Source organism: Drosophila ficusphila, unplaced genomic scaffold, assembly GCF_018152265.1.
Source record: "Drosophila ficusphila isolate 14025-0441.05 unplaced genomic scaffold, ASM1815226v1 contig_668, whole genome shotgun sequence".
NCBI lineage: Eukaryota > Metazoa > Arthropoda > Insecta > Diptera > Drosophilidae > Drosophila > Drosophila ficusphila.
Genome location: NW_025064601.1, coordinates 391,508 through 455,665, shown reverse-complemented (window position 1 = coordinate 455,665; position 64,158 = coordinate 391,508). Strand labels below are relative to the sequence as shown.

At 36.4% G+C, this 64,158-nt stretch overlaps 2 protein-coding genes and 3 long non-coding RNA genes across 10 annotated transcripts; 3 read left to right on the top strand and 2 right to left on the bottom strand.

Moving 5' to 3' along the window:
• Positions 1-13,195: 13,195 nt before the first annotated feature.
• On the bottom strand, positions 13,196-13,590 carry LOC108101956. The gene is made up of 2 exons (XR_001772132.2): positions 13,484-13,590; positions 13,196-13,427 (listed from the first exon to the last, which is right to left on the bottom strand). It is a non-coding gene; the product is annotated as an uncharacterized LOC108101956 (long non-coding RNA).
• Positions 13,591-19,073: 5,483 nt separating this feature from the next.
• On the top strand, positions 19,074-40,108 carry LOC108101953. Of its 2 annotated transcripts, XM_043208791.1 has the most exons (6): positions 19,075-19,146; positions 19,370-19,673; positions 37,566-37,695; positions 37,763-38,103; positions 39,163-39,328; positions 39,389-40,108. In XM_043208791.1, the coding sequence occupies exons 2-6, from the start codon at positions 19,548-19,550 to the stop codon at positions 39,496-39,498; spliced, it is 873 nt and encodes a 290-aa protein (XP_043064726.1). In that variant the 5' UTR covers positions 19,075-19,146; positions 19,370-19,547; the 3' UTR covers positions 39,499-40,108. The 2 variants fall into 2 exon arrangements, with proteins under 2 accessions (XP_043064727.1, XP_043064726.1); XM_043208792.1 differs by lacking the exons at positions 39,163-39,328; positions 39,389-40,108 and adding an exon at positions 39,118-39,156 and having other exon boundaries at positions 19,074-19,673.
• Positions 33,880-36,464, bottom strand: LOC122320631. Its single transcript, XR_006245742.1, has 2 exons — positions 35,648-36,464; positions 33,880-35,166 (listed from the first exon to the last, which is right to left on the bottom strand). It is a non-coding gene; the product is annotated as an uncharacterized LOC122320631 (long non-coding RNA).
• A 7,521-nt stretch (positions 40,109-47,629) lies between the features above and the next one.
• On the top strand, positions 47,630-48,656 carry LOC108101954 (transcription initiation factor TFIID subunit 9). The gene is made up of 2 exons (XM_017206540.2): positions 47,630-47,870; positions 47,930-48,656. The coding sequence occupies exons 1-2, from the start codon at positions 47,720-47,722 to the stop codon at positions 48,604-48,606; spliced, it is 828 nt and encodes a 275-aa protein (XP_017062029.1). The 5' UTR covers positions 47,630-47,719; the 3' UTR covers positions 48,607-48,656.
• A 6,017-nt stretch (positions 48,657-54,673) lies between these two features.
• LOC108086335 lies at positions 54,674-59,542 on the top strand. Of its 5 annotated transcripts, XR_006245748.1 has the most exons (9): positions 54,674-54,765; positions 54,832-55,029; positions 55,229-55,467; positions 55,669-55,829; positions 55,891-55,948; positions 56,004-56,210; positions 56,289-56,400; positions 57,833-58,127; positions 59,143-59,542. It is a non-coding gene; the product is annotated as an uncharacterized LOC108086335 (long non-coding RNA). The 5 variants fall into 5 exon arrangements; XR_006245750.1 differs by lacking the exon at positions 56,289-56,400; XR_006245746.1 differs by having other exon boundaries at positions 56,004-56,400.
• The last annotated feature ends 4,616 nt before the right edge of the window (positions 59,543-64,158 follow it).

Here is a 64,158-nt window from a genome sequence, read left to right as displayed (position 1 = left end):
TCGATCTGATCAAAAACAACGGCGTCAGAATTTTTTATTTCATTCTCTCGTATGGGAGCTATTCGATATAGTTGGCCGATCCGGCCCGTTCCGACTTATATACTGCGTGCAATAACTACACACCTTTTGAGGACTAGTTTGCGTAGAAACAGACAGGAGGACAGACGGACACACGGACAGACGTATTCGGATTCTGCTCGTGATGCCGATCAAGAATATACATATATACTTTATGGGGTCTGAGGTGTTTCCTTCACTGCGTTGCAAACTTCTGACTGAAATTATAATACCCTTTTGCTCTGCAAGGGTATAAAAACAGCTCCCCAATTCAACAAAAAAGAATAATAGCCCAATATAACCAAATACTTAAGAGCCATATTCCCCATTCTTACAAACTCAGTCTTACAATACCAGTTTTAAAACCCAATAAAACAAAATCAGACATCACCTCCTACAGACCCATTTCATTAAATTCCTGTGTAGGCAAAATTTTAGATAAAATAATATCCTAAATTATAATTATCTATTACACACGAACCAAATCGGATTTAATCAAGATAGGAAGCTAGCTTCCACAAGCCGAAGCTTATATACCCTTACAGTCATTAAATATGTCAAACAAAATACATAAAGGCTAAACAACATGGAAGCTATGAAGATTTTTCTATTAATTTTCCATATTGTTCATATGAGAGCCATATGATATAGTTGTCCGATTTTGATGAAATTTAATTTGTAACTCAAGACTCATTGGAAAACTCTATAGTCCAAAAATTATGATTGTCTGATGAAAAACAACGAGGTTATAATTTTATTTCCGTTATTTCTATATAGATTTTTTAATCTTTCCTATGGCAGCTATAAGATATAGTGGTCCGATTTCTATGAAACTTTTTTTTTCATTTTAAGGGTTGTTAAAAAACTTGATATGCTCGTGGGATAAAAAACAACGATGTTATCAATTTATTTCCATTAATTCTATATATATTTTTCGATCTCTCCTATGGCAGCTATATGATAGAGTTATCCGATTTTCATAAAATTTAATCCCAAATTCAAGAGTAGTTAGAAAACGCCATCTTGAAGAAATCAAGTCGATCTGGTCAAAAACAACGGCGTAATAATTTTTTTTTTTCGTTCTCTCGTATGGGAGCTATTCGATATCGTCGCCGGATCCAGCACGTTCCGATTTACATATATGCTGCGTGCAACAACTATACAACAAAACTGAGAGACTAGTTTGCGTAGAAACGGGCAGGGGGACAGACGTACAGTCGTATTTTGATTCTGATCGTGATGCTGATCAAAAAAATATATACCTACTTTATGGGGTCTTAAGTGCCTCCTTCACTGCGTTGCAATCTTCTGACTGAAATTATTATACTCTTACTCTAATATTATTATAATTATGTACTTATTACCAGGGCTAACAGAGTTATGTTCTTAAAAACGTAAAAATATGTATGGATTTATGGACGAAAAAATAGAGAAATATGGACGAAATATGGACGAAAAAGTTGACAAATATGGAAAAAAGTGGATAAATATAGACGAAAAAAGGGATAAATATAGGTATAAAAATGGATAAACGTAGACGATTATATCGATCATATTAACTTTTTATGACAATGAACAATTAGAAATCGCTACAAACAAAAGTGCGCCGTTTGTCTCAAAGATCATTGCAGAACAATATGACATGTTGTGTCAGATTAGTAAAAACAAAACTACGGCGTTTGTCACTCAATATGTGTTTATAATAAAAATTTATAATATAATCATATTATGATGAAAATGAACGCTCAATTGTTACATTCGATGATACATATTTTGATTGATTAACGACGCAACGATGTTTTGTTTTTTTTTGTTTAAGGCAAACGACAGAAATTTCATAATATTTGAGTCAAACATATCTTTCTATAGGTTTTCAGACACTTAAATGCTCAAAATATGGATTTATTCAAGTGATTGTGTAAAATATGGATTTATAGGAAAAAAGGCGAAAATATGGAAATAAATATTTTTTCATTTAAAAACATAACTCTGTTAGCCCTGCTTATTACATATAACGCCATATCCACCGAAATTGGCCCCATGTAAGTTTTTCTTGTTCCCAAAACTAAAGCGGCCTATGAAGGAACGGAGATTTGCAACGGTTAATGAGATGAGGAGTACATCGCCAAACATCGAAAATCTATCTAATGATGTAGGGGAGGGTGGTCCCATACCGACCGGTCGTACCATACCGACCCCCCCATGTTTCTCAGAGATGGCGATGCTAGCCGAATTGTCGGTAACTTCAGTGAAAAGCTGTTATAACACAGACATTTTGGAGATAGATAGCCACTTTGACTTATTTTGTTTCACTGCAATTTTTCCGTTTGTTTTGTTTCAACGCCTGTGACATTTATTTTTGAGCTTTACTGAACTTGAGCTTAATTTTTTTTTCTCCGCATAAAAATCGGAGAGTAAATTTTTCTGATCGTTGATAGTCCTAGCTTTCACTCACATAATTAGAATTACATCGCTCTTTGCGTCTTTAGTTAATGCCGAGCAGTTAATCAGAAAAGGTCGTGGTGGTCCGAAACCGACCGCTAGGTGATGGTCCGAAACCGACCCCCATTTATTGGCAGCTTAATATGTCATAGCGTATTTTTGAGGGAAAATATGAAAAAGTAAACAAGATTCAATAAAGAAAAGTAACAGTAACAGCAAAAAGATCAGAAGAAAGCGAAGAGACAGTCATCAACGAGCGGCTTTCGAAAAACAACGCGAAAACTTACTATGAGAAAGAGGACAACTCAGACTTCATCAATTGTCTACATTGCCCTTTATTTCATACATTAATTTTTATTTTCTGGAAAGAACCTTCAATATATTTCTTAATAAACTTCAAAATCATTAAATTCTATTTTATGTTATTAAATTTTTCTGTTAAGAAATAGGGGGTCGGTTTCGGACCACTACTTTTGAGTACGACCAAAAAGTAGAGTTTTATATTTGCCTGAATATCTAACGCTTCAAAGCACCTACGCACTTACTAATCATTTAGATGTATAGTAAACTGATCCCTCTACATAGTAAATTTTTGAACTGAACTGAAAAATTGATTTTTCTCACCTTTATCGCTTTTGCCTTTTAGGGGGTCGGTATGGGACCACCCTCCCCTACATATGTATGTACATATAGCCTTTACGCCTCTCACAACCGAACAAAAAATTCCATTCGCATGAAATTTTGTATATGTAGATGCTCATGAAGAGTGTACCAACACAACAAAAGAAAAAAGATCAGTAATCAAAAATTCGTTGTCCACAAATTTTAAAAAGTTACCTTACTTCTTAAACTTTTTTTTATACCCTTGTCGATATTTGGAAATTCGATGAGATATTTTTTTCATGCTCTTTATCGAAAATAAATCGACACGTATTTTTTTATATGGCTCAGAAAATTTTTTTGACAAAGTTATGATTTTTTGAATTTTTGATGAACTGCCCTTTTTTTGATGACAGTCGCGTTTTCCAGCCCCAATAACTCGATAACCGTACGTCGCAGAAAAAAAATGTATAGGAAGTAAATATTTCATCCTTCCTTCTTCTTTGCAAAACTTTCGTGAAATAATTTTTTTAAACAATTTTTCACCACAAAAAGTTCAAATGTTTACATCAAATTAATTTTTCTCCAATTTGGACAATTTTGATTTTTTTTTTTTATCACAATAATTCCTTCAAATTCTTCTGATGAACATACTAAAATTTCAGAATGGTATCAAAATTAGTTTTGAGGCGGTCGAGCCCTTCACAGTCATCAAGGGTTGGCCACATTCCTCACTAATTGTGGCAACAAAAATTGAAGAAAATGAGTGTTTACGGGTACAAGATGGTACACAAAAGCTTATGAAAATGAGAGAAATCGAAACGATGGAAAAACGTTAGAGAAACGTACGTCTACAATGTGGTTAATGGAAAACGCCTATAAAGAGAAGGGTTTATCCGGCAACAAATTGACAAACTTGAAGAAATGCCGTAAGGGCAACTTATGGAGCAGAGTCAGCTGGACCGAGCTCAGTTAGCAGCAGCAGTTACGTGGCAGTACAAAAAATAAAAAATAAACCTCCCATACAAGAGAATGAAATAAAAAATTCTCACTCCGTTGTTTTTAATCATATCGACTGATTTCTTCAAGATGGCGTTTTCGAACTGTTATTGAATTTCGGATTAAATTTCATCAAAATCGGATAACTCTATCATATAGCTGCCATAGGAGAGATCGAAAAATATATATAGAATTAATGGAAATAAATTGATAACATCTTTGTTTTTGAAGTGAAAACTTCTTTAGCGGCGCTGAGCAGGGTAAAAACATACAAACTCCAGTGGTGTCATTTTTTTCTGAGCAAAAAAAGCTGGATCAACGAAAAAAAAAAGCTAAAAAAAACGGAATACCAGAGAAAAAAAGTTAAGAAAAAAGCTGATTTTTATAAAGCAATGTGCTGTATGTTTTTCATTAATAAATATAATATAATATACATGAAAGTACGAAAACTAGGAATCAAAGTACGTTTAAGATTTCGTCAATATCATCGGCACCATCGGTTGGATAAAAACTCTGCTGAGCAACAAATTTGCAAAGCGCTGCCTCCTGCTCAGTGTTGGCGTTTTAGCAAAATGTATTTTATTTTTTTTGCACAAATCCCTCCATAGCAATGCTGTACTTTTTTGTAGCAGCATGTGCACGTAAGTCGCTAAATTTTGCAGTTATGCAAGGATGTAGGATCCTTCCTAATCCACTCTTTAAACTACGTGCTCTGTAGCCAGACATCTCTGACTTTTTGCTTGTAGGCTTACTTTGGCATCGTCAATAACTTTCAGCGCACGAGAATTTCACAATTTTAGTAATGGAAGACGCTTCAATTTAGGTGCGATCTTTTGATGGAACTTACTCGATACAAGTAAATATCCATTTTTTTTTCGATAGAAATACATTTTTAAAATTTAAGCCGTTAAATTCAATTTAAACATCTCTAAAATTTGAGTAAAAGTAAACTAAAAAAAAAAGCTGCTTAAATTTGCTTAAAAAGCCAGAATTCCCGCTGCCCGCTGTTTTCATATTTTTCCCGCAATCGCACTTCAAAAAAATCCAAATCTGACGGGAAAAAAGCGGAAATGACACCGCTGACAAACTCGCGTCAGGGTCCCGTTATGCTGATCGAAAAAGCGTAAGATCGAGGGAAAGGGAGAGGAACTAGTATCTCCCACTCTTTCTACCGTGCCTGAGTCATGGTACAATTATACAAGGTAGTCTCGTCGGCTGCAAAATCGCTCGGGTTTTTTCCCCCTAATGTTCAGTGCGCTCGGGATTTCGAAGTGAGAGGTTGTCCGCAGACGATTTTTTCTCAAAACGTTAACCCTTGTGTGCTTGTAAAAAATACTTGTTGCAATTATTGCAGCAAGCACATACAAGGCGTAACATGTAATATTGCAGAAAAATATTTTGAAATGTGAACAATATGGGAGCGAGTCCTGAAGGGCAGCTTTGGGTAAAAACCAAAAATTTCGGAAAAATGAATACTCATGGTCATATCACAGTCCTTTTTAAACCCCGTGCACAGCATAAGGGTAAAACGACATCATCTTCTTCTGTTTCTTTCGCACTTACGGGAAAACACCCTCTCACTCGCACTCATTGTAGTGCCCAATAGGGGGAAAAAAAAGCCGACGAAACTACCATTTACTTACACTTAAATAGATAGGTTCGAATCAAAACTGTTTTTCTTACTTCAGTTATCATAAACCAATTGTATGAGTTGTAAAAATTTGCGATGATGATTCTGATAATAACGATGGTGTAAAAGTCGTCGAAATTATGGATGGAAGTTGATTTTTCTGAGAGATAAAATTTAATGTAATATATAAATAACGATATAATATTATAAATAACAACATATAAATTGCCATATTTGTGTACGATAGCGCAATAAATAAACATTGTATTCTATCTCTCTCATAAATGATAGTACTTTTATACTTATAAATCAACACAACGTTAATATTGAAGTTTTCACTTCTGCCGGCACTCCCGGAGTGCTACCGGTGTTTTTTTTATCCCACGAGCATGATTTTTTGAATATAAAGTTTTTTAGCAACTCTTATATTGAGAAAAAAGTTTCATAAAAATCGGACCACTATATCTTATAGCTGCCATAGGAAGATCAAAAAAATCTATATAGAAATAACGGAAATAAAATTATTACTTCGTTGTTTTTCATCAGACAAGTATGATTTTTGGAATATAGCGTTTTCTTACTACTCTTGAATTACAAATTAAATTTGATCAAAATCGGACAACTTTATCATATAGCTCCCATATGATCTATAGTCGAAAATATGGAAAATGAATATAAAATTCGTCATAGCTTCGATGTGGTTTAGCCTTAATGCATTCTGTTCTGCAGGGGTATATAAGCTTCGGCTTGCCGAAGCTATCTTCCTTTCTTGTTTTAAAAATAACCTCGTTAGAGTGCAATGAAGCATTGATGTGAAACAGCATGCAATGACTGTAAAGAGTAGCTAATGGCTTCAAAAAGCCGTGAAACAGGAGCGCAAATATTTTTCTTTAATTAATATTCTGGCCTAAGAAGTACATATGTATGTATACGAATTCCAATGCTGAGCTGCAGAAAATGTTTTGATAATATATTTTTCAGTATTACTGGGTCGGTATATAACAGAAACAGGCGAAATTCGGTGGCTATTCCACAAATTCATTCGCTGCAGTTGCAATAAATACAAAAACTAGCCAAATAACATCAATAATAGCTATGTACAGTCGAGTCCCGATAATTCGAAATGGCAAGGGGATCACTTTTTTTACGAATTAGACGGGAATTCGATTTATCGAGATTTCTATTTAACGGGGCTCAAAAATGAAAGAGTCGTATAAACGGGGTTTTTACATTTCACATCATGTTAACATATGTATTTGTACGTTTTTCAAATAAAAGGAAAATTAAACAATAACATAAAATTATAACAGCGAGAGAAACACAAAATTCATAATGCATAGCGACATAGGCGGCATAGCTGTCTGCAAAATCTAACGGTGCTTTAACTACAAAAAATTTCGCATCGCATTACGATTTAAAAGAGGTTACGAAACAAAATTACGATTTATAAGAGGTTCAATATTCTTTGCGTTGCGCCAAAACGAATTAACGAGGGGATATGGAATTTTTACGAATTAACGAGTTTTTTTCAAGGGGACGGAATTTTTTACGAATTATTGCGATTTTCGATTTAGCGGGGTACGAATTACACTGTGCGACAAAATTTAACAAAATCTTTGTTTAAGTTACTTTTTTGATTGTTTTCGGTTAAGGTGCATAAATTAAGCACAAAAATATTTATGCCACATTTTAGTGATACGATTTCTTTTTTCATGGTCAATTTTATGAAATTATTATTATGAAAATAATTAACACCAAATATTATTTTTTTTTTTACTTCCAATAAACTATTATTTTTTTTAAAAGTGAATTTTTTTCCTGATTTTTTTTGGCTTTTTCAGAGGTATCCTCGTGTAACAAGCTCCATACGTAGTCGCCCAGAGTATAGAGCTGGGAGAAAAAAAATTTAAAGCATTGTTATAAAAGCCTAACGGTATATTTGCTTAATACATTTTAATTAATAGATATTGAACTTGCATGAACGCTTATATCGGTGAAAAAATATTTTCCCAATATGTGATTATGTGAAATATGCAAAAACGCGCGTTTTTGGGACATTTGAGTGTGCGTAAAAGCTGATTGGCTATTGATATTAACAAACCCACAAACTTATATTCTTATTTTGATTAGTAGAAGTGAAAAATAAGAAAAAATCAACTTAAACATTTTTTTGTCGCACAGTGTTATCGGGATTCGGCTGTACTTATATCAATCGGATGGGATCAGCACGGTTAACATGCTTGGTTGGTTCAGTTCCCGAACCTAATTGCCAGTGGCGGATTTAGAATTTCAATCTGGGCGGTTTGAAAAAAAAATTTTTCAGTGTAAATCTAGTCTGTGGAATCTCGGAAATTGACTTTATATCAGTTCATGTATATTCTTAATTATTGTAAAATTATTCAATTATTATTATTCGAATAGTTTCAACTCAAAAGCATAGAGTGTCGGTCTTCCTATATCTTTCTGCACAGCAGCACCCCTTTCTTTTTGGCATATGATTAATTTCTTTTCGCATTCCGTTGACATTCCACGGCGTCGCATTCGCGATGTCACTTTTCTGTTTTTAGTTTTATTTGTCCGTTTCCAGTTTACAGTTATGCGAGGTGATAAACAGCATTATGCGTTATGCCTGCCACCTGGAATTTAACTCACGTTTTAGCACAAATTATTACAAATTTGACAGCCGCGACGAAAGTGAGAGCGGTGGTGAAAATTCCGCAGAATGCGACTTCCGCCTGATGCACACAGAATGGTTAATTTATGCGAATATTGATAAGGCAGCCCTGCCATTTGCGTCGTCTTTCTGAGTCAGAAATGTCAGAAATTCTGACATTTTAATAACTCGTGCATTGTGGACGAGCACAGCACCGAAAGAGTCACAATGCCTAGTGAAGCGTATTCGCAGCAGTGAAAGTAAAGTCCAACGTCAACAGTCACCAGGTATCATTGAATAGGTACCAACAGCAATTGTAAACAGTATTACTTAAAATCTGTTAGGCCAACGTTATGAAATTATGCGAACTTATGTACTTCTTTAACCAGTTCCCAGGTAACGCATTAACGTTGAACTTAGAAAGAATATGTATATTCTTGATCAGCAACATGATCTGAGTAGATCTAGACATGTACGTTTGTCTGTTTGGTGACAAGAGTCATAAGTAATTAAAAAAATCGATATTCCAAAACAATATTCTTATCAAATTCACCATTAATTTTAGATAGTTTTGCAATTTTTATAAAATATTATTCTTGATCGTCGTTAAAAACTTTATTTTTGTCCTACAACCCCTGAAATTGGCATTTTCGTGCCTGTATTCCGTGCGGTAAATCGCTGATTTCAGCTGTTTTGCTGTTTGCACTCAAAATGCCAAATTTTACGGGTTTACGGACAAAAAGCACCGTATGTATCACTTGCGGTAAATACGAGACGACACTCGTGAACGAGTGTAATCTCGTTCTTACCGCACTAGATACATAAGGTACTTTGAATCTTGGTATAATAAGTACAAGGTAGTCTCGTCGGCTTTTTTTCCCCCTATTGGTCACTACAATGAGTGCGAGTGAGAGGGTGTTTTCCCGTAAGTGCGAAAGAAACAGAAGAAGATGATGTCGTAAAACCCTTATGCTGTGCACGGGGTTTAAAAAGGACTGTTATATGACAATGAGTATTAATTGTTCCGTAATTTTTGGTTTTTACCCAAATGGCAGCTTTGCCCTTCAGGACTCGCTCCCATATTCTTCACATTTCAAAATATTTTTCTGCAATATTACATGTTACGCCTTGTATGTGCTTGCTGCAATAATTGCAACAAGTATTTTTCATAAGCACACAAGGGTTAACGTTTTGAGAAAAAATTGTCCGAGGACAACCTCTCACTTCGAAATCCTGAGCGCACTGAACCATAGGGGTAAAAATCCCGAACGATTTTGCAGCCGACGAGACTACCTTGTATAATTCTACCATGCTTTGAATGTCACTTAATTGTTGACAGCTGCTTTGCTTGCACGTGTTTTGGATCGTCTTCGATTTTTACCTATTCAAAAAAATGGATCAAAGAACCTGTGTGAAAAACGAAATTTAGTGCGTGGATGCATTCCGAATGTTGACTGTGACATACGGAGAAGCTACCTTGGACCGAAGCAACGTTTATCGGTGGTACAAAATGTTCTCAGAAGGCCGAGAAGATGTGAACGACGAAGAGCGTGCCGGACGCCCGAGCACTTCAAGTTCGGTCGAATGTGAAAGTTTTGCTGACAGTTTTCTTCGATTGCAGGGGCGTGGTGCATCATGAGTTCTTGCCACAGGGAAGAACGGTCAATAAGGATATTACCTGTAAGTTATGCGCAATTTGCGCGAAGCAATCCGCCAGAAACGCCCGGGTTTGTGGAAGAACAAAAATTGGCTTTTGCACCACGATAACGCCCCTGCTCACACATCGTTGCTTGTGCGCGACTTTTTGGCCAAAAACAACACACTAATGATGCCGCAGCCACCGTATTCCCCAAATCTGGCCCCCCGTGACTTTTTCTTGTTTCCTAAACTGAAGAGGCCCATGAAAGGACGACGATACGCTACGCTTGACGAGATAAAGACGGCATCGAAGGAGGAGCTGAACAGGATAAAAAAATGATTTTTTGAAGTGCTTCGAAGATTGGAAAAACCGTTGGCACAAGTGCATAATATCTCATGGGGATTACTTTGAAGGGGACAAAATAAATAAACCATTTTTGAAAAAAACACAAAATTCGCGATACTTTTTGAACACACCTCGTATATATTCTTTATCAGAATCACGATCAGAATCGAAATACGTCTGTCCGTCTGTCCTCCTGTCTGTTTCTACGCTAACCAGTCTCTCAGTTTTAAAACTATCTTGCCAAAAGTGTATAGTTATTGCACGCAGCATATTAGTCGGAACGTGCTGGATCCGGCGACGATATCGGATAGCTCCCATATTAGAGATGAAAAAAAAATTACCACGCCGTTGTTTTTGATCATATCGCCTTGATTTCTTCCAGATGGCGTTTTTCGACTACTATCGAATTTCGATTGTTAATAATGTAAGGTGCCCGAAATAAGTATAATATGTAGGACACCTAATTTTTAAGTTTAACAAAATAATGCTTGATTATTTTTCAAAAAAACAAATTGCAATAATTCTTTATTAAATATGTAACGCCTTTCAAGTTATAGAAATAAAATTAAACTTCACAAAATATTATAGAAAATAAATCAAACAAGAAAGGAAGCTAGCTTCGGCAAGCCGAAGCTTATATACCCTTGCAGTCATAAAATATGTCGAACAAAATACATAAATGCTAAACAACTTCGAAGCTAAGACGATTTTTCTATTCATTTTCCGTATTTTCGACTATTGATCTTATGGGATCTATATGATATAGTTTTCCGATTTTGATCAAATTCAATTCTCAATTCAAGAGTCGTTAGAAAACTTTATATTCCAAAAATCATGCTTATCTGATAAAAAACAACGATATTATAATTTTATTTCCGTTATTTCTATATAGATTTTTCAATCTTTCCTATGGCAGTTATAATATATAGTTGTCTGATTTTTATGAAACTTTTTTCTCAATGTAAGAGTTGTTAAAAAAATTGATATTTAAAAAATGATGCTCGTGGGATAAAAAACAACGATGTTATCAATTTATTTCCATTAATTCTATATATATTTTTCGATCTCTCCTATGGCAGCTATATGATAGAGTTATCCGATTTTGATCAAATGTAATCCGAAATTCAATAACAGTTTGAGAACGCTATCTTGAAGAAATCAAGTCGATCTGATCAAAAACAACAAAGTGAGAATTTTTTATTTCATTCTCTTGTATTGGAGCTATCCGATATAGTCGGCCGATCCGGCCCGTTCCGACTTATATACTGCGTGCAACAACTACTCAACTTTTGGGAAAGTTTCAGCAAAATAGCTTTAAAACTGAGAGACTAGTTTGCGCGGAAACGGACAGATGGACAGACGGACAGACGTACAGACGTTTTCCGATTCTGCTCGTGATGCTGATCAAGAATATATATACTTTATGGGGTCTGAGGTGGCTCCTTCACTGCGTTGCAAACTTCTGACTGAAATTATAATACCCTTTTGCTCTGCAAGGGTATAAAAACTTTCAAACGAAATAAGTAAGTAGGACAAAGTTAAAATAGCAAGCTTAACAGTAATTTTAGGATAATTTTAGTAGGAAAAAGTATATACATATTTTAAATAGTGCATCCTTTGTTGTCTAATACCTTAATAATTCGTCCAGGCATTGAATTAATTAAGTTTTACAGTATTTCTATGTCGATTTTCTCCCATTCATGTTTGATAGTTTCTTTTAATTCTTTAAGACTACTGAATTGTTTCCCATTAGCATAAATCTTTTGGGATAATATGCCCCAAAGGTTTTCAATTGGATTTAAGTCCGGGCTGCGAGCTGGCCATTCCAAAATGGGGATTTGCGATGATGAAAAGAAGCTCTTTGTATGCTTTGCACAGTGGATAGGTGCATTATCCTGTTTAAAAGTCAATTTTTCACCAAAACAATTCTCTCCAAATTGGACTAGAACTTCGTCTAAGAGTTCTACATATGTTTGTGCATTCATTTTATGAGATATAAAGCACATAGGAGACTTTCCATTACATCCAAAGGCAGCCCATACCATGAGAGACCCACCGTGAATGTTCCTGGAGACGCACAGTGGGCCAAATGCCTCTGCTAGCGGAATTTTAATAATAACTGGGGTAAATGAATTGATATTTTATTGAAAATTTTAACTTAATATTCTTAATGTATTCTTGACATATTCTGAAAATATTAATGTGTTACCCCAAGTAAATCTCATACAATTCATATAAAAAATATAGTGAATTTCGTAACTTTATAGTCTTTCAAAAAATAAATTTTTAAACATTTTAAATTCAATAAACAATTATATGAAAATAATAAAAAAAATTTTTAAAAATTATAAAAAAATTTTTTCTGCCACACTTTCGCTAAGCCACAAGGCAAAAAGACGTCTGAAGGGACTGACATTCCACCTATAAAGTGTAATAGACTTCAGAATTGGCCGTAGTTGGCTCTCATTTTGGACATTTTGACACCACAAGGACTTACACTTCTCACAAATACTAACATTAGCATGAATATGATTGAATCACATTAGTTACAGATCAACGAAGACAGTAAAGCGTTTAAAAATCATTACTTCAAAAGCATGTTAATAACTATATATTTTTAGGTTGCACATACATAGATAAATCACGAACACATTATTTACATTTAGTAAAGGTATGTACTATTTTAACGAAAACAATGGTTACTTCAATTAAAAATCGTCAATACGTATATTTTTCAAATTTTGATCACAACACCCATTTGAAAGCTTTTAACAAGCTTTTGTGAGCTTCATAGAGTGTTAGCATTGAAATAAAAAAAAATTTAACCATATATTGAACAATTTTTTTGGACTTTTATTCCGCCAAATGTCTCATTGGGCCCACTGTGAGACGCCCAGAACGAGGTTTTCTACCATGATTTTCTGGGTCCTTTAAAAGGTTTTCCACCGTCCGCTTACTCCTCTGACATTCTTTAGCAATTTTGCGTATTGGCATCCCCATTTCTCGGAGTGCCAATATTCTTGCTTGCTCTAAATCGCTCAAATGAATACAAGTTGACATATCTGAACAACAAATGTTAATTAGAACCTCATAAAAAATATTTTTTGACGAAACTCACTAAATTTAATTATTTGTAACTGTTAGCAATCACTGCAATTGAAATAATTTAATTCGATGTCATCAGCTTTACTAAAACGAACACAAAATGTCCCACTTATGTACATACTTACATATTTCGTTCGCAAAGTTCACCAGATAAAAATAGACCTGACGGGATAATCGTACGGTACTTTTTTATGTTCTCTTTGCTTATGTCTCACAAATCGTTCAATCAACAATTAGTGGAATTTGTGGACAAAAAAGTCATTAACATGAATGTCCTACTTCAGTGGCGTAGATAGCTTTTTGATATGGGGGGGGGGGTATGACTCAGAATATGTGTTTCTTTTTCAATTTTGAGAGTTTTACCATTAATTGCCGTATTGGACATTGAGGCAAAATAAATATTGGCGCTTCAAAAATGTTATGCTTACATTAAAACACATGCCTCGAAAAAATTCGATTTTATCATCATATAATTCTCAGACCCAAGGGGGGGGATTGATCCCCCTGATCCCCCTCCCTATCTACGCCACTGTCCTACTTATGTACTTATTTCGTACACCTTATATATATAATATATAGATTTCTCGATCTTTCCTTTGGCAGCTATATGATATAGTTGTCCGATTGTTATGAAAATTTGTTCTCGGTTCAAGGTATTCCAGATAGTGTTTTTTAACTACTATAAAATTTCGAATTAAATTTCTTAAAAATTTCGAATAAAATTAAATAGGACAGATCGAAAGATGTACAGTATAATCCTGTTATAACGACTCCGCTTATAGTGCCCGTCCGGGTTTTGCGACGTTAACTAGATGGCTTAGTTGGTCCCCATACAAACTAATATATGTAAAAGGGCCTCCGCTTAGTAAGTTTTGTTTGCCGCTGTTAGCGACAAACCGCTCATACCGACGAAATGTTTCACAATTCAACCGGATATTGCGACGTGCCGAAAAAATAGACCGACAAAATGCCAACAAATTTATTTATTTAACAGAGATCGGCACGACACGAAGGTTCTTACACTCTCACAGTTTTAATTAGTTAGTTAGTTTTAGTTTTAAAATAAACAAAAAACAAGAAAGGAAGCTAGCTTCGGCAAGCCGAAGCCGGCATACCCTTGCTAATCAAATATGTACTGACTTCAAGCTGTTGTAAAATCCTTAAAAAATGAATTAATCTCTTTAATTTTTGCTTTCCAGTAATCTTTATTAATATCTACTAAAAATAAAAGGAACTTATATTTAAATAAGAAGTTGCTTATATTTATATATTTTTTTATTAAAAAAAATAATTAAAAAATTATCCGAAAATTATTCGTGAAAGAATCAAATTTGCCGCTCTTTTTTATATTTATCAAAACAAAAAAGTGTTTCGCTTTGCTAATTTAATTAGCAGTAGGTACACCCTGAATAAAATAGGACGTTTCGACTATTCTTTCGGCTTTGAATTTACCAAATTTAATTTATCCGTAAATTATTCGTAAGAAAATGTTATGATTTTTTTTTCTTTGAAATAAATAATTTTTTATTTATGTTTTCGAATAAACACTATTTAAGAAAAACAAGAAATCAGCATTGAGATTTTTGTTATATGTACATATGTATATTGAAAACTTGAAGGTTTTATTTTTAAATGTGTCGATCGACCGCTCATCAGTATAAGACTCGTCTGTCACAGATTCTTGCAAGGATTTATTAAAATTTCTTTAAGTTGACTCTTTTCCAGTCAAAATGTATTTCTGGTCAAACATATTGTTTACTACATATGTATGTAAGAGTATATCGTAGGCGGCTGAATTTAGTTTTGGAGTTCATTGCAAAGTTTTAGCCAAACTCCGTTAGTCTCCGGCATAATTGTTCCTTCCGTAAATATGTTGGTTTTGTATTTTACGACGGTGTCTATCAGTAAATCCTTTGGAACTGCAGATGGTCTGCCAGCCATATTTTCTTTATTATCAAAAAATATATTAAAGCTGCACTGAGTCAAAGAAAAACGCGGTTTCTTCGAATAAAAAAAAATAGCGTTGCCACAATGATCAACTAGTTCAAATCGTCACCGAAACGTGGCAACGTGGCGATAAAGTCGCCCAATCCGTCCCGTTCCGCCTTATATACAATAACTACTTTTGCGAAAGTGTCAGCAAGATAGCTTTAAAACTGAGAGACTAGTTAACATAGAAACGGAAAGACGAACAAACGTACAAACGTATTTCGATTCGGATCGTGATGCTGATCAAAAATACATATATACTTTACGGGGTCTGAGGTGTCTCCTTCACTGCGTTGCAAACATTTGACTGAAACTATAATAGGGTATAAAATTCGAAAACGTTGAATTTCAAATGTCAACAAAGGCAATTTGCCATTCGCAGGTATTTGTTCAAATTCAAACAGCCGATAGTGCTGCCACACTACTCACACTCCAAATTTTAACCTTAAAATTTTTTTTAAAACATAGCTATTCCTTGGATTTTTCAGAAATACTTATATATTAACTGAAAATACAAATTATTTTATTTAACTTAAGAAAATTTTGTATAACTTCTCAAGAGTTTCTATTTATTTCCCCGCTATTGTGACGATTTTGCTGCAGTCGAGAGCGCGCCCAAAAATGCAATAAAGAAAAACCCACACCATAAACAGAAACCCAAAATAGACAAGGCATTAAAGCCGATGAAAATAAAAAAACAAGTAGATACAGCAAGATGCCAATGCCGCACACACACATACTTACCCGTGCACACCACAACGACTGTCTTGTTGTGCCTCTGTTTGCGTTGGCTGTTACCTGTGCAGTTACTGCCTCTTTGGGTCAATTGTACACTTCGAGAAATTGTCCATCGGCTGCGCCGATCCCAAACCTTTATTAAACTGATCTAATTAGGTGAACTAAATGTTGAATATTGGATCATAAATATGTTGTACCAAGGAACACTCAAAACCACTTATGCTTAACCAGGCCTGAAAGCGAACTGTTTAATAGGTGTGATGATTACAGTTGAAATGTGATCGCCCGCCAACTATAACATGCAGATAGAATAAAAAAACATCTATCTTGACGTTGCCGGGCGTCCCTTCAACTAAACCTTTAGTGTAAAGTTTCTTTGTGAAGGCTGATCCCAGTATTGACAGAGTTAGGATCTAGCGCGGGATGACTGCGTTGCGGTGAAGATATGAAATCACTCAGCTCAGCTGGGTTGCCTCCCCCTTTCAATACAGCACACCGTCTATGCCTCGGTGGCTCGCGTCATACCTTCCTGCCCACTGAAATTGCGAACCACCGCGAACACCACACACAGGCTACTGCTTGTTGAACAGCATACGAAGGGGTATTCGCATTTCAGCCTAAATTTGGATTTTTGGTTTAAAAATAAACTGCTACGACTTGCAGTTTAGACTTCGTTTCTAATCTTTTACTCAGACAATATTTGGGCCAAAATCTTTTAATATTACAACTATATTACAACTAAATAGAAATATTTTTTGGGGTTTACATATACATAAAATGTATACAGTTCTATGCAATAAATTAAGAAAATTACCACATAAAACATGTAGGTTAGGTTGTCGTATTTATAATAATAAATATATATATACCAGACTGGTATATAAAATCGGTTAAGGCAGGTTCTCACCTTGTAGGGCCGAAAAATTAACATTTTTAAAAAAAATTGTTTTGAGAAAACGGTTAAAGATAAAAATCTGAAATTTGTAACTTTATTTGAAAACATATTTATTTTGCGAAAAAAATTTCAAAATTGAAAAATCAAAAAAGGGGCGGGAGGGGGCGTTGCTCAGTTGCGGCATTTCGGCAAAATGATGTCCCGCTTACGGAAGTGATTCAGCCAAAACGGGTAATCGGCAACACAAAAACCGAAAAGATTCTTAAAGTGTACTGTATTGTGGATAACATGAACTATGATCAGAAAAAAAAAATGAAAATTGCAAAAGTTATTAGCTTTTAAAAAAAAATTTCGATTTTCGCGCTTTTTTCGCGCTAATTATTTTCTCAATTAAACAGTTTTCAATATTTTTGGATAATCCTAGTTCATTCGTTAAAGGAAACAATTAGGAACATTAAAAAAAAATTATGGCGATTGGTTAACCCCAACGCCTTCAATTACTTCCGTAAGGTCCGAAAACGTGGTTCCGAGATAAACGCGCTTAAAGTTTTGGCCTCCAATGGCCGGTGCTCGACATGTGCTCCGTGTAAGGGCCTGTAACTTTTGTAATATTTCAAATTTGGATCTGAAATTTTTTGAGAACATTTTCGGAACATATATCTATACGATAAGCTAAGAAAAAAAAAATCAATTTTTTTTTTGCCACAAGGTGAGAACCTGCCTTAAGTAGTTTAGGAGTCCATCGCGGACAAACATCGTGATAGGAGATTTATATATAATAAGATATATATATATATATAAGATATATAAGATATATATATATATATATATATATTATAAGTATGTATACATATGTAAATATGAGTCAGCAGTCTGCAACGCAGTAAGGGAGACACATCAGACCCCAAAAAGTATACATACATATGTACAGTAGAATCCTGTTATAACGACTCCGCTTATAGTGTCCGTCCGGGTATTGCGACGAAAACTCGATGGCTTGATTGGTCCCCAGACAGACTTATACACTTAAATCCTTCTGCTTAGTGCGTCTTCCGGGTATAACGACGAAAAATCGTCGGTCCCTTGAAAGTCGCTATAAGCGGATTCTACTGTATATACATATACATATATTCTTGATTCCAATAGTTGTGTAGTTACTGCAAGTAAAATATATGTCGTGACAGCCTGGATTGAACAAGTACATTATAAAGCTCTCATAGGAGGAATACAAAAAATAAAGGTATTTCATTAAAACTGGAACACTACATATATCGAAAAGCAGTCATATGATATAAAGTCGTTGTTTTTATAACACAAGCATCATTTTTGGAATTGGGATGAAAATTTTATAAAATTCATCGTAAATAAATCTGATTTTACGAATATAGAGTTCTTTAAAAATCTTTTGAATTGCGAATTTATTTGTTTTTTAATCGGAGGGGGTTATCATATATCTGTTATAAAAACAACCGGAGCAATTATAGAAAATTAATGAAGAAAACCTTCATAAATTCAATGATGTCAACAAATTCGTTAATAGATAATGTTTATTAAAAAGAAACTTGTATAAAGATTGGGTTAATATCATAAAGTTTCTATAGAAAAAGAAGTTTAATGGAAAATTCGACATAACCTGATAGGTTTGTGCAGAACAGTACAATATTGCTACGCTTTTGCCAGCAAGTCAAACCTTACTTTCAAGAAATCGGTGTCTTATTTAAATGTTTCTTTAATATTCTTCTCTTCTTCTTTTACATGTATCCAGCAGGTAGAAGAGACACCTCATTTTTCTCTTCTTCTTTTACAGGTATCCAGCTACAAGAAGAGGCACTGTATCCTGCCTCCTTCTCCTTCGTCGTTTCCTCTCATTTGGTTGCATGCAAAGAGCTCGAACGAACGCCGACTGCGACGCCAACTGTGACTTGATACCTGGGCCTGGTTTGGTATGGGTAAAACCAAGGTTTTACCTGAACTCGGGCTCAGCCTGCTGCGACTTTCAGTCGGCCAGCGAACGTGGTTGCGATCACAACGTCTCAGTTCTTGGTTCTCCGTTTGTAAGTGCTCAGTTTTCAAGTCTCCAGCTAGTGCTCAGTTCTCAGTTCTCAAACCAAATTCTTTGCGGGGCGCATGTATGTGTGTCATGTGCGTGCGTGCTGAAGCCGTATCGGTGTGTTAGTGCTGGCCCGCTGCTAAAATTGATCTTTTTTTCCAAACGTTGCTTTTTTTTACTGTGCCTTCCAAACTGGTTCCTGCGCTGTTTACTGTGTATTTGTGCAGCAGCAGTAGCACTCAAAGAGGAGCTGAAGAAGGATCCAGCTGCGAAAAAAGAAAAGGAAGTCGGAGATAATCACAGATCGGAGAAAAGTATTTGTTTTTCTGGGATTTTCGGTGGATAAATCTCGAGTTTAACCAAATCAGAGACGATTTCGAAACAGATCCGGAACGTTACGCCACGATGCCCTGCTCGGCCGTAACCTTATCTATAGCGACGATCTGCGCGATCATCGCCACCGCCTTGCTTGCGATAGCCTTTTCCACGGATAACTGGCTGCACTACGATGTCTGGCGCAACCAAATACAGGTAAGTCTCCAGTCCCTGTTTTTGCAACCAAATCTCCCCGGCCAAAAACCGAATTAAACCAATGCCCAACCACTTAAAATACATATACATACATACATAAATACACAATTAGCCAGAGCCACTGAAATGTAGTTGTGTCATTGACGAAGACTCTTCCGCTAAAGACGGAGCTTTAACTTCGTCTACAAACACCGCATATTATTTCGAAATATATATGCATGTATGTATGTACATACATACATGCATATGTGGTACAAGTAGATTCCTAAGGCGATAAGGCGACAGAGAGATTTCTGAGTGGGTTTAAAGTCAACTTTTTGTACAAATCTAAAAATACATATTTATTTCAAAACATTTAACTTGAATAGGCATATTATTTTTTTTATTTTAAAACTAATTTGTATTTTTTACCCCAAGATTTTATAATGATTTTGTAATAATATCTATAATTTCTTCAGATCGATTTTTGATGCTGATGGTTAAATAAATAATATAACTTAGATGCATTTGTGCACTACAAAGAGGTGATTTTGGCCCACTGTGCTTACGAAAAGAAAAAGGTGGAAAGAGAGGATGAAGGGAAGAGGGAGCAGCACAAAGTAGTAGTAGCAGTGGTAACAGTAACATTCGCTCTTTTTGTGCTTGGCGAAAAGAGAATAAGGGCAAGGCGGAGAAAAAGAAAGGTCGAAAGCAAACACACCAACAACATTGAGAGAGAAGATTGTGAAGTGGGGGTCTGGAAAAGACGGGGTGGAGGGCGGGCAACGGCCGTTAACTTCAAAACTTTCTACGCGAGCGCTTAGCCAAGTCAAACTCGATGAATGAAAAGCGAAAAGAAGAGCCCAGGCTGATGAAGCTCGAGAGTGGGTTGGACGAGAAAAGAGAAGCAGGAAGTGAGGAGTAGGGGCCACTATACCAACAAAAACACCAACACTTTTTAAAATGTACTATTGCAAATACAGTCAAACTTCTTAAAAAAATTGTTATTTGTTTATCGCATGAATACAATTTAAAACCATTTTATGTATAAAAGAAGAGGGTTCGCTTAAGTCAAGTGAATAGACTAATATGTCCCATTATCCCATTACTCCACATAAGTAAATATTTTTAATAAGTGACAACTTTTTGAAAATCTTTTCGTCCACTTAAAAAGCAGAGCTAAAACGCCCCCAAGGCTTTTGGGCGTAATAGTAGCAAATTAAAACAAGAAAGGAAGCTAGCTTTGGCAAGACGAAGCTTATATGCCCTTGCAGTCATCCAATATGTCGAAATACATAAAGGCTAAACAACATCGAAGCTATGAGGATTTTTCTATTAATTTTCCATATTTTCGACTATTGTTCATATGACAGCTATATGATTTAGTCCTCCCATTTTGATGAAATTTAATTTAAAACTCAAGAATCATTAGAAGACTCTATGTTCCAAAAATCATGATTGTGTGATGAAAAACAACAATGTTATCATTTTATTTCTTTTATTTCAATATAGATTTTTCGATCTTTCCTATGATATAGTACCCAGATTTTGATGAAATTTTTTCTCGATTCAAGGGTGTTTAAAAAACTTGATGTTCTAAAAATCATGCTCATGCTTGTTTCCATTATTTATACATATGTATATATATTTTTTGGCCTTTCCTATGCCAGCTATATGATAGAGCTACCCGATTTTGATACAATTTCATCCGAAATTCAATAGTAGTTAGAAAACGTCATCTGGAATATCAACATCATGACCAAAAACAACGGCGTGAGAATTTTTGGCCGATCCGGCCCGTTCCAATAACTACAGAACTTTTGGGAAAGTTTCAGAAAGATAAATTTAAAACAGAGAAACTAGTTCGCGTACAGGAGGACAGACGGACAAACGGACAGACGTGATCGTGATGCTGATTAAGAATATATATATGTTCTTTATGGGGTCTGAGGTGTCTCCTTAACTGCGTTGCAAACTTCTGACTGAAATTATAAAACCCTTTGCTCTGCAAGGCTATAAAAACGTCATTCGGTATGTATTTGTTTCCTAAATCCAAATCATTAATTCAAAATGCTGTACCAAACAAATTCTGTGCCATCCTGACTCTGGCCGCCTCAAAATGTTGCGGCTTGTGGACGTAATAGAGTGAGCAGCACAAAAATGTAATAAACTTGAGCTGCTTACTAACATAATACCTTGAATCTGTATTTTTACTCCCAGTACTCTGACTCTTATACGGTGAGACGGACATAAATCGACTCGACTGTCGATTCTGACCAAGAATGAATGTGTACATACATATGTATATACTTTGTCGGGTCGCAAGTGCTCTCTTCAACCTATTACATACTTTTCATCAAATACAGTTACTCTACGATTAACAAACTCGCTCCCAAAACAAGCGGAATAAGAAGGTTTATGTAAGTTAGTACGGTCTCTTATTTAAATTTAATTGCAAATTCATAGCGGTTTTTACATACACACGTGTATGTAGTGAATTAAAAAAATTTTCCAATATGTTTGTCTGAATGACGTGCCACTGTATGAACCTTACTGCTAAGTGCATGTGTATCTGGGAAAAAACAGTATATGTTTGAGAAAAAAAGGTATGAAAAGGCATTGTAGAATAAATATTCTACTTCTTCTGAAGTAAATAATACCGTTTCATTGTTAGCGTGAGTGCGCATACCATTCCAATCAAAACAAGTCAACCAAAAAACAAAAACAAAAATCAGCCAATGAAGAAGAAGAAACCGAGTGAAAATATTTGCACGTTTTTGACTTTGTGGCTTGGACGAAGTTGTCACCTCATCCAAAAGTTTCAATGTCAATTCAGAGAACGATAATTCCGGTGAGATTTTTTAAAAATCGTCCTACAACCATGTCTGAAGCGAAATTTTTTGGAGTACTGAAGCCATTATACAACAGGTAAATTTAGATGTGGTTACTGTGTATATATACATATACATACATATTATATATACCGTCAAGAGAAATAGTTATGTATATTTATAGAGTATTAAAATGTGATAACTTGTTTTCTTTATTCAAAGAAACTTTTTTCATACGATATAAAACAATAGCTTAATAACTACGTTATGTTAAAAAAATTATTGTCGAGAGGCGGTCAGACGTTTTTGTTTAAAGTCTTGTGCAATCGTTTGTTATACCATTGCATATGGTATTGTAATTTCAGTCAAATCAATCGATTTAGACATGTTCATCTGTCTGTTTTTATGTTAACCAGTCTTTCAGTATTAAAGCTTTTTTCCTTAAATAAAATTACAAAATTTCATCATACATATATGTATGCATTTTTGGCAGATTGTGCTTTCTTACGACTCTTGAACGCAAATTAAATTTCACTTAAAATGGGACGACTTTAAAATTGGCGGTGAGACAATAAATTTATTTGGTGGCAAAAGGGGACAAATTTAAAGACTTATTGTTTTGACTCATTTGTTTTGCTAAATAGCTTGCATTATATTAAACATGAAATTATGAATACTTTATCAACAACAATCTCTTTGTTTATAAGTACCCGTTCATTTCAAAATATTTTTTAATATTTGGCTTTGTTCTTCTATACCTATATAAACAAATCTTTATAAATGTTAAGACTCTATTATATTTATGTCTGAAAAGGCAAAAAATGTAACTATGTATAGGTACAGTTTTCTATATCTATTTCACTGAAGTATACAGCCCTTGGCTTAAGATAATGGTACTTTAACACTAATATCTTTATCTTCCACTGACTTTCCCCACCAATCTGGCCGCTTCTTCAACTTCAGTATTCTACAAAGTACTGAAACTATCTAGCACTTTAAGGCATTTCGCTTTTCGATTTGTCTTGGGCCAAACCATTTGGCGTTGGCTTTTGTGGTTTTGATTGTATCCACACCTAAATCGTCGTAACCCTCGCAGATCGCCTCCAAACTGGTTTTCGAGTTGAGTTTTCACTCATTTCACGTTTTGGAGACAACAACGACGACTGGGATTACTCAAAATTGGTATGCGGCTAGTTGGCCGTTTTGCTTTGCCAGTTCGGTTTTTTGTGCTTGCTCGCAGTTGTTGTTTTTTTTCTCTTACAGTATATTGGCTGGTGGAATAGGATAGGGTATATGGGGAAATGGGAACGGGAGGACGATGAGGCATTGTTTTGGGTTAATATAATAATAAAAATATAATAATATTAATAAATTTAGCCATTAAATTATGATATATAATCTTTAATAAAATTAAGAAGATTTTAATTTATGGCTGCTGGCTCCCATATAAGGCTTGGCTCTGTTCTTGCCTTTAAAATGAAATAATAATTGTTATTCCAATATATACATTTATTGCCATTTATTCCAAATTTTTAAACGCTTGACTTTTCATTTTATTATCAATGTGTGCATTTTATAGCAAATATTATATGTATGTATATAAATTCAGTTAAAAGTTTGCAACGCAGTGAAGGTAACACCTTCGGCTTCTTAAAGATTTTTTATTATTCATCAGCGTGAGTCGATCTTGACATGTACATATGTACGTCTTCCCTTCTGTCTGTTTCTATGAAAACTAGTCTCTTATTTTTAAGCTAACATACATATCTTGCTAAAACTTTACCAAAAGTGTTATAGCTATTGCAAGTATATACGGTTTGGATCGGGCGACTTCATCATATTGCATCCACAGGAAAAATCGTAAAAATAATATAAAACAAATTATTACTTTGTTGTCTCTCATTTTACGAGCATGGTTTTTGTTTATTGTGTTTTTCTTAGCGAATCTTAAATTACAATTTGAATTTCATGAAATCAAAGCACTATATCATGTAGCTGCCATGGGAAAAATAAAAAATTTGTAATATAATATTGAATAACATAATTTCATTTACACATTTTGTCATATTGAGTTGTCCAACGACTCTTGAAATGCGATGAGTTGTAAAATATTGTTAAGATCGATAAGCTGCCATAGGAAGAATCGAACAAATTAAAGGAAATTAATAGTAAAATTAAATTCGAAGTTCCTCTTTGCATCAGGATTTCTTACCATACGGTCGTACGGTTAAAAACAGTCTTGTCTGTTAGGTTTTCTCTGTTTGCGAGAGGCAATACAAAGTAAACGTTCAGAATTGTGGAAAGTAATTCAAGAGATTTTTTGGCCAAAAACGACACCACAATCATGAAAGGACGGAGATTTGTAACGATTGATGAGATATATCGCTAAAAGAGCTCAAGGCAATAGTGTTTATGAAAAATTTTTTGAGGATTGGAAAACCCAGACGCATAAGTGTATAAAGGGGCAACATAAATATTGATAGAAAAATAAATTTAAGAGAAAATCTTAAAAATACAAAGTCATCTTTTTTTGAACACACCTGGTATGCATCTTAAACATTTATTTTAATCGCTTGTGTCTTCAATTTAACTTCGCACCCGTTTCACTATGAGCCATGCGATGCTGACGTTGACGCAAAACTAGAAATACTAAAAAAGAAATAAATCAAGAAAGGAAGCTAACTTCGGCGAGCCGGCGTATATATGTACATATGTATGTATACCCTTGAAGTCATCACAAATGTCGAGTAAAATGCATAATGGCTATATGACATCGAAGTTTAATTCAAAATTCAATAAAAATCGATAAAAAAAAAAACTCACCATCTGGAAGAAACCAGGTCGATATGATCAAAAACAACAGCGTGATAATTTTTTTTTCGATCTCTCTTATGGGATCTATCCGATATATTTGCCCGATCCGGCCCATCCCGACCAAATGAAAAGCTTTTGCTGCTTGTTTTTTAGGCTCTTTGTAGTTGGCCGTTTTCCCTGCCATTTGGATGCCATGAATGAATTTCGTGCTGGGTTTTTACGCTTAGTAAGCGCTGCAAGAGAGAAAGACGAAACACATGTTAGTTCGCGATGTGAAAATAATTGTTTTTAGCTGGGATGCGCATTCGCCTCGTGCGACAGACGATATTTTCTCCAAATTTTGTCGCTGGGTTTTACCTGAAGAGGACCTCACTTTTTTCTTGATATTTTTTGTTGTCACGACTGGGTGTTAAATTTTATATTTTTTGCTGACATCATTTGCGATTCCAAATTGATTAATCATATATATATAATTTCAGTCATACTGCTTAAATGGTCATTTAGTCAATTGCCCTAAGGGCCAGGTTGATTTGAAATTTTTGTTTTTGGCCTGCCGAAAATTTTAAGACGTAAGGAAGATTTTCGTAATCTGCGCTATGATTTTTCTAATAAAATAAAAAAGATACAAATTAAAGGAATGAGTGTTAATAAAAATGAAATCAAAATCATTTCTAATTGCTCGCTTTAAGTCAATAAGAAAACCACAACATACCTAAAAATACATACATATGTACATAAAAAACAAGTCAGGAGCTTGCTGCGGTGGACCGAAGCATATACATATGTATGTACATATATACATATTCTATTAAGGCACGTTCTTACCTTGTAGGGCGGAAAAATGGCACTTTTTAAAAAAAATTGTTTTGAGAAAACGGTTAAAGATAAAAAGCTGAAATTTTCAACTTTATTAGAAAACATCAAAATTGAAAAATCAAAAAAGGGGCGGGAGGGGGCGTTGCTCAGTTGCGGCATTTCGGCAAAATGATGTCCCGCTTACGGAAGTGATTCAGCCAAAACGGGTAATCGGAAACACAAAATCCAAAAAGATTCTTAAAGTGTACTGTACTGTGCATAAAATGAACTAGGATGAGAAAAAAAAATGAAAATTGCAAAAGTTATTAACTTTTGAAAAAAAATTTCGATTTTCGAGCTTTTTTTCTCACTAATTATTTTCTCAATTAAACAGTTATTCATTAGTTAAAGGAAACAATTAGGAACATTTAAAAAAAATTTGATGACGATTGGTCCGAAAACGTGGTTCCGAGATAAAGGCGTTTAAAGTTTTGGCTTCAAATGGTCGGTGCTCGACATGTGCTCCATGTAAAGGCCTGGAACTCTTTTAATTTTTCAAATTTTGATCTGAAATTTGTTGAGCACATTCTTAAAACATATATCTACACGAAAAGGCAAAAAAAAAATCGATTTTTTTTGGTTTTAAAGGCCAAAAAAAGAGACATGCTTGATTTTTTTGAGGCGAAATGAGTAAGTTTATTTTTTAGAGCTTAATTACATTTTAATTACATTCAACTTTTGAAGAGTATTAGAAAAAAAAATTATTAAAAAATATTTAGAAATAGGGTAAGATGGGGTAAAACCGCCGGTGGGTAAATTTTTAAATTTTTAAATTTAAAAAAAAAACGAATTCATTTTTTTATTAATGCATTTTTTTGTTGTGCAATTATAAAAGTGATTAATGTCTGAAATCTAAAAGCGCCAGATCGAAACTAAATTGTTCCGCTGATATGGTAGCTCTGAACATATGTCAGAATGACTTAAATTACCAAATAAGTTAAGTAAGTTAAAAAAAAATAATAAATAAAAATTTGGCTCTTTTTTATTCAAATTGGCTCATTTTTTATCTTTTTTTGGCTCATTAAAAATTTTTGAAGTGGCAACCTTGGGTAAAACCGCCATTTGGATTTCAAATTCCAATGAAGCGCCGAAACGATTAACCGTTGATAATGTAGATTCTGATTGATAATGCGCGGTTTTTGCAGTCGGTCGGAATACTGCAGCTTTGTCGTGACAATTTCTATTGAGCCATTTTTGTTTCACTAGACGGCAGCAAAAAATTTTTGTTATCAACATTACTCAATCAAGTGTAAATGAACGGCTTGAAAAAAAAGAGGTACATAAGTGTTCGCTTATAGTACGAACCTTGATACTGATGTACATATATCAAGTTAGCCAATATTTCCAAAATTGTACAAACTAAGTAACCTCGACAAAAAATTGGCGCGTGGGGTAAAAACCCCGCGAAAAGGTATTGCTCAGAAGTTTTTAATTTTTTAAACTCTATAATATTTTACTTTTCTATAATATTGAAGCGGACACTTTGGAAATTCACTAGGCACTTAATAATTGTGAAATTGACTGTTGAAATTGTTAAATAAAAAGTTTTTGCAACATTTCAATGGATATAGTTTTTAATTAAAAAACTTCTAAATCCACATGTTGGAAGTTTTGAAATTGAAGATTTTCTTCTATTAGGTATCAATATCTAAGATTTCAATATTTTATGTTAATAATCTACTTGTTATTGACATTATTTGGGTACTTTACTACACTGAAACCAGAATGGCGTTTTTACCCCACTAGGTGGGGTAAAACCGCCGTTTTAAACTTTTCTTCTGAACGATCACAATTGTTTTAAAATAAAAGCTACATAAAAACTTTCTAAATGAATTATGTAGCCAAGGGATTAAACTTTCAGAAATATGGGTTGGTTCATTGATCATTTTATAAATGATAGCTTGACATCATCAAATATACATTTTTGGCGGTTTTACCCCATCTTACCCTAAGCCTGTGGCGGTTATTCTTCCGAAGCGCCCAAAGAAAAACTTGTTTTGCGGTGAACATCATAGAACGCCCTATCATCTTAAAAATAAAATGTGATATGCGTTGTAAAGATTATGAATTTCCCGAGGTAAACAGGAAGAGTTTTTTTCAAATTTATTTGTTGTCTATTTTTGGGAGCACTTGAAAGTGAAAAGTGCGATTTTAGCTTAAAAATTGCTGTTAATTTATTTTTTAAAAATATAAAAAAATGAAAATTATAAAAAACTTTCCCCGATTACCTGCGTTTTTATGTTAAGAATTTGTGCTAAGAATTTGAAAAGGATCGGTTCAGTAGATTTTGAGTTCTGATGTTCATCGACTTTCAAAATAACGTCAAAGGGTATTATAATTTCAGTTAGAAGTTTGCAACGCAGTGAAGAGACACCTCAGACCCCAAAAATTATACATACATATATATTCTGAATCAGCATCACGATCTGAATCGAAATACGTCTGTCCTCCTGTCTGCTTCTATGTAAACTAGTAAACTAATATTTAGTCGAAAATATGGAACTTCTATGTACTTTCTTCGACAAATTTGATGACTGCAAGGGTATATAAGCTTCGGCTTGCCGAAGCTAGATTCCCTTGTTTTCATTTGCCACGCCCAACAGCCTCTAGGGCTAGTCCTCTTCTTTTGTTTTAAACGTCAATATCTTGAAACCAAAGGAGCTTAAATATTTGGATGAAAGATACAGATTGTAGTTATGAATGCACAGAAAAAAAGTTCTAAGAATAAGGGCACTACTATTTTAACTTTTTTGGGATTCTGGTAATAAATACGCAGCGAATGGCGTTGGGGAATGGTGTGTTTTAGCTCTGCTGCCTTTAAAGACGTCGAGATTCAAAAGTTATCACGCCTATAGGCATTGCTTATCTCAGCAACAGGTATTTGATAGTCGAGGCACTCGACCAACGGTTTCTCTTTTATTTTTCTATTTTTATCCGATTGTTCCCATGAAAGCTTTATTATATAATCGAATTTGAAGAAATTTAATTCGTATTCAAGAGTCGTTAAAAAACTCAGCTATACAATATACGTCTAATATATATTCCAAAAGGCTATATGATCGTCGTTCGATCCGGGTCGTTCCGAATTCTAAACTTCTTGTAAAAATCTTTTGCTAAAATTTCAGAGATAGACATGAATGCGTAGGAGCAGACAGACTTTTAGCTCGATACACTTGACCCAGCGATACTCCAACTTCTTTAACCCGTCTGAAAAATACGTTTTTTCGAGGTCTGCAAAATAGGCCTCTGTGGCGGCGACGACCTCCTCAATCGACGCAAAGTTCTCTCCAGCGAGTGACTTGTTCAAGTTTGAAAACAAAAAGAAGTCACACGGGGCCAAATCTGGAGAATATGGTGGATGGGGTAGCAGTTCCTAGCCAAACTCGACCAATTTTGCCGTGGCGAGGGCGGAAGTGTGAGCCGGTGGGTTGACCTGATGTAAAACCTTTTTTTTCTTCGCCAAATGTAGTCGTATATTATGCAATTCGGCGGTGATAGTACCGCGCTGCTGCCGTTTTGCCCTTCTCCAGGTAGTCGATGTAGATCACACCTTGAAAATACCAAAAAACGGTGGCCATCACCTTTCCGGCCGATGGGACAGTCTTCGCCTTCTTCGGAGCAGGTTCGGCGGGTGAAGTCCACTGTTTCGACTGTTTCTTGGAGTCTGGACCAGTGGGTCCATGCTTCGTTGACGATCACGAAACGATGCAGAAACTCCTTCGGATTGCGCTTAAACAGCGTCAAACACTGCTCTGAAGTGGTCTCACGGTTGCGTTTGTTGTCCGGAGTGAGCAAACGCGCCACCCACTGCAAGGCTATTAAAACTCATTGCTCAACACAGATTTTAAATTGGTATTTTACTGAAAGTATCGAATAACCAGGCCCAGGTAATTAAAAATTAAGATTATACGAAAATTAATTAATTTCTTTCGCAATTATGTATGCTCTTAGAGGTTTCTGGATTTGAGATTCGAGACCGACTGAGCGTGCGATTTATAAAAACGCTTTTGATTCCCACCAAAAGGGATAAATAAATAAAGTGCCAAAAAAACAACCCCAGCAAACAAATTTTTAAACGAAACCCGTTTGTGTTTTTCATATGCTGCTTCACTTAAAAACAAATTATTTAAGGGGTTATATACCTTTTTCAGAATCAAAAAATCGAAAAAAATGTTATAATTTTTTTTTGATGTACATACTTTCAACAATTTTTCTGCAAAATTTTTTAGAGATCGGAGCACTAGAACCTAAGATACAGCCGTTCATAGCGCACGGTGTACATGACTTCCTAATGTCCACCTAAAACTTTAAACGCGATTATCTCGGAATCGCATTTTTGAGAAAAGGTCATTGCGGTGAGCACGATATCTCGGTAACCACTACATCGATCGATTTGAAATTTTAGGGGATTGTTTGTAGATACAATAGCTAGTTCGTGAACGAAGGAATTTTATTTTCGACAAATTTTTCTATTTTTTTGGGGCGAAAAACTAAATTATTAGACCTCGAAAAATCGGAAAATTTTTTTGAAAAAAATAATCACTGTAACTGTAAAAAATTTTTTTTCGTTAAATCCTTCGTTCACGAACTAGGTAACACTATATTCTAACGTAGTTTTTTTTCTTTTTTTTTAAGTCGAGCCGTTTCCTTGTTTTCATGCTCACCGTGAGCCACTACTGAAAAAAGGACTTCTGCGGCAAGAACTGTAACTTCCAAAATTATGAAAATTTTCACTCGAAATTTTATACGAATTTACTTAAGGACACGTACGTAGATAAAATTTGTATTGTATTTCAATAAAACAATGGTAACATGCTAAAAAAAAATAAATAAAAACCCTGTATTTCTCTGGAGAAAAAGGTATATAACCCCTTAATTTCAATCAGTTTAAGGTTTCCGCGCAAATGGTATTATAATTTCAGTCAGAAGTTTGCAACGCAGTGAAGGAGACACCTCAGACCCCATAAAGTGTATATATTCTTGATCAGCATCACGATCTGAATCGAAATCCGTCTGTCCGTCGGTCCGTCTGTCCGTCTGAAGAAATTTAATTTGAAACTCAAGACTCATTAGAAAACTTTATATTCCAAAAATCATGATTGTCTGATGAAAAACAATGAGGTAATCATTTTATTTCCGTTATTTCTATATTGATTTTTTGATCTTTCCTATGGCAGCTATATGATATAGTACTCTGATTTTTATAAAATTTTTTTCTCGATTTAAGAGTATTTAAAAAACTTGATGTTCCAAAAATTATGCTCGTGGGATTAAAAACAACGACGTTATAATTGTTTTCCATTATTTATATATATATATTGATCTCTCCCATGGGAGCTATATGATAGAGTTATCCGATTTCGATAAAATTTAAACCGAAATTCAATAGCAGTAAGAAAACGCCATCTGGAAAAAATCAAGTTGATCTGATCAAAAACAACGTATTGGAGCTATCCGATATAGTCGGTCGATCCGGCTTATTCCGACTTATATACTGCGTGCAATAACTACACAACTTTTGGGAAAGTTTCAGCAAAATAGCTTTAAAACTGAGAGACTAGTTTACATAGAAACAGACAGACGGACCGACGGACAGACGGATTTCGATTCAGATCGTGATGCTGATCAAGAATATATATACTTTATAGGGTCTGAGGTGCCTCCTTTACTGCGTTGCAAGCTTCTGACTGCAATTATAATACCCTGTGCTCTGCAAGGGTATAAAAACACCCGGGCATGAAAATAGCATCGTTTCCTAGTCCTTGGCCTAAAAACGCAAGTTTTGTAGTTTGGTGGTGAAGGTACTTGAAACAGCTGTTGGCATCTTGCTGTCGAGAACCAATCCTCTGGGTCTCTAAACGCTTATCTGTTTTATCCGAATGTCATGTGTACATGACGCCCGATTGGCTAATCACCGACATCTGTAGTCGGGAATGGAGGGGCACTGAGGGGAAGCCCTCTAGGAAAGCTCAATAAGAGGGTCAGCTCTGCACCGGGGCCCCAAACCAGTTTTGCATGTGCTCCGTCCCCGGTGTAATAAAAATATTTGTGCTTTGGCAACTGTCCAAGTGAGCACGGGAAACTGAGGAAACCGGCCAAACCACCTAGTGTTTTCTGTTGTCAAGTGTCTCCGATCGATTGGAATTTCTTCGTATAGAGAACTCGAGCCGTTGGGTCAGAAATGATTTAATCAAGTCTTGAACGAAATGTTGCACTTTAAATCTCACGAACACTACGAACATATTAAAGGTATGCATACATGGGTTTAAAATATTAAAAGTTTATATACCCTTGCAGTAATCAAATATGTCGAACCAATTACATAGAGGCTAACAACATCGAAGCTATGAAAAACAACGATTTTATCATTTTTTTCGGTTAATTTCCGTTAATTCTATACAATTTTTTCGATCTGTCCTATGGTGTCAATATGATATAGTTTTCCTGTTTTTATGTATTTTTTTTCTCGATTTAAGGGTATTTAAAAAACTTGATGTTCTAAAAATCATAGTCGTGGGATATAGCTACCATAGGAAAGATCGAAAAATTTTAATAGACTTAACGGAAATAAAATGATAACATCGTTGTTTTTCATCAGACAATCATGATTTGTTAAATATATAGTTTTCTAACGACTCTTGAATAACGAATTGAATTTCATCAAAGTCGGATGACTATATCATATAGCTGTCGTATAAACAATAGTCGAAAATATGAAAAATTAATAGCAACAAGAAAAGAAGCTAGCTTCGGCAAGCCGAAGCTTAAATACCCTTGCAGTCGAAGAAAATACATAGAGGCTAACAGCATCGAAGCTATAACGTTTTTTCTATTAATTTTTCATATTTTCGGCTATTGTTTATATGTTTCAGCAAGATAGTTTTAAAACTGAGAGACTAGTTTACATAGAAACGGAAAGACGAACAGACATACAAAAGTATCTCGATTCTCATCGTGATAATGATGAAGAATATACATATATTATATACTTTATGGGCTCTGAGGTGTTTTCTTCACTGCGTTGCAGTAATAATACCCTTTGCTCTGCAAGGGTATAAAAATCGACATAGCTTCGATGTTGTTTAGCCTTTAGGTATTTTTTTCGACATACACGGTGCGTCCATTAAGTTTCGAGACATGAACCATATCTCAGCAAATAGTAGCGCCAGCTAGGTGTTCGAAGATGCATTTTAAAGCTTAAACCTTTTTCTATTGACGTGTCAAACTTCATTACATTTGCTTGACAAATAACAAGGATATGACAGCTTTTCCTAAACAGTTTTTGATCTGATGTTGAAATTCCAACATGGAACAAAGAGCAAAGATCATTGCAGAGAAGTCGTTGCAGCCGCCAGAAATGATCCAAACTTTCTGAAATCAATTGTTACTGGCGACGAAACATGGTGCTTTCAGTATGATCCAGAAACTAAGCGCCAAAGTTCGGAATGGAAGTCGAAAAACTCACCACAAGCCAAAAAAAGCGAAAATCTCCTTCAAAAATCAAAACAATGCTTATCACTTTCTTCGATAGTAAAGGCATTATCCACAAAGAGTTCATTCCAACTGGTCAAACGGTCACTGGCACGTATTATCTTGAAGCAGTGGTTCCCAAACTCTTTTCTTTCATAGACCACTTTCAAAATTTTGCTAGATCTGGCGGACCCCTATGCCTAAATTCAAAATCAATTCTCACAAATTATAATTAAACAAACATCAAAACGAAGATGTAGGTATTTCATTGTGTTGTAGGTATATATTCAAATATTGAAATTATTACAATATTAATTATTATTGTTATAATAGTCGTAACGTAATAAAAATTAAACACTTATAACGTAATGTAACTTCTACAATGGTAACTACGAAAAATGTATAATTTTAATGAGATGGATGTACATACTTGATGTTTTGTTAGCGAATTATCAATATCTGGCTTGAGTTTTGTAAGTAATAACCGCAAATCTCCCCGTTTTGTGATATTCAAGTATATGATAAGTTTGTAACGGCACTAAAACTTTTTTTTTAACGAGGGAAACGCTATAAGAAGCTTTTTCGCTATTGTCCACAGTCTTAGTTAGGTATTTCTGCCTGCAGCCAAAATTTTTGATACCCTTTTTTAAATGTTACTTTCAGCTCCTCATTAGTGCTAAGCTCGAGTAGCTCCTGTTGTAATATCACATTCTCCACTTCTGTTTCACAGTTGTACTGAATATGGAATATTATTATACATGTTTTTACAAGTAGCAGTCGCTGAGCTTCTTAAAACATTATCTGCCGATATTGATAGAAGAAGTCAAGCCAACATTTTAGTTCTTCACTATCGAGACTGAGTTAAATTTCATGCACCCCCGTACACAAAGTGTAGACCCCCATTTTTTGTCACGCCGAACGTAGACCCCCGTCGAGTTACCCGTGAACCCCCAGTGGTCCACCTGGACCACTTTGGGAATCAATGTCTTGAAGTTTTAAAGCATTTGATGGCCAGAATCCGTCGTACTCGACCCGAATATCGCGATCCAGAGAAATGGTGTCTGTTGCACGACAATGCGCCGAGTCACAAATCAATCATTGTTCGTCAGTTTTTGGCCCGAAATCAAGTCTGTGTGTTGGACCACCCACCGTATTCACCTGATTTGGCGCCTTGGGACTTCTCCTTGTTTCCAAAGTTGAAGTTGAAGTTGAAAGGATGCTTTTTTGAAGATGTTGAGACCATTAAAACGGCTTCGACATGAGCATTGGAGGCTATTCCACAAAATGAGCTGAAGCACGCATTTGAATCACTATTGAATCGCTGTAAGAAGTGTATTAAAGCGAAGGGAGAATACTTCAAATAATAAATTTGAAAAACTTGAAATATCTTGTTTATTTTGCGATTTATGGAATCAGTCTCGAAACTTAATGGACGCACCGTGTATTTGCCAAAGCTAGCTTCCTTTTATGTTTTGTTTTCACTTGTGATGATCCTGCTAGGAGTTATGCTGACAATGCCGGTGCCCCTATTTTCCACGGTCTCGCTGGAAAATACGTAACGCAGTCAGACCATTTAATTTTTGTTATTAAATTTGAAGTAATCTTAGGTTGAAATATAGGTTTAACAACAACAAAAATATAACAGAAAATGTAATTTTTTATATTTAAAGCCATAGTATTTGTAGGTCATTAAAAGATTTCTCGCTTAAATTATTATCAATAATTCACAAGTTTAACTAAAGTTGATCATTGGTGTGGTTTTTAAATGTTAAAATGATCATACATATTAATCAGATAATTTTTTTTTTTCATAGTGGCAAAGTACGCGTTAATGTCTCCACATGGGGCAATCTCCTTAGCTAAAAATTGCAATTTGTTGGCAGCAGAAAAACTCTCCTTTACCTGAAGGATTTAAAATATTTAGGTGATTGTCATTTGCAGTTTACTTTCCGACCTTTTCGTTACAAAGTTTTGATCAATATACCATACGTAGTCCCACAACCTGTATAGTACTGTATAGTATACCGTATTAATCCAGCTAACCAACCGAAAATTCGACTCGCTCTCGTTTTCCACCTCCGCCGGAGAGCTGGTACACACGACTGGTTACCGATTTCTTTACGTTTCTCGGCAGTATACCTCAGATTTTCGTTCACAGCCGAATGCATTTCTAATCCAGCTCAACAGCCCCGTCCCGATTGAATGCTGTACAAGTGGGGGCCCTGAATTGCCCAAGACTTTCATAAGAAAGTTACAAAATTAATCCGGAGAAGAAACTCTAAAAAAAGGGGTCTCAGAAGTTTCTTCGTTTTTTTTTGGGCCGAGCCAAGCGAAAAAATTTCTCAAGAGCGGATTAGTGGGGAGGGTTAGTAAAAATAAGAATATAAATGGTTCAAGGTGTCCTAATCTTAGTCTCCAGACGGGAGTTGCGCAAGCGAAAATCAATTTTCTAGTCATCCGTCAATTTTCATAAGCCGATCGGATGTTAAAGGTATCTACATATATACGAGTATATGTATATAAATATATAATACATGTTGGATGTGGAGAAAAACTTGTTTGGTCTGTGTGCGATTTCCCTCGTCACCGGGGACGGTGGAAAATTGCGCGTAAGCCGAAATCGTGGGACCTCGTGATATAACTCGGAGTATTTAAATTTCACTCGGGTTTTACCTATTTTAGTTGTGGAAGGCAGAAATTGAAATAAAATATAGCACGAGGTGGGGTTCTTTAATGTTCGAGTCAGAGCTTAAGACTCAAAGTGCAATCGGTGGAACTAGATAAACGATAAAAGCAGACTGCTAAGTAGAGGTTAAAAAAAAGGTGACTTAAGGTAATTTAGGGTAAGAGGTGACAGATGATAAATTGAGTAATTCTTCTGCTTAATTTTAATAATGTTTATTATAATAGGTTTTAAACCCTTAAAAAATGTATATATATATATATGTATATGCACACTTAGCAAACCCAAAAAGCAAACGATCAAAGAACTGGAAACTTTTTCAGATGTGTGACGGACGATGAACCCCCGTAGCCCCACCATTTTTTTTCATTGTTACTCAAATACCGGACATACCGTAAAGTAAAACATGTTTTTCGGCTTGCATTCCCCTGCGGAATTTCTTTTTTACTAATGAAAATACATGTTGTATGTGGAGAAAAACTTGTCTGGTCTGTGTGCGATTTCCCTCGCCACTTGGGAAGGTAGAAAATTGCGCGTTAGCCGAAATTGTAGAATGACTGACAATGTGCCCAGACGTGGGGAGCGTGATATCACTTGAAGTTTTTACATTTATGTATATTATGTATCAATATAATTTGTTCAAAGGCAGAACAAATTAATAATTAAAAATAGCACGAGGTGGAGTTATACAATGTTTGAGTTAGAGACTCAAAGTGTGTTGGTGCAACCAAATAAACGGCAAGTGCGACTTATAGTAATATATGATGAAGAGGGAAGATCACAAATCTCCAGCAAAATGCATAAGGGCATTAATTTTTAATATTTTCACCGATTTGTTGCTATGACAACCATGTGATGTAGTCGTTCAATTTTCATTAAAATTCAATACGAAATTCAAGAGTCGTTAGAAAACATGCAACCATGATTTTTGTAATATCAAATTTATTAATCACTTTTGTAGGAATCGAAATAACTTAAAAAACAAAATTAATTAATTTTAATTGTACTATATATAAGATTCAGCTAACCGAAACTAGCTTCTTTTATTGTTTTTGAACCATAATGAACCATAATTACTTAAAATTACGAATTTAAAAAAAAATGGGTTTTCATTTTAAGCATTTCTATATGTTTACGCATTTTTGCTGAATTCAGTTTGCAATACATCATTTTGTCAGCAAATTAGCTACAAAATAATTAATATAATACTACTGTAATTTGTATACAGCTAATAATTATTATATCTCTATGAAATTTCAGTCCTTCGCAAGCAAACATTCGGATGCAGAGTCGCTGTTGCACAACATGAATGTAAAGTACTACTACTACACGAGGACTCGTGGTTTGTTCAGGGTCTGCTATCCGAAGGAACGCCCGCCGGTTTCAGCGGGTGAGTGAACACTTTGCTGTTCCGCAAGATATATGAGATGTCTAATCCCTGATCCCCAACCCCGTAGTGCCCACTTATCTGTCGCCTATTGAGACGCACTGCTCGAACATCGACTACTTCCCGCAGGCGGAAGACGAGAAGATCGCCAACGAGGACGCCACCTCAAGACTTCACTTGGCCCGCTCCTGCATTGCCCTGTTCATCATCAGCTTCGTGACTATTTTCTGCTCCTTCTGGACCGGCCTCTCCGGCTGCTGGAAGCGGTCCTCGGGCGCCATTACGGCCACCTCGATCCTGCTGCTAGTCACCTGCCTCCTGGCTGCCGGCGCCATGGGACTCTGGCACACAGTCGAGTTTTTTGAAAAGGAGAAAGTCGTCGGCGAGGACTATTTTCAGCAGTGGAACACGGTAAATGGTCCTTACACATATCCCAAAGAATCCAAAGCTTTCCATTTAAACTAAAAGAATTTACTTTCATTTCGTTTATGAAGTATGGTCGTGTTAATTTTTGAAACCTTCGCAGACGGTATTAAAATTTTAGACATATGTCGATAACGCAGTTACAGCAAGCTGTTCAAGACTATATATATAATTTAAGGGGTCGGGCGTAGCTTCTTCAGTGCGTTGCCATCTTTTGGTTTACAAATTTGAAACCCTCTGCAAGGGTATTCAAAAGTTTTTTTTTTTAAGGATCGGATATATCACATAGCTGCCAAAGAAAAAATCAGAAAACAAGAGTTTATCATATTGTTATACCCTTGCAGAATGTATTATAATTTCAGTCAGTAGTTTGCAAAGCAGTGAAGGCGACACCACCTCAGACCTCATAAAGTATATATGACCTCATAAGAATATATATTCTTGATGAGCATCACGATCTGAATCGAAATACGTCTGTTCGAAATTCAAGTCAATATGATAAAAAACAACGGCGTGATAATTTTTTTATTCTCTCGTATGGGAGCTATTCGATCTCGTCGCCCGATCCGGCGACTACACTGCGTGCAATAAGTACAAAACTTTTGGCAAAGTTTTAACAAGACAGCTTTAAAACTGAGAGACTAGTTTACATAAAAACAGACAGACCGACAGACGGACGTACAGACGAACAGGCGTATTTCGATTCAGATTGTGATGCTGATCAAGAATATATACTTTATGGGTCTGAGGTGTCTCCTTCACTGCGTTGCAAACTTCTGACTGAAATTATAATACCTGTGCAGGGGTATAACAATTGTTGCTGACTTTCTAAAAGTTGGGTTAACAATTGCAAACAAAACTAGCTATCTAGTCGTTTTATAGACTTAGGTTACAACTGCAAGGGTATATAGGCTATGGCTCGCCAAATCTTTCCTTCTTGCTTAAAATAAGTTTGGGTTTAAAAGTTTTACAGTCTTTCTGCAGTAAAGAAAATTTCTCCAGATTTTTCAACAAAAAACGTATTGATGATTTGGATGTATTGCTCAGGTTCTGCGCGACAACACGAAGATTTCCTACGATTGGTCGTACATCGTGGCCTGGGCAGGAATCGGTACCTGTCTCCTGGCGGCAATCCTGCTCTCGGGAGCGGCCGTTTGTCTGCGCAACGAGCGCGAGAAAGAGGAGCAGCTGAACCTGCAGTATTTGATGCCTGGTAAGATCGAATCCGATCTCTTGACTATTCAAGTTGCTATTTACCCTATCCCGATTCCAGTTTACTCGCAAAAGCAGCCGCCCTATCCACCGTACGCCAACTATGCCCAGCCCCAGATCTACCCAGGACCCTACTACCACGGCTCGCAGTACGGACCCTACAACTACTAGGTGTAGCTAGTGGCGGGGAAAGTCCGAATGAAAGCGCAGTGAAAGCCGTGAAAAACGAACAGCAGTAAAATCACAAATGACCAAGAGAAAACCTAGAACTTCAACAACCCTACACAGTAATCAAAACACTTGGCGATCAAGCAGAGCAACCGGTAACGGAATTTTAAATAGCATTCGGACAATGACAATAATATACACCTTTTTTTTGACAAGAACTTAGTTTGTAGGCTATATAAAGCTATATAAATTATGCTTGTATGTATAACTGATCGTGGGACTTGAGTCAAATTCGCAGTCTGAGTTTTCGTCGCGCATAATTTTGCAAATATATACAAGGAAGATGACAAAGTAAATGGACCGTTGTATGTTTTGGCCACGGTCGGAAGCGAACAAAAGACAACAATAAACGTTTAATTTATTGTAGCAAGTAAAGCACTTTTAGAGTATTTAAAAATAATAATAAACAAAATATGTATGTACCTAAGCTAAAAGTTTCATTGTACGATGTACATATATGAAGCAAGACAAGCTTAAAATTGTCTTCCATGTATTGTGCATATTGTATTTAGAGAAATACGTTTTATAAATAAAAGTTTATTATGTTAAAATACATAGTTCCTTTCGCTTGGAAGGAAAAATGTTGACTGATCATTAAGATAACAAATGCAGAACTACAAGTAAGTGCCAAGAACAAAACGAAAAACAACGACTATAGAATAAAGTTACTCTTTCGACAAGAAATTTTGGTCACGCTACAAGGAAATACATTTTATTAACGTTTTTATACTTGATATGTAATATGTAATGGTCTTTGGAGTTTCTTTAAATTGGTTTTATAATAACTTTTTTTTATTTTTTATCATTTCTTTAATTTTAGTCTACAAGACAGGCTTAAAAAATCAAAATAAAAAACATTTTGTGTTTGTATGGTAAAAAAGAGAGGAAACTAGCTTCGCCGAGCAGAAGCTAATATACACATTCACAGTCATCACAAATGTCGAGCGAAACGCATAAAAACTAAACAACATGAAAGTTATGAAGAATTTACTATGCATTTTTACCGATTACACTGCCGCTCAACTGAATAGGTTCATGACAGCAGAGGTAGTAATTTGTCTATAATTCCTAAACCAGTGTACCGATTTCCATAATTTTTTTTCCTTACTTCTTGAATCATATTATAATAAAATGCTGAAGAAAGTTTTTCAAAAACATATTATTTATTCCTTATTTAATTTTTAATATTTAACAAAAATGCATAATTTTTTAACGGTCATCTGAATAGGTTCAACCTAAAACAATTAAAATTATTTAACACCAAAATCAATTTAATTTAGAAGCGTAAATCAATAGATACAACTATTATTATCTCGATCTTCGAAAGGAAGAGCATTTCCTTAGCCGTCGTCATAGCTGTGAGGGTGGGGTAATGGTGTGGGGGTATCGATAAACAACTTTAATAGGCATGATAACCAGCGTTGCCAATTCAGCTATTTCCCCGCTAGATCTGGCGGTTTTCAAAAAGAAAATGCGGGATAAATTGAAAACTACCGGCTAGCGGGAATTATAGCTCTTTTCAAAGCAAAACTGACGGAATTTTATCTTTTTAAAAACAACTGGTACCTTCTTGTATTTTTATGTTCTACGATGTCACTCTTTAAAAACTTGCAGTATCTTTGCATTGGAATGGTAATGAAACATCGATATGTCAAAAGATCTGTACATTTTTATCGATTTTTACTAGCTTTACCATCACCATCTGGGTGTTTCACAATTTCAGCACTGGAGGGAGAAACAGGCAAACTTTTTAATGATATCATATTTACAATAAATTCATAAAAAAGCAAAATAATTCCCGCTAATGTCAGTATTGATACATATTTTTATACCCTTGCAGATTATAATTTCAGTCAGAAGTTTGCAACGCAGTGAAGGACACACCTCAGACCCCATAAAGTATATATATTCTTAATCAGCATCACGAGCAGAATCCGAATACGTCTGTCCGTCTGTCCTCCTGTCTGTTTCTACGCAAACTAGTCTCTCAGTTTTAAAGCTATCTTGCTGAAACTTTCCCAAAAGGATCGGCCAACTATATCGAATAGCTCCCATACGAGAGAATGAAATAAAAAATTCTGACGCCGTTGTTTTTGATCAGATCGACTTGATTTCTTCCAGATGGTGTTTATTAACTACTGTCGAATTTCGGATTAAATTTTATCAAAATCGGATAACTCTATCATATAGCTGCCATTGGAGAGATCGAAAAATATATATAGAATTAATGGAAATTAATTGATAACGTCATTGTTTTTCATCACACGACTATGATTTTTTGAGTATCAAGTTTTTTAAATAACCTTGATTTATAAAAAAAACTATATCATATAGCTGCCATAGGAAAGATCGAAAAATCTATATAGAATTAACGGAATTAAAATGATACCATCGTTGTGATGATTTTTGGAATAAAGAGTTTTCTAACGACTCTTGAATAACAAATAAAATATCATCAAAATTGGACGACTATATCATATAGCTGCCATATGAACAATAGCTTTGATGTTGTTTAGCCTTTGTGTATTCTGTTCGAAATATTTGATGACTGCAAGGGTATATAAGCTTCGGCTTACCGAAGCTAGCTTCCTTGCTTGTTAAAAACGATTTAGAACATTTGGTAAACACGGTTGCTGTTTGAGATATGCATTCGAGACAAAGCTCAAAGAACATAATGAAAACATCTCGAACGACATTGAGGCAGAAATTCTTTTAAAATGTGTTAACTATGCTGTTAATGCTATATTAGCATTGATTAATGATTAATTCATATAGAGCAATTTTAATGTTTCGCAGTTAAGTTGCACATTCTTTTTTGATAAAACGGTTAAAGATAAAAAGCTGAAATTTTAAACTTTATTTGAAAACATATTTATTTTGCGAAAAAAAATTTCGAAATCAAAAATATCAAAAAAGGGGCGGAAGGGGTCGTTACTCAGTGGCGGCATGTTGTCGAAAAGGTGTCTCGCTTACGGAAGTGATTTAGCCAAAACGGGTAATCGCAAACACAAAAACCAAAAAGATTCTTAAAATGTACAGTACTATGCATAAAATGAACTAGGATCAGAAAAAAAAATGAAAATTGCAAAAGTTATTAGCTTTTAAAAAAAAAAAAGTTCGATTTTCGAGCTTCTTTTCTCACTAACTATTTTCTCAATTAAACAGTTTTCAATATTTCGGGATAATCCTAGTTCATTAGTTAAAGGAAACAATTAGGAACATTTAACAAAAAATTTGATGACGATTGGCTAACCCCAACGCCTTCAATTACTTCCGTAAGGTCCGAAAACGTGGTTCCGAGATAAACGCGTTTAAAGTTTTGGCTTCAAATGGCCGGTGCTCGACATGTGCTCCATGTAAAGGCCTTTAACTCTTGTAAATTTTAAAAACTTTGGAGCATATATATATACGATAAGCAAAAAAAAAATCGATTTTTTTTCGGCACAAGGTGAGAACCTGCCTTAAACTCCATTTTACACATAAGGTATTTTATCTGCTTAACCCAAGTTTTATAATATTATTACGCCGGAAAAATAAATGCTTTTAGAACTATGCCAGTCGATTTGTCTAAAAAAGATTGGAGCCCATCAGGACCTACAAAAATTCAACCGGATAAGAGGGCATGATTGACGAAATTTTCGAAATACTCAAAAATACTTAACAAATAAATCAAATTGTTAAAAATATTGTTTCACCATAGTAGCTTTATATTTTAGTTATCATCCATATTTTCTGGCGGTTTTTAGATTTGTTACTTTAGCTTCTTTATGACCAGAAGAGTTAGCAACACTGATGATAACTTTTAAAAATCTTAACGGGCTGTTGAATTGCTCCATACTTTGGTACAAGTAGCCGTGGGAAATGTTGATCAACGCTATTTGCTGGATTTTTGTCACCAGAGTCGATATTATTAAACCAAATTTCTGGCACACGATCATTCCAATATTCTTCCAAAGTATTGTAACATAAAAACAGTGTTGCCAACTCTTCTGGTCATAAAGAAGCTAAAGTGACATATGAAAAAAGCTAGAAACCGCCAGAAAATTCGGTTGATAGCTAAGATTTAAAGCTATGATACTTGACTTGACTTATTTATTAATTATTTTTGAGCATTTCGTAAATTTCATCAATCTCCTTTTCTTCTGCTGCATTTTTATAAGTCTGATTGGTTACAATCTTTTTCAGACAATCTGCTGGAACTTCATAGTCTGGCAGCATTTATTCTCCCGGCGTAATCCGTAACTACAAATATGATATTAAATGATATACAAAACAATGACGTCTCTCGATGGCAGGTTTTCGTAGAAACAGATGAAACAAACGTTATTATGTTCGTCTGTGAAAAAGCAGTTGACGAAGACTTATGTTTTGTTGGCTTGACATGTGCGTGCAAATCGCAAAGCTTTGCATTAATGCTAGATTTGCAATATTTGCAATAGCATTTTAGGTCATCGGATCTATAGTTAACCAATCCTTAAACGCGGGGTTTTTGCTTGTAAATTTTCGGCATTTTAATTCTCACACGCGGTCGATTTGAAAACTGTGAAATGCCCAGATGGTGATGGTATAAAGCTTCCAAAAACTGATAAAAATGTAAGGATCCTTTGGCACATCGATGTTTCTTTACCATTCCATTGCAAAAATACTGCAAGTTTGTTATGTGCGGCCAAACAAAAAAAATTTAAAAACTAAATAAAATGTAAACAATGTATGTTTACCAACGGCCGCCGATAATAACTTATCGATCATGCGTGAGTCCAGGCAGGGTTGCGATTTTTTTTAAGCCTCCGGAACTGGTTCCCAAGGAGTTACTGAGCCACAAGTGAACCAAAGGTGAATTTGGAAAAAACTTGAGTGCTTTTTTCTGGCGAAGAGAGGATTTAAAAAAAAGGGCAAGGAGAATAAGTGGCGAAAATCAGTGGTTTCGAGTTGCAGAAAATTTGATTAATTAATGTTAATAATTCCTACCTAATATTCCGGAGCGAATATCCGGTCAGGAAAAAGAAAATTCAGGAGGAATAAAAAAAGACCAGCCACCAGGAAGGGACAACTTTTCGCCCCGAAAATTGGCCACTCATTCCTGGGTGGCCACAGGTTTTTATTCCAAACCTATTAAAAAAAAAATCAAAAATCGTATACCGACCGAACTCGCTAACAAAAAAAAAGACTACAACACAAATAAAAAAAACTACCCGCAAGTTCCAAATCCATAACCTAACTTATATAATTAATTATGTAACCCGCCCGAATGAAATTGTTAAAATATTTATTTATTTAAAATCATAATTATTTATTTACTAGAAAATTAACTAAAGTCGGATTATGATGTTATTATTTATTTATCCATAATATTCGCCCTATTTATTCCCTACTTATTCATTATTTATTTATTTCTAATTTATTATTTGATGTTTCTTGTAATTCGTCCCGCGGTACCGTGGTTAGGTGTTAGGTGTAATATATGTTAGTATGTAAGTATAAAAAATTATGAATTATAACGTGTTACAAGAAAACAAAACATGAGTGAGTAGAGTTTGCAATAGGGGGGTGAGATAAAATAAATAAATCCACGAATATGATAATAGGGAGGTGCAATATAAGATGCACCCATGGTTGGGAGGGCCTCAGAAAACTCTAATTCCATCTTTTGAGTCCATATGTATCTGTCCCAAAATCCATTGTTTTTTAGTCCATGTTCAGATTGTAGGTTCAAAATTCCGTTTTGTTTATTTTTGTTGTGTCTGCCGTGTAAGTGTTCGCTATGGTTGTTCCTCTCCCTGGGATATCGATGGCTAGTCGGCAAGCTGGACTACACACCCGAAAAAGGCAGGACATGACAAGTTATTAAAGTGTGGCATCGTAAAACATAAAAAACAAGAAGGTTGTCATGTCCTGCCTTTTTCGGGTGTGTAGTGCAGCTTGCCGACTAGCCATCGATATCCCAGGGAGGGGAACAACCATGGCGAACACTTACACGGCAGTCACAACAAAAATAAACAAAACGGAATTTTGAAACTACAATCTGAACATGGACTAAAAACAAACGGATTTTGGGACAGATACATATGGACTCAAAAGATATAATTTGATTCTTCTGAGGCCCGCCCGACCATGGGTGCATCCTATATTGCACCTCCCTAATATGTAACTCGTGGAAATATTTATTTCATCTCACCCCCCTATTGCAAACTCTACTCACTCATGTTGTTTTCTCTATCTCGTTATAATTCAATTTGGTACTTAAATATTAACATGTATTACATCTAACACCTAACCACGGTACCGCGGGACGAATTACACGAAACATTAAGCAATAAATAATAAATAAATAGAGTGTAATAAATAATAAATAAATAACTATTGTATAATAAATAATAAATAAGTACGGCGTATATCACATGTTAATATCAAGGTTTCAACTACTTCATTTACTTTACTTCTTTTTGGAATTAATTTTTGGACTGTTGGATTATTTCATAAATATTCACTTCATATTTTGTCTTTGATTTTAACTTAAATCTAATTTGTTTGTAATAAATAAATAGTTAAGCTAAACAAAAACCTGAGGGCCACCCAGCGATGAGTGGTCAAATTTTTTTTTAAAGAAAATTTGTCCTCTTCCTTTGGGTGTTGCTCCTCCTTCAACTTGTCCAAGAAAAATAGATCCGATGTCTTCTTCGGGATTGAATCTAAACACCAATTTATTACTCTTTACTTTGAACACTTTTTTTTTGTTTTTTTTTTATTATTATTTTACTCACTTTTCATGAAAAATCTTATTAAATTTTGAAAATTTTATGCCTTCTTGATCACCTTCCGTAACCTCTTCAACAACCTGCACTTTTTCTTTTCTTTTCCTCTCCTCGCCCAAAAAAATACTTAAAGTTTTTCAAATTCAACTTTTTGGTTCACTTGAGAGTTATTCCTGGGGAACCAGTTCCTGAGGCTTAAGAAGTCGCAACCCTGCCTGGACTCACGCAGAATCGATAATTTGTTATCGGCAGGCAGTTGGTAAACAAACATTGTTTACATTTTTGTTTTGTTTTTAATTTTATTTATCGCCGCACATAACAAGGTACCGGATGTTATTAAAAAGCTAAAATTCCATCAATTTTGCTTTGAAAATAGCTATAATTCCCGCTAGCCGCTAGTTTTCAATTTATCCCGCATATTGCTTTTGAAAACCGCTAGATCTAGCGGGGAAAAAGCTAAATTGGCAACGCTGCATAAAAACGGTGGACGCCACAGAACCAGTGATGCCAAAATTTTTTCGAAAAAAAAGGACAGATTAAGTTATAATTATAACAACATAATGTATGGCGATGCAATCCGAATCTGAAGAATGAATACATGTACATGAATGAATAGCTATCGCAGCTTCTTGGCAACAAGTTTCTGAAGTTTTGACCGGCTCGAAACTAATTTTACTTGATTTCACTAAACTTGATGTATTTTGCGCATGTTTTTTATCGTCATGTGCGCTCTTATTTGGTCAATTTTACAGTTAATACCTTGCCATTAACAAGGCAAGTCTGAATTATATCGGCTAATCCAATCTTTAAAATCGGGCTGCAGTAGCCAGACATCCCAAAACATTTGCTTATAAATTTCTTTTGACATTTTTAATTAAAAAAAACAAATTTTGAAATTGCGTGTTAATTACCGAAAGAGAGAGTGCAAGTAAATCGAAAAAGATTTGTTTTTCGATGAATTTTTTACCGAACTGTCGATATAAGCACGGCAGACGAAAAGCCACCTGTTTCATGTTTTACAGCTGATAATAAATTTAAATTGGAGCGTGAAAGCAACTATTTTAGAAAAAAAATTAATATTAGATTTAAAAAAAAGGACAGATTTCCGGATGAAAAATCTAAAAAAAAAAGACAGATTTCAGGTATCCGGATGATTTTCAATTTTTTCCGAATAGAGCGTTAAAAACAGGACAGATTTGTCCGGAAAAAGGACAAATTGGCATCACTGCACAGAACTGCAAAAACATCGATCAGAACATTAATGCATCGTAAAATTTCAAAATATCGATTTCAGTGCTTGTGAAACCGATTTTCGTAGCTCTAGTGTTGGCTAATACTGCAGTTCAATTGGCCTATATACATATGTGCATGCAAATTGTATCAAACACAAGAATCTTTGTAAACAACAAAAAATGAGTGGCGAAAAGGCCGAAAAGGCCAAAATTAGTGCCCAGATCAAGCACGTCCCGAAGGACGCCCAGGTGATCATGTCCATCCTTAAGGAGCTGAATATCCAGGAGTACGAGCCGCGCGTGGTTAACCAGATGTTGGAGTTTACCTTCCGTAGGAGCCAAACATTTTTTATCTGCTTTACATTTTTGTAATTGCTATACCTGTTTCAGGCTACGTGACTTGCATCCTGGACGACGCCAAGGTGTACGCCAATCACGCGCGCAAGAAAACCATTGACATGGACGACGTACGTCTGGCCACCGAAATGACGTTGGACAAAAGCTTCACCGGACCGCCGGCACGTCACGTTCTGGCCAAGGTCGCTGACGTGCGGAACGGCATGCCCCTGCCGCCCATCAAGCCGCACTGCGGTCTCCGCCTGCCCCCCGACCGCTATTGCCTCACTGGCGTCAACTACAAGCTGCGGGCAACCAACCAGCCCAAGAAAATGATCAAGTCAGCGTTGGAGGGGCGCCCACTTAAGACAGTTGTCAAGCCCGTGTCCAGTGCCAACGGGCCAAAGAGGTCCCACTCCGTGGTGGCTAAGCAACAGGTGGTGACCATTCCCAAGCCCGTGATCAAATTCACTGCCACTACGACTACTAAAACGATGTCCAGCTCGGGAGCACCAGTTTCGGGCGGTCTAGATGTGAAGAGCGAGCCCAGTGGCTCCGGCGGGGACCTCAAGATGGAGGTAGATAACGACGCGGCGGCTGTAGGCAGCATTGCCAGCGGATCCGGATCTGGAGCCGGAAATTCCAGCGGGGCAGGGGGATCCTCCTCCGGCATGGGAGTATCTATCAAGCGGGAGCGCGAAGAGGAGGAAATTGACTTTATCGCCAACTAGCAACACGAAGATTCTCACCTTAAATATATTTTATATTTGAAAAAATTGAACACCAAAGTATTTTTGAATTTTTGATCAACATCATCAGTCGATCTAGACCTGTACATAATTTCTGTCTGTTCGTGTCTTTTTCAGCTTTAACTCTCTCTCTCTCGTTGAAGCTTTACCAAAAGTCTTGTAACCGTTGCTGGTTTAATAGTGCAAAAAAAAATTATTTCACCGTGTTTTTTTAATTGGCGAGCATCAATAAACCCTTGCAGTGCAAAGGGTATTATAATTTCAGTCAGAAGTTTTCTACGCTTTGAAAAAGACACCTCAGAGTACATAAAGTATATATATTCTTGATCAGCATCGCGATCTGAATCCAAATACGTCTGTACGTCTGTGCGTCTGTCCTCCTGTCTGTTTTTACGCAAACTAGTCTTTCAGTTTTAAAACTATCTTGCTGAAACCCAAAAGTTGTGTAGTTATTGCACGCAGTATATAAGTCGGAAAGGGCCGGATCGGCCGACGATATCGGATAGCTCCCATACGCGAAAATGAAATAATAAATTCTTACGCCGTTGTTTTTGATCAAATCGACTTGAATTCATCCAGATAAAATACATATATAAATTATGGAAAAAAAATTATAACGTCGTTGTTTTTAATCCCACGAGCACGATTTTCAAAATATAGAGTTTTTTAATAAGCCTTGAACTAGAAAAAAAAATTAAAAATCCGACAACGTTATCATATAACTCGCATAGGAAAGATCGAAAAATCTATATAGAAATAACAAAAATAAAATTATAACATCGTGGTTTTTCATCAGACAAGCATGATTTTTGGAATATAGAGTTTTCTAACGAAAAACATGGCCGTGTAATAAAAACATCGACGTTATCAATTTATTTCCATTTATTCTATATAGATTTTTCGACCTTTCCTATGGCAGCTATATGATAGAGTTATCCGATTTTAATAACATTTAATCCGAAATTCAATAGTAGTTAGAAAACGCCATCCGGAAGAAATCGAGTCGATCTGATCAAAAAAAAACGGCGTGAGAATTTTGTATTTCATTCTTCCGTAAGGGAGCTATCCGATATAGTTGGCCGATCCGGCCCGTTCCCACTGCGTGCAATAACTACACAGCTTTTGGGAAAGTTTCAGCAAGATAGCTTTAAGGGGCACAACTAGTGTGACGGCCTAAAAAAATGGTGATGTTTGGGAATTTTTATAAAAAAAACTACTTGATCAATTCTTTTCAAATTTTCAGAATATATTTATACATGTTTTAAGAATGTATAGTGAAATTTTTAAAGAAAAAAGTTAAATATTTTTTAAGTTATAGTCGATCTCCAACGGCGCTAAAAAAAAAAGTGCCTTAACTGCTGCAGTGATTCCGGCCCTCTCCGTGGACGAAATCAAAAAATGAAAAATTCTCGTGAAACTAGATAATATTTTTCATACCATGAACTACGATAAAAAAAAAATATCAAAAAATGACAAAATGGCAGCGTTTAAAAAAAAAAAATCGAATTTTAACCAAAATTTCGGTCGTTTTTTGCCTGCCAAAATTCGATTTTTGATCGGATCAAAAAACCGATAGTTCATGGTACGTAGAACTATATAAAGAACATGTAAAAAAAATTTGGTAGTGATAGGATCATTAGTTTTTGAGTTATCACTGCAGCAAATTCGGAAAATGCTGTTTCGAGAAAAACGCGTTTAAAGATAAAATGATCGCTTGCACTGCTATGAGAGCGGCTGCTCTTAAAATTGCTATAACTCAAAAACTATTTGAGATATCGATTTTAAATTTTAATATGTTATTTTTAAAGGTGTAATCCACCGAAATATGAAAAAAAAAATTTTTGATTTTTTTAAAACTTCACACTAGTTGTGCCCCTTAAAAGTGAGAGACTAGTTTGCGTAGAAACAGACAGAAGGACAGACGGACATACGTATTTCGATTCAGATTGTGATGCTGATCAAGAATATATATACTTTATGGGGTCTGAGGTGTCTCCTTCACTGCGTTGCAATCTTCTGACTGAAATTATAATACCCTTTGCTCTGCAATGGTATTTTTATACAGTAGAATCCGGTTATAACGACTTTCAAGGGACCGACCATTTTTCGTCGTTATAACCGGAAGACGCACTAAGCAAAAGGAGGAACAAAAAATTTTTTTTTGATTATTTAATGGTTGCTGTATTTGTAATAGGTTTTTAAAATAAATCAAATTAATTTTTTAATTAAAACGAAAAATTTAATAAATTAAATTCAAAAACATAGGTTTTTCTAAATACTGAAAACTATATGAGTTTATTTTTGCACATATTGCATTTGGCAAATTAAAACATTCAGTTTTACTCGGAAAAAAGCAGAAAAAACTAGAAATATAACGGGACATCTCATGGAATAGACTATGAGGTCTGCACACACAGTGTGACGTCGGCATTGCACTTCGACTGTCTGTCTCTCGCAGCAGCGTTGTTAAGGCGACAGCTAAAACTAACAGAGAGTTGTGCCAGTGCAAGATCCTTCGTGTCGCTGCTACGCACACAAGCAAGGGTGCCGATCACTGACAAATACATACATTTCTAACAGCGTGTTTTGATGCTTAAATTTGGAACTATGGCACTGTATTTTTTCCGGTACGACGCAATATCCGGTTAAATTTTCCAATTTTCTTGAGAAATTTCATTCTTATAAGCGGTTTGTCGCTAAAAGCGGAAACGTTTTAAGCGGAGGCCCTTTCATATAACTTTGTATGGGGACCAACCAAACCATCGAGTTTTCGACGCACAACCCGGACGGACACTATAAGCGGAGTCGTTATAACAGGATTCTACTGTATTTGTAATTAATAATTCTTTTTTAAAGAAATCAGCTGTTCTGCATGTCGAGTGGAAAAGTGCGAAAAGTTATTATATTAATATAGTAACTAGGCTATTAAAGATAAAGTTCTATATGTTTGAAATTTTTTTATGTGTAAATATATTGTGAGAATAAGAAGCAAATAATTTTGTAAAACATACCCAAAGTCTTTAACAATGTTAATTTTTAGGAAGCTAACGTTTAATAAATATAGAATTGCAGATCCGAGAAAGAAAGAGAGAGCGCTTGAGCAGTTTCAAATTTAGTCATATATTTATTTAAAGTTCTGAAGCCAACAAATATGTCCATATGTATTTATAAGTGAAACTAAAAAATGTTTAAATAAAGTGTTAAACATTTTGGCAGCCTAAAAAATCATAATGAGTTAAAAGAGGAATTGTTATTTTAGAGCTCAAAAGACGCAGCAGCCGAATCATAACACTGTGCGACAAAAATGTTTAAGTTGATTTTTTCTTATTTTTCACTTCTACTAGTCAAAATAAGAATATAAGTTTTTGGATTTGTTAATATCAATAGCCAATCAGCTTCTACGCACACTCAAATGTCCCAAAAACGCGTGTTTTTGCATATTTCACAGCCTTATAATCACATATTGGGAAAATATTTTTTCACTGTTATAAGCGTTTTATGCAAGTTCAATATCTATTAATTAAAATGTATTAAGCAAATATACCGTTAGGCTTTTATAACAATGCTTTAAAATTTTTTTCTCCCAGCTCTATACTCTGGGCGACTACGTATGGAACTTGTTACGCGAGGATACCTCTGAAAAAGCCAAAAAAATCTGGAAAAAAATTCACTTAAAAAAAAATAATAGTTTATTGGAAGTAAAAAAAAAATTTTCATAATAATAATTTCATAAAATGTATCATAAAAAAAGAAAACCTATCACTTAGAAGGTGGCATACATATTTTTGTGCATAATTTATGCATCTTAACCGAAAACAATCAAAAAAGTAATTTAAACAAACATTTCGTTAAATTTTGTCGCACAGTGTGATCGGTCTGATTACTTTCCATGGAACATAGCCTTCTGCGGGTCATTCAGCCCCGCTCAAATCAACGCTGTAAGCTGAAAAGTCGATCTTCCTATATTATTAACGCCTTCTATTTTAACAAGGAAGGAAGCTAGCTTCGGCTTGCCGAATACCCTTATATACCCTTGCAGTCATCAAAAATGTCAAACAAAACACATAAAAGCTAAACAACATCGAAGCTATGACAATTTTTCTTTTAATTTTCCATATTTTTGACTATCGATCATATGGCAGCTATAGGATATAGTTGTCCGATTTTGATCAAATTTAATTCGTAATTCAAGAGTCGTTAGAGAACGTTATGTTCCAAAAATCAACGATGTTATAATTTTATTTCCGTTATTTCTATATAGATTTTTTGATCTTTCCGATGGCAGCTATAAGATATACATAGTGGTCCGATTTCTATGAAACTTTTTTCTCATTTTTAGGGTTGTTAAAAAACTTGATATTCAAAAAATCATGATTGTGGGATAAAAAACAACGATGTTATCAATTTATTTCCATTAATTCTATATATATTTTTCGATCTCTCCTATGGCAGCTATATGATAGAGTTATCCGATCTTGATAAAATTTAATCCGAAATTCAATAGTAGTTAGAAAACGCCATCTTGAAGAAATCAAGTCGATCTGATCAAAAACAACGGCGCGAGAATTTTTCATTTCATTCCCTCGTATGGGAGCTATCCGATATAGTCGGCCGATCCGGCCCGTTCCGACTTATATACTGCGTTCAATAGCTACACACCTTTTGGGAAAGTTTCAGCAGGATAGCTTTAAAACTGAGAGACTAGTTTGCGTAGAAACGGACAGGAGGACAGACGGACCGAAGGACAGACGGATTTCGATTCAGATCGTGATGCTGATCAATAATATATATACTTTATAGGGTCTGAGGTGTCTCCTTCACAGCGTTGCAAACTTCTGACTGAAATTATAATACCCTTTTGCTCTGCAAGGGTATAAAAATAGTCTGCAGGCAAGCGCCCACCTTGTCGTCGTCTGGCGCCTTGAAGCGGAACTTGGAGCAGAGCGCGGTTATAGGTCTAATGATGCAGGACACATAGTTGCAGATCAGGGTGCTCCGACTCTTCTTCTGGTGCGCGGCAGCGGTTCTTCGATTTGACCTCGTCCAGGTTGATAATCTTAAAGGACTGACAGGGCCTGCCATTCGGACGCAGGCTGCTGATTGAGAGCTACAAGAAGCATCGATCAACTTTTGAGGTCCTTGAACATGTTTCGATGATCTGTCGGCCTGCCACCAAGATCGTGTTGGTCTTACCCATGTTGCGCCGCTGATCACCATGTTGGACAGATTGTTATGTGCGGCCAAACAAAAAAAAATTAATAGACCAAATAAAATGTAAACAGTGTTTGTTTACCAACGGCCGACGATAATAAGTTATCGATAGACTCGTAGTCCGGACAGGGCTGTGACCTTTTAACACGGTTGCCAGATTTGGCTCTTTTGAGCCAAAACTGGCTCTTTTTTTTCTCGTTGGCTCTTTGGCCCATTTTGATTGAAATTGGCTCTTTTTTGCTAATAGCGATACAAAATATTTTAAATTAAAAGACGAACTCATTTTTTAATTAATGCATTTTTTTTGTTCAATTTTAAAAGTGATTAATGTCTGAAATCTAAAAGTGCCAGATCGAAACTAAATTGCTCCGCTGCAGCGCGCTGGTATGGTAGCTCTAAACAAGTGTACTGGTGTTTGGCGTTTATTGTTGTGACTCAAAGTGATAAATTGTGCAAAATGGACAAGTAAGTAAAGAAATAATGTAGATTTGTGTATCTCAAATGCAATATAGCTAATTTATTCACATTTTAACTTCAAAAAGTTTAAATAAAACCGCGTTCCAGCCGTAAGCACATACTGAGACATTGCAGAAAAATGTTTTGTGATGTTTTTTATTACTTTCTTATGATAAAAGTTAAAAAAAAACAAATAATAAATAAAAATTTGGCTCTTTTTTATTCGAATTGGCTCATTTTTAGTCTTTTTTTGGCTCATTAAATTTTTTTGAAGTGGCAACCGTGCCTTTTAAGCCTCTGGAACTGGTTCCCCAGGAATGACTAACTCCAAAAAGGTGAATTTGAAAATTTTTGAGTATTTTTTTTGGCAAAGAGAAAATAGAAAAGAAAAAGTGCATGAGGTCCAAGAGGTTAGATCGAAGTTATCAAGAAGGCCAAAAATTTTCAAAAATTATAGAAAAAATTTCATGAAAAGTGAGTTAAAAAAATATAAATAAAAGATAAAGTGTTCAAAGTAAAGAGGAATAAATCGTTGTTTAGATTCAATCCCGGAGAGGATCTTGGAGCTAATTTTCTTGGACAAGTGGAAAGAGGAGACACCCCCAAAAGAAGAGGGCAAATTTTTTTGTAAAGAAAAAACTGGCCACTCACTGCTGGGTGGCCCCCAGGTTTTTGGAGCTTAGCTATTTAGTTATTAAAACTAATTAGAATTAAGTAAACAAAAGCAGAAACCCAAATGTAAAGTCCATACAAACGAATTAATCAAATACTCCAAATATTTATTCCAAAAAGAATTAAAATAATCACATATTTATTTATTTATTTATCTGGATATTAACATGTGATACAGCCAGCTTTATTTATTATTTATTATGCACTATTTATTTATTTAATATTTATTATTTATTTTGTTACGAACTGCTTTTTGGGTGGGCAGTGCCGCTAGCTCAGTGATCTCATTTGGGCCAAGTTCACCCCAATTGCCCGCAGTCCGACAACATAAAATACTAACATCGATTACGGTCGTCTCACAACACTAAACTCTCTGCGATCACTAACAAAATGTAAACAAACAAAGAGAGGTAAACATTCAAATACAAGGCGGCGGAAATTTGGATCTTTGGGTGGCCATCGGTGTTATTGGCCACTGCGTACCCACCCAACCTAGGATGCCCGGTAAGTATTGTCACTGCATCCCCCATAATGGGTCAAAAAGTCACTCCAGGCGACTAATTCAACTCCATATCCCCCACATCATCTTTATAAACTGGTTTTAATCATTCATGTGAGTACAGATATTTAACATTTCGCATCTAATTCATTTCCTCAAAATCTATTTGTTCATCTAACCTCAGAATCAATCAACCGCCGTATCAGTATATTTAGCGGTCAAAGCTAAATTTAAGAACAAGGAATGGACACTCTCCGACAAAAATGTTCTGCCACCCTTGTATCGGCAGAACTCTCTGGGTTACGCGGCTTAAATTAAGGTCACCTAATCCTGAGGAGCTCCAAGGGAAAAGGAGGGACGCCGAAAGGTATGGGAGATTTACACACTCGATTCCTTCATCCTAATTAATTGCGACCCTTTTATTTTAGCAACCGTCGATCAAGGGTGAATCTTTGGAAGGACGCACAATAGACTTAACAATATAAGGTATTTAAATTCTTAAAAACTACACATTATATTCATTGATTTTCCTCAATTTCAGGAAGTGGTGGGTTTGGGCTCGGCCCACCAGGAAATCGCACCACCAGGAACTCGGAGGCTTATGGAATTTGGCTGGCCAACCTCGTGGTACCAACCGCTCGCGAGGAAAACTGGCCACTATCGGAGGCACCACGACACGGAACGGACTCACCGGAGATCTGGAGTCCGAGAATGTTGACTGGGTCGCTGATGATTCCCTCACTCTTGCGTAAGCCGACTTCGTTTCCTCCAGAAAAATTATTTGTACGAAAACGGCGTATCTTCCAAATTGATTATCTCCAATCAGGGAAAATGTGGATCTCCTCCAAAATAAATTATACTGAGGCTACTCCAAAATGAACGTGGTACTCGCAATAATATGTAGCTTCTCCAAAAATATATTATGTAATCCAAAAAAGGTATCGTATATTTGCTCCGCAAGAAAAGTTATACAGTCGAATCCCGATAATTCGTACCCCGCTAAATCGAAAATCGCGATAATTCGTAAAAAATTCTGTCCCCTTGAAAAAAACTCGTTAATTCGTAAAAATTCCATACAATTTGGTCCCCTCGTTAATTCGTAGTATTTTGCGCAAAGCAAAGAATATTGAACCTCTTATAAATCGTATATTTGTTTCGTAACCTCTTATAAATCGTAATGCGATGCGAAATTTTTTCAGCTAAAGCACCGTTAGATTTTGCAGACAGCTATTCCGCCTTTATGTCGCTATGCATTATGAATTTTGTGTTTCTCTCGCTGTTTTCGTTTAGTTTGCTGATTTTTTTCGGAGAGTAACAGCCTTCTGTGAAAATGTCACAAAAACGTACGCATAAGACGTTATCAAACGCGCAAAAACAAAACATTATTTCAGCGATTGACAATGGAACAAAAAAAATTGAGGTGGCAAAACAATTCGATGTCGCTCCATCAACAATAACATCAATTCTACAGAAAAAAAGAGTTTATAATGCAAGCATCCCCTAGTAGTAAACTGAAACGACAGAAACATGCTGAATACCCGAATATAGAAAAGTCTCTACTTTTGTGGCTTACACAATGCCGTCAATGTTCCCATTGCAATTATTATAATATTATGTTATTGTTTAATTTTTCTTTAATATGAAAACGTACAAATGAATGTTAAATTATGTTTGTTTAATTTTAATAAAGCTAAATACATATGTAAACATGATGAGAATTGTAAAAACCCCGTTTATTCGAATTTTTCATTTTTGAGCCCCGTTAAATAGAAATCTCGATAAGTCGAATTCCCGTCTAATTCGTAAAAAAGTGACCCCCTTGCCATTTCGAATTATCGGGACTCGACTGTATTTTCTTTGGCGAAAAATAACCGTCGAAAAAAAAGTGACTTCTTCAGAAATGTATTCCTTGCCAAAAAAGTGGTGCCTCCTCCAAAAATATGGTGTTCTTTGAACAATGTGGCTTCTCCAGAAATATTTATTGGGTTTCTTCAAAAAAAAGAATCCCGGGGCCCTTTATTATGGGACCCCGGGTTCCCTAAACAAAAATAAACATTTTATTTTTACAAAAGAAAACTACAAAAAAAAACTAACTCACTTTTCACAAAAGTTTCACAATGCCATTACGAGTACAAATCCCCGTCCACCACGCTTGTCTTTTCCGATACCACTAAACTCTGATCCGTAATATCACGCCATGTGCCCTACCATCTCTCCCAGGCTCTCTCGAAGATGGGTCAACGGACATCCCCAAGGCCATCTAAGAGAAATCCTAAGCCCAGGTTACATGTTTACATTTTACATGATCTGCCCAAGGCCCAAAAGGTGGCGCTGCCCTAACCATCGCTATTTGATCTAATCTATCGATAGCTCCTCCTGGAATCGACTCCAACTGCAACATCAACCAAGGATTTCGAGAGGTGCTACAACGAGGTTTTGCGAAACGACGAAATACTTGGTAGCTTTGGAGGAGACCAGGAATACAGGCAGTTCGTACGGCGCCCAACGCGGGGCCCACGCTTGCCGGGAAGTTTTGCGATCGATTTTCGTGCTCTCGTTTAATTTGTGTACCCATTTCAGCTCACAACTGGATGTCTGTGCCGTGGTACCCCGCCAGACTGCGACTCTGGACTGACGAACGTGGCACCACTCCTTGGCTCGACCGGTGAGGAAAAGATGGAAGTGTCTCGCTACTTCTGCCGTGGACGCTGGTGATCCTCGCTTGGAAAGTCGCCAGCCCGGTGGTCCTCGATGCGCCAGGTTTGGCCATTTCCATCCGGACCCCTGTACCGCTCGGCCTCCGGAGGATAACTTGGCCTGGTGCTGGCCCAATCCGCCGATATGTCCACTCTACGCTTTGGCTTCGGCGGGACCAATGGAGGTGGTGGATACGGTCTGCTTCCCTTTGGAACGGCGTCTTGCCTTTGATGCACCGAAGAATGAGCTTCCGCTGCTGGTGGCTGTTGTTGCCGATCGGTTTGTTCTCCGGCTGCGGGAGAAAGCCATGGATCTGCTGGCCTGAGAGCGTCGTTCAGGCGCTTCATCAACTCCAGGAATCCTTCACGGATTTCATCCCGTATCGACTGACTCACTCCCGCCTCCTGTGCCTTTCGGTACGTCTCAGCCGCCTGCGCGATCGCCACATTCACTGCCGACTTCTCCTCCGAAGCGATCAGTGATTTTGCCGAGTTCCCGTCGCCTAGCTCGAGCAGTTGCTCACGCTCTACTCGAGCAGCACCCTCTACGTCCGTTGGCCGAGGAGCATCTTCGTCTCCTCCAGGAGGACCCATCGACCTCAACTGGTGGTCGTGCCTGTTCCCAAAATCCCTATCTTTCGGCATTCTTCACTACAACAAATATTTCTTATCCTAATACCACAAAAATATATAAATAACAAGAAATATCGCCACTACAAAAATTAATATTACGTATGAATAAATAAATAATGAGAATAAATAATGAAATAAATAATGAAACAAATAATGGAATAAATAAATAAATCAATGGCAAAATAAATAATGCAATAAATAACAGAATAATAAATAACAGAATAAATAAATAAATTATGAAACAGCCAAAAAATATAACGCCTGAAATAAATATTAATAAATAACTAGAAATCACCACTAACTATAAAACTCTTCGAGCCACCAGATAACTAATCTCTTTCAATCTTTCAGCTCCTACTGTGGGGAGATGAAATCAACGTCGCCGGTGGACTTCCGACCATAGTACGCCTACGCATCGCCAAAAATCTTCCTAATTTCCGCCCCTCTCGCAGCCGCTCGTCAACTGGTCTAGCTATCACTTTAAGTGATAGCTGCCAGTTAAGGACTCCAGCCGCTCCTGGACTGCTGTTGGTTTTCTTCCTCATCTGCAGTTTCCATCGCAAATCGAGGGACTCGTGCATCGCGTGTACTTTCAACGGGCCACGAGTACCAATTAAGTTGTTAAAACCGACAGGAAATTGGAAACCCACAGACGGAAGAAAAACCCAGGAATCCACCTCAAATTACTCTCAGACAACAAAAAATATATACAAATAAATAAATTAATGGCGCCCAATTTAAAAAAAAAAAATAGATACATGGTCGAGGCGACGACGTCTCGCGAGGAGCTGACTTAGTTGGTCAGTCCTTCGGAACGGTGGCTTGCAGACGTATGCAATTGCATCGGGATGGGGGACTGGCGAACTAAGGAGAAGCTGAGGAAGTGGGAGGCTTTTCCAGAGTGCTGGTCAAATGCTCCCTGGTCGCACAATTGAATTTTGAAAATGGTTGAGGCGACGAGCTGGCCTAGTTTCCGGTCACTCTGAACGGTGGCTTGTAGACGTATGCAACTGCATCGGGAAGGGTGACTCGGGAACTAGAGATCAGCTAAGGAGGGTGGGAGGCTTGTCCAGTAACATGCTGGCCAATAAATAGTCTCAATTGCTTTGTAGTGTTTTTTTTTTTTGTCATATTAATTTATTTATTTGTATATTTTTTTTTGTTGTCTGAGAGTAATTTGAGGTGGATTCCTGGGTTTTTCTTCCGTCTGTGGGTTTCCAATTTCCTGTCGGTTTTAACAACTTAATTGGTACTCGTGGCCCGTTGAAAGTACACGCGATGCACGAGTCCCTCGATTTGCGATGGAAACTGCAGATGAGGAAGAAAACCAACAGCAGTCCAGGAGCGGCTGGAGTCCTTAACTGGCAGCTATCACTTAAAGTGATAGCTAGACCAGTTGACGAGCGGCTGCGAGAGGGGCGGAAATTAGGAAGATTTTTGGCGATGCGTAGGCGTACTATGGTCGGAAGTCCACCGGCGACGTTGATTTCATCTCCCCACAGTAGGAGCTGAAAGATTGAAAGAGATTAGTTATCTGGTGGCTCGAAGAGTTTTATAGTTAGTGGTGATTTCTAGTTATTTATTAATATTTATTTCAGGCGTTATTTTTTTTGGCTGTTTCATAATTTATTTATTTATTCTGTTATTTATTATTCTGTTATTTATTGCATTATTTATTTTGCCATTGATTTATTTATTTATTCCATTATTTATTCCATTATTTGTTTCATTATTTATTTCATTATTTATTCTCATTATTTATTTATTCATACGTAATATTAATTTTTGTAGTGGCGATATTTCTTGTTATTTATATATTTTTGTGGTATTAGGATAAGAAATATTTGTTGTAGTGAAGAATGCCGAAAGATAGGGATTTTGGGAACAGGCACGACCACCAGTTGAGGTCGATGGGTCCTCCTGGAGGAGACGAAGATGCTCCTCGGCCAACGGACGTAGAGGGTGCTGCTCGAGTAGAGCGTGAGCAACTGCTCGAGCTAGGCGACGGGAACTCGGCAAAATCACTGATCGCTTCGGAGGAGAAGTCGGCAGTGAATGTGGCGATCGCGCAGGCGGCTGAGACGTACCGAAAGGCACAGGAGGCGGGAGTGAGTCAGTCGATACGGGATGAAATCCGTGAAGGATTCCTGGAGTTGATGAAGCTCCTGAACGACGCTCTCAGGCCAGCAGATCCATGGCTTTCTCCCGCAGCCGGAGAACAAACCGATCGGCAACAACAGCCACCAGCAGCGGAAGCTCATTCTTCGGTGCATCAAAGGCAAGACGCCGTTCCAAAGGGAAGCAGACCGTATCCACCACCTCCATTGGTCCCGCCAGCACCAGGCCAAGTTATCCTCCGGAGGCCGAGCGGTACAGGGGTCCGGATGGAAATGGCCAAACCTGGCGCATCGAGGACCACCGGGCTGGCGACTTTCCAAGCGAGGATCACCAGCGTCCACGGCAGAAGTAGCGAGACACTTCCATCTTTTCCTCACCGGTCGAACCAAGGAGTGGTGCCACGTTCGTCAGTCCAGAGTCGCAGTCTGGCGGTGTACCACGGCACAGACATCCAGTTGTGAGCTGAAATGGGTACACAAATTAAACGAGAGCACGAAAATCGATCGCAAAACTTCCCGGCAAGCGTGGGCCCCGCGTTGGGCGCCGTACGAACTGCCTGTATTCCTGGTCTCCTCCAAAGCTACCAAGTATTTCGTCGTTTCGCAAAACCTCGTTGTAGCACCTCTCGAAATCCTTGGTTGATGTTGCAGTTGGAGTCGATTCCAGGAGGAGCTATCGATAGATTAGATCAAATAGCGATGGTTAGGGCAGCGCCACCTTTTGGGCCTTGGGCAGATCATGTAAAATGTAAACATGTAACCTGGGCATAGGATTTCTCTTAGATGGCCTTGGGGATGTCCGTTGACCCATCTTCGAGAGAGCCTGGGAGAGATGGTAGGGCACATGGCGTGATATTACGGATCAGAGTTTAGTGGTATCGGAAAAGACAAGCGTGGTGGACGGGGATTTGTACTCGTAATGGCATTGTGAAACTTTTGTGAAAAGTGAGTTAGTTTTTTTTTGTAGTTTTCTTTTGTAAAAATAAAATGTTTATTTTTGTTTAGGGAACCCGGGGTCCCATAATAAAGGGCCCCGGGATTCTTTTTTTTGAAGAAACCCAATAAATATTTCTGGAGAAGCCACATTGTTCAAAGAACACCATATTTTTGGAGGAGGCACCACTTTTTTGGCAAGGAATACATTTCTGAAGAAGTCACTTTTTTTTCGACGGTTATTTTTCGCCAAAGAAAATATAACTTTTCTTGCGGAGCAAATATACGATACCTTTTTTGGATTACATAATATATTTTTGGAGAAGCTACATATTATTGCGAGTACCACGTTCATTTTGGAGTAGCCTCAGTATAATTTATTTTGGAGGAGATCCACATTTTCCCTGATTGGAGATAATCAATTTGGAAGATACGCCGTTTTCGTACAAATAATTTTTCTGGAGGAAACGAAGTCGGCTTACGCAAGAGTGAGGGAATCATCAGCGACCCAGTCAACATTCTCGGACTCCAGATCTCCGGTGAGTCCGTTCCGTGTCGTGGTGCCTCCGATAGTGGCCAGTTTTCCTCGCGAGCGGTTGGTACCACGAGGTTGGCCAGCCAAATTCCATAAGCCTCCGAGTTCCTGGTGGTGCGATTTCCTGGTGGGCCGAGCCCAAACCCACCACTTCCTGAAATTGAGGAAAATCAATGAATATAATGTGTAGTTTTTAAGAATTTAAATACCTTATATTGTTAAGTCTATTGTGCGTCCTTCCAAAGATTCACCCTTGATCGACGGTTGCTAAAATAAAAGGGTCGCAATTAATTAGGATGAAGGAATCGAGTGTGTAAATCTCCCATACCTTTCGGCGTCCCTTCTTTTCCCTTGGAGCTCCTCAGGATTAGGTGACCTTAATTTAAGCCGCGTAACCCAGAGAGTTCTGCCGATACAAGGGTGGCAGAACATTTTTGTCGGAGAGTGTCCATTCCTTGTTCTTAAATTTAGCTTTGACCGCTAAATATACTGATACGGCGGTTGATTGGCGATTCTGAGGTTAGATGAACAAACAGATTTTGAGGAAATGAATTGGATGCGAAATGTTAAATATCTGTACTCACATGAATGATTAAAACCAGTTTATAAAGATGATGAGTTGCTAGACCTTTTTCTGTGGGGGAGATGGAGTTGAATTAGTCGCCTGGAGTGACTTTTTGACCCATTATGGGGGATGCAGTGACAATACTTACCGGGCATCCTAGGTTGGGTGGGTACGCAGTGGCCAATAACACCGATGGCCACCCAAAGATCCAAATTTCCGCCGCCTTGTATTTGAATGTTTACCTCTCTTTGTTTGTTTACATTTTGTTAGTGATCGCAGAGAGTTTAGTGTTGTGAGACGACCGTAATCGATGTTAGTATTTTATGTTGTCGGACTGCGGGCAATTGGGGAGAACTTGGCCCAAATGAGATCGCTGAGCTAGCGGCACTGCCCACCCAAAAAGCAGTTCGTAACAATTTATTATTTATTTCTAATTTCTTATTTGATGTTCCTTGTGATTCGTCCCGCGGTACCGTGGTTAGGTGTCATATATGTTAATATATAAGTACAAGATTGAATTTATAATGAATTAAAAAGGAAAATGAACGTAAGTGAATAGATTCCTCAAGTGGGGGGGAGTGAGATGAGATAAAAATGTTTCCACGAAAACGATATTTGGGAGATGTGTCCGAAACTGAAACGAGGATGCACTCATGGTTGGGAGGGACTCCGAGGGCTGCCAATTTGGCGAGGTAGTCCAGTCTGAATATTCGTAAAAATCCGTTGTGTTAGAAATTGTTGTTGTTAAAGTTTGATATTCCGTTTTGTTTTTTTTTTTTCGGGTCTGCTGCGCGAATTTTGTGGTGGTTCCCCCCCCTGGGATCACGCTAGCTAGCCGGCAACACAACCGCGCGAAACGGCAGGACATGACAAGATGAAACTACTAAACGTGTCAGTTATCAGGGCTATTATCGGTCTTATTTAGCATGTGCATCTGTTCGCCGGCGCCAGTAAATCACTTTTTTTCCACCGAAGGAGCGGTCTAATTTTTTGTTTTAAAAATGGCTTCATCTAGAAAGTCTATTCCAAATAATAAATTACAGCGCAAAACAAAGGGCAAATCTATCGATGTTTTACCGATGTTTCGATGTTTAATAAAGAATACCAGCGGTGTCATTTCCGCTTTTTTCCCGTCAGATTTGGATTTTTTTGAAGTGTGATTGCGGGAAAAATATAAAAACAGTGGGCAGCGGGAATTCTGGCATTTTTGAAAATTA

Excerpts from the sequence above, each read along its gene's own strand:
- LOC108101953 (XM_043208791.1), top strand. The coding sequence starts at position 19,548 with ATGCCCTGCTCGGCCGTAACCTTATCTATAGCGACGATCTGCGCGATC. Across the intron at positions 19,674-37,565 it reads TCTGGCGCAACCAAATACAG|TCCTTCGCAAGCAAACATTC; the intron begins GTAAGTCTCCAG and ends ATGAAATTTCAG. Across the intron at positions 38,104-39,162 it reads ATTTTCAGCAGTGGAACACG|GTTCTGCGCGACAACACGAA; the intron begins GTAAATGGTCCT and ends TGTATTGCTCAG.
- LOC108101954 (XM_017206540.2), top strand. The coding sequence starts at position 47,720 with ATGAGTGGCGAAAAGGCCGAAAAGGCCAAAATTAGTGCCCAGATCAAG. Across the intron at positions 47,871-47,929 it reads GATGTTGGAGTTTACCTTCC|GCTACGTGACTTGCATCCTG; the intron begins GTAGGAGCCAAA and ends TACCTGTTTCAG.